This window comes from Puntigrus tetrazona, chromosome 7 (genome assembly GCF_018831695.1).
Source record: "Puntigrus tetrazona isolate hp1 chromosome 7, ASM1883169v1, whole genome shotgun sequence".
In the NCBI taxonomy this organism is placed as follows: domain Eukaryota; kingdom Metazoa; phylum Chordata; class Actinopteri; order Cypriniformes; family Cyprinidae; genus Puntigrus; species Puntigrus tetrazona.
This window is the reverse complement of record NC_056705.1, coordinates 20,273,754-20,345,145: the sequence shown is the minus strand read 5'-3', so window position 1 is coordinate 20,345,145 and position 71,392 is coordinate 20,273,754. Positions and strand designations below refer to the sequence as shown.

The window sequence follows — 71,392 nt, the reverse complement described above, 5'->3', positions numbered from 1 at the left end:
GTGTGTGTGTGTGTGTGTGTGTACTTAATTAAATGTAACTTTTTTTTTTTTGCTTAGGCAGCTTTAAAGGCATTTTTTTTTTCATGATTTTCTGCATTTTTCACGATTTTCTGATTATTTAAATAGTTGTTTCTCTGCCAAATATTGTCCTATCCTAAGAATCCATACATCAGAGGAAAACTGTTCAGCTTTCAGATGATGTAAATATAATTTACATTTATGACTGGTTCTGTGGTCCGGGGTCACATATAAAAAAACGTATACATAAATATACACAGTACACACACGCTCTATTATTTAAACTCAAACTTTTAGTTTGGGTGAGATTAATCGTCTGACAGCACTAAAAATAAAGTCATGAAAATGTTTTTAAACAGTTTCGAATGATATTTTTGAATACTCTGCCCATAATTGATTCTAAATGCTTTGTTTTCACAACATTAAATGTATTTCTGATTTTTGTTTTTTAAAAAAAATTACTTAAAATGTTACGGCTACCCTACTTGATATCCAAACTAAGTTTTTGTAGATAACTGCTTTACAGTTTTTCAAAAATGCATTAAACCTGAAGATAACTTTACTGGTCACCGTTCCACTATAACAACCATTAAATTATGGTAAACCACAAAACCCACCTGGTCAGTTACTGATGTCAGGACTGCTCCGCCACATCTGAATCAGCCAACATTACCTGCACTGCTTTTTTTTGAAACGAAAACTACCACTAACCTGACACATCTTTGAGCCTCATCCACAGCACCAACGCAACAGCTCCGAGTGACAGCTAGCTCTATCTTTACTCATTTACCGTATCCGTAGCCCGCGTTTCAATAACCTAAATAATTCATCTCGTGGGTAAATCAGTCTCCTCTTGCTGTAGTAATTAACTTAGAATAGAGCACCAAAAACATGATGTTTAAAACGGACCAAACGTTAAGCGCTCGGTGTGTGCGTTGAGCACGACGGACTGTACCGTTAACTAACCATTCTGCAAACAAATCACATCTCACAGCAACCGCGCGTATCTCGATCAATATCCAAAGCGTTTTATTCAACCGAGGCTACTTTAACGATTTCACAAATATAGTAAAAAGATTTTATCATACAACAGCAGCAGCAGCCAATCCAATATTTTCAGACAATTTGTGTATTAAATAGCTGACCGACGCACCCACATCCGGGAAAACCGTTACACGACACGTTTTATTTCAAATTAAAAGTCCTCAGCACTAAATAACAAATAAAAATGTTTACGTGTAAAGTTGTTTGTTGATATGGAAGATTTTTTAAAATTCATAACACCTGAAATGATCACATTATTATTTATTATAATTTTTATTAACAGTACCAGTAGAAGTTATTCCGTCAAGAGCGTTTCTTTGTGCTGTATTTATGCTTTACAACATTAACATCTTTCCAGTGTTTTACTGTAGCCAGTTTTCCAGGAGATGGCACCAATATCATGCTTTAAAACATTCTTCATGAAAATGTTAAGTGTTACATATTGACTAGCAAAATACATTAGTTCACGTTTCTTTTTTTTTCCTTTTTTTAAGTCAGGTAAAGTATTATTTTCTGGAGAGGCTTGTCCATATATGTCTGTGAATTATATTCTATAATGCCAAATGTCTAAACATAAAATGTCTACTCGATTAGGTGCAATGATGTCTAGTACAAGGAACAAAGGTTTGTTTGTATCGAGTCATATATTTAAAATGCATTTTTAAGGCTTCATTGCATTTCTGTTATGTGAACATCTTGTAGATACTCTAACCATTTGGCTTGGGCCCTAACTCATTTGTTTTGGTCGTTATATAACCATTATTTTAAAAAAAAACCAAAACAACAACAACACATTCCTCTGGGGGCATAAGAGAAACTCCTTCCAAAGGAGTAGGGAGTCTTTTGTTCTAAAGGAGATTAACTGAAATTACTATGGTTACTAAACAGATATGGTTCTTGTGTTAAATTCTATAATGGCCACGTTCACACAGGGTTGACAACCGAATTGTCTTTACAGGTGTGAGTCTCGAAATGTCTCGTTCACACAGCAGCTATGTTAAAAACTCTGTATGAATGTGCAACGGGAGTCAAGCCAGTATTCCTTACAAGTAACCATAGCGACATCACCCGAAGTAATATCAAAGATGACGACGTCTGTAAAAATTAAAGTCTTATCACTTTTTGATAAGACAAGAGTCCGGTCGAGCCTCTGCGCTTGTCATACTCTTAAAAAATGTGTGTGTGAACGTAACTAAGGACTCAAATACGGGATTGACAACCGTTCTGCTGTGTGAAAAAAGCCATAATACTGCTTCGTATCAGTTCGAGAACACATGATAATTAGCATGTATAGTTTGTGCTGATAAAAAATTGTTGTTGTTCCAATGTGTGAACTGAAGCAGAGCTGTGGATTTGTGCCATAGCCACCAAAAAGCACAGCATGTTTTGCAACTGCTGCATGCCGATCGGCTTTCCAGTATAGAACTTGACCATTTTAATTATTAGATGGCTTGATTATTATTTTAGTTGATTTACAGTACATGGATGGATAGACAACAGACTTGGAACCATTTTTTCAAGTAAACTCTGGGTGATCCCATGTGTTTTCATTCAGCATAATTTGTCTGCGCTCCGGATTGTGCTTGAAGTGACAAGGCCTGATGGAGACTGATCATATTCTCATGTGGCACAAAACTCTTATCCAGTGGGCAAGTGGAAACAACCCATTAGAAACACATCATTCATAGCTGGCCCGCTGCAGACCCCCAGCCTTTAAAAGTCCTACTTCTCATTTAAATGAAATACCATACGGTGTGCAAAGACTGACCGATAAACCCCTCGGTTAACGGCATCCGAGCAGGCCCCTAAAGGGTTGTAACTCAGGAAAGAACTCAAGTGCTGTCTGTTCTCTGCTTCGGGAGGAAGGGTGTGAGGAATGTGACACCGAGTTGGCTATGCCAATGATGTCCAGCTTGTCCTGTGGTGGGATGGCTCCTGTCAGTGAATGAGCACATCTGGAGTTCTGGAACATTTTGGCTAAGCAATTCAATTCCTCAAGGAACATTTTCTGGATGAGTTTGTGTCCAATACAAACATGGGTTTTCTGCATTATTTAGTGATGCACCTGTTCCAACCCCCGTGGTCCCCCAGAAGGAGTCAAATGAGGTGAGACTGGAAGGGTGACGGCGTTCTTAGCACGTCTACAGAACAAGCATGACATTCTACCAATGTGGTAAGTAATATCTGAATGCTGCAACGAGCACGCTCCATTATAATTTGAACTTCCCCAGCAGGATCTGCTGAACAATGAGCTCTATTTCTATCCCAGTTGCCGTTCTAGCGGACATGCACGTCACAAACTTTAGCTAACAGTTTTTGGCTGAGCGTGGAGCTCATGTGGCCCAAGCAGTAAAAGCTAAACTGCTTTTGAAGAGAACGTTTGGGCTCTCTCTCTTGGCAGTGGTGTGAATGGTAACAGAGAATGAAGCAAGGGCCAGTGAGTTTATATGGGTCTGGAATGACCCTCTCACACACTTTCCCACATATAAAACTTAAATATCTCAGCTTTGATTTCAGTTAGTAGCTCTTCAGCAAAGGGATCCCTTAAACCCCTGTAGTAAAACTAACAAGCCTTAGGCCCCATTCACAATAACAACGATAACTATAAAGATAACAATTTGAATGCCTGGTTGCACTGATTTTCTCTTACAATCAAGGAAATGCTGTTAAGAATTTGTTCATTATATCCTGGTCCACACATGTATTGGCTTAAGCTGAGATTTGACCTGACAAGAACTGTACGGCTGAAGAAATCACTGCTGTCTTTGAGAGGCCCAGGCCAAGGATGAGCGAAGACTGGAGGGAGAATCTGGCAGTAACATAAACACACACACACACACACACACACACACACACACACACACACACACACACACACATATATATATATATATATATATATATATATATATATGAACCTCATGCTCTGGCCTTGGCACACTGCAGCCCTTGCCTGATAAAATTAGAATCAGGAAGCAGAATAAAACATGAAGTGCTTTGCATGAGTACATATTACGTTTCTCAGAAACTCAATGTGTCAGACACGTTTACGGTCTTGTTAATCAAAAGAAGAGGGGACCCCTGAACTCTGACTGACTGTATTTGGCATGTAACCATACACCATGCGAATTTACTGAGCTCATTGACATAGTGGCTTTAGGACCATCTTTTAAAACATTTAGTCTGCCTCACGGCTCAAGGCACATTGTCCTTTTCACTTTGCATGATAATTTTTGTAATTGCATTCTTTCTCTTTGCAGTGCTATTTTAAGGCTATTAATTGAACCAAATATTAATATTCCATGATTTGGAAATTTTACTGTACGGTGCCACATTTTTTGTTTTGTGTGGTAACAAATATTTTTATGAGATTAAGCAGTACTCACATTGCTATTGTAAAAGCATTCCTTACATGTCATTTCTCAATTTAACAAGAGTTGATGTCATATCAATATAAACACAGTGTCATAAAATAGAATGGTTGAAATGTGATTTAAAAAAAAAATATCTTGGTGTCACGACACTTGGTCTCTTTGTCTGCTCAATATTGAAGCATATTACTGCCTGTTAGCTTGTTTGATTTAAAATATGTTAATAAGATTTAACAGTCATAGATGCTTTTGATATTCTATCATGCAGACAATCATAATACTTGAAAGAGTAGGAATCATGGAAGACAGCTCATTCATGAGTTCATTCTTCTTGCAGAAATCTTATTATGTCCAAAAAGTGAAGTTTAACTGAACTTAAACCTATTCTGCAATTATTTGATGCCTGCATTTGGTCCTTATTATCACATAGAATGAGTCACACCCTCATTTTCTTTTCCCCTAGTCTGATTAATCTGTCTTTTTCCGGTCTTTTTTGTTGAAGTAGTTGCTCTAATTTCCCCAGTCGTGGCCATATAGTTAGGCTGGGAGCTCTTGGCATTGTCTGCGTTGAACTCGATTTGAAAACTAAGTGTACGGAATCAACAGCTTTGTAGGGTCAAATAAATGAATAGAAAAGGTCAGAGGCATGCTCTCTGGGAATTTGAACTTGGAGTCTTCTCTGTCTGTGCTTTGACAAGCAATTCTTAATTTATTTTCTCTTGATAATTGATGTTAGGGCATACCTCACTGACCCCCCCTCTCTTTACCCTTGTTGTAACAACAGTTTCCATACAGAAAGGACAATTGTGCTTCTTCCACCTCATGCCACTTCCCAGCTCCCTCTGTACCTTGCATGCCAGGAACAATGATTGTGGGAGCAGGGGTTGTGTATAGTGGTTGTTTTTGGGGGTACATGAGGACAGTCAGGGGGATCCTTTACTTCTGTTGCCAGGTCCTCAACAGGAGTCTCCTGGGATTGCTGCTGGTGTAGCACGCTCTTCCTCTTCATCACAAAGGGAGATTTAGCTCTTGCTGTGTTTAGGGAAGTGAACTCAGAGGGAGGTGGCCCACCAGAAAAAAGGAATCTAGAGCAAAGAAACAATAGCATCGCAAAAAAGAACAGTCATGGCCTTTTAATGTTTGCAGAAAGCTTCTTGTTCCCCCCCTCAGGCATTTTTACTATTGTGTGTGCCTGCCCACCCAGGACTATGACATTAGTTATCATACTGGGAGTAGAACAACATAACAGAAGCGCAGAAGAGGTTTTAATCTCACGCCAACAAGTGTATGATACTGACCTACAAATTTATTATCTTTTTTTTTTTTTTAACAAATTTTCACAGTTAAGTTTCTCTGAACATATTCATATTTTATACGCACACATCTATTGAAACCTAATAAAAAAATCTAAACCATTTAATACAAACCTCTCAGACGTCACACTCTACAGAGCGTTAGCTAAACATCTGATGCATATGGAACTTATCTAGAAACACCTCAGGATTTTCAGAGTCAACATCAGATTGGATAAATTATGCAGAATTTCTAGGAAATGTATGTGTCGTACTCTTTAGATGCCGTGATGCCAGACTCTCTCATTAAAGAAGAACGCTGTTGTGTTTACAACTGTAAGCGCTTATCAGGATTAACTTAGTTCTGGTTTTTCAAAAGTATGTGAAATATTTTTAATTTCATTTAAATATGTCCAAGAGTTTTACACACCCAGTCTGTTATTGTGGTGAAAATTTCCACACACCTAAACATCACACGCTTTACTTTACTCAGTCAAATGGCCTCTTGGGCAAGTCTTGGTAATTTAAAACAGACAAAGTTTCCAGAACTTCAGTCGTTAGTCTGTCTACACGAGACTACTAGACCAGCGGTTCTCAATTCCAGTCCACATGTACCTCCACTTTACATAGTTTACATGTCGTTCTCTTTGTTAACACACCTGATTCAGATCATCAGCTCGTTAGAAGTGAGCTCCATGCATGAACTTTGTTCCGATCTACATGGCCCCTACACAGTGTCCATTGCTCCCTACTCCCTGAGCAGGGGGAATCCTTTGATGTTTACTTGAAAATTACTTAAGTGTGACATAATATACCTCTTTAAATAAATACAATTAAAATTCATGTCTCAAACACCTAAATTCTCTTTGAATGGAACATATATGTTTGCTTCGAATTTGAAGTATCCAGTGATTTCTTCCCTTTGCAGGGAACTTACGGTCGAATGGAACAAATGTCTGAAGCGATAAGAGAAACATACCAAATGTGCAAAACTACTATACCAGACCTTAAGCTACGCGAGACTAATACAAATCTGCATATTGTTCTTTTTTTATAATAATTACAAAAACTAAGAACAAATAATCATTATTCATTACGCAACAGTATATGCAATACAATTTTCTTTGTGTTCCTAAATGAATCCTTATTTTTATTTTTATTTTTAAGTTTTCTATCACTACTTTTTATTTTCTGCAAGCAAATGTTTTTCTAATATTGTAATTTGGAATAGAACATATATTTTTATTGGGAAAAAGATACACTGTTTTTTGTAATGTTCGTTAAACAAGTTAACAAAATTCAAACTAATACAGTAAGCCACTATAGGCCTAGATATAAATTATATTTAAGGATCCTATGTAGTGGTATTAAAAAAAGAAGTTTGAAAACTAAGACACACCATGTTAATAATGTATTTTACACTGTACAAAAAAAGAGGTTATTAATTAGAACTACATGTCACAGTCTTTGGCCGACTGAAATCAGAGAATTAAAGTGTAGAAGAGCATGTGTCCTGAGGGAAACTGTGGGGATTGAGAAATGTCTAAGTGCTTGCAGCTTTCAGAACCATGAGTCTGGGCAGACATCACGTTAGAGTTATCCAGCTTTGTTGCCGTCTTCTTCGAAATGAAGGACACACACAATACTTGGAACCACATTTTATGGCAGTGTGACACAGGGAAATGAGCCCTAGTGCAAGCTGCCAGCAGCGGTCTCACAGTTTGAGCTGAATGTGAGCAGAGCAGAGACATGATTGGTGAATGGAGGTGTATCTTATTCGCAGCCATGGAAAACCCTCTTCTTTTTCCAGCACACAAACACAAACAGCAAAGGTCCAAAGTTAAAGCACTAGCTTTGATTACCGTAATTAATTTCAACCTTCACCATTAAAAGTGCCAAGGATACAAAATGTGATGGTTAAGAAAACGAATAAAACCCAGAAATAAATCATTCTATCTCCGTGACACTGTCCTCAAAATGTTCAAGAACATCTTCAAAGTCAAGGGCAAAAACCAGCTCAACCAGAATGAAACACATCTTTTTGATTTACAGAGGCAGGTGCCGGTGGAGTTACTGATAATTCCCGCTAACTAAACAAGCACCACAGATCCCGGATCAGTGTCCTTGAACATCTTGTGGTAATTCTGTAAAAATCTGCCATCCATGTTACAGTCACATTCCAAAATGGGTTAGATGATCTCAGGCACTCTGCAATATGTATGCACTGGAAAAATGTGACACGGAAGGAAGGAAGGAAGGAAGGAAGGAAGGAAACCATTAAGCGTAATCCAGAAAGAATACGTGATTGGATGCTTGTCTGTGTGCAAGCAAAACAGAGACAGTCACGCTGATTTTTATAACAATAGAATGTCTAGGGAAATATGATTCACACATTGCCACATGTGTCCTGCAGTGCAGAATGTAAAAAAAAAAGAAAATTAGATGTTATGTTACACTGTTCTCTAGTGTACAATATATTTTAATGTTTCATTAAATTTAAGTGAACAAGAGTGTTATTTTTTTATAACACTTGGCAAGATCCAAGAAGTTATGAAAACATACTGTACTGTCACTCTGTGTTCTGTGAGCTATTACTTATTCTTAGGAAATCTCTAAAACAGGGGTCCTCGTCTCTGGACCTCAAGATTCACTTTCTCGCAGAGTTTAACTCTTAACTTAAGCCCTAATCAAACACACCTAGCTAATCAAGGTCTTCAGGATTACTACGAGGGCAGGTAGGTGTTTTTAATCCAGGTCGCTGTTATTCTCTGCAGGAAAGTGGATCTCAAAGTTGAGGACCCTCTAAACTGGTTTCTTTTACAGTTCCTGTGTTTGAATTGAATTGACTTTACGAGTGATTCATTCAACAGATTTGTTCAAAAGCACATATTAATTTAAAAATGCAGCAAATGACTGCCTTTATGAGTGAGTGACCTAACCACTGAATAATTATTCTACCTTCTGAAAGTAAAGTCTCCCGCATGAGAGCCTCTTTTTACCCGCCATAAACCAAAGGAAGAATAGCTCTGTTTTAACATGATTTTAAAAGCTGTGTGTGTTACCGATTATTAAGTGTAGCTGCGCATTTTTGTGTCAAAGTCCCGAGGTGGCGGTATTGCACCTGACATGTTAATCATTATAAACTTTGTTTTGTACAAATTTTGTGTTCAATCACACCATGTCATTATTCCCATAATTACTAGATGGACGTTTACCTCAAAATTTATGACACAATTTCTATGACACATTTCAGGCAAGGCAGTTGGACTACCTGCTAACCCAAATAAAAAGAAATATATTTAAATTGTGCTTTCAATACTTCATGAAACTTAAAAAGTATATTTGAAGCATTTGCTTTATTTCAATTGTATGTCAGTTCATTAGAAATGCATCAGCATTACACTTCTACTATAAAGCAGATTGTCTTTACACACTTTAATATCTAGACAACGTACATATATTGTATACTTATACATTACAAATATTCAGAGTACATTCAAATTACAGTAGCAAATATGCCCTTAATAAATGAAATAAATCAAAAATGCACTTGGAATATAAGTATATTTATAATATATTTGTATATAAACATACTCAAGCACATTTTAATATATTATAAAAAAATCATTATAATAAATGAAAAAAGTGTGAAATGGCAGAGCTATTACATTGTAGAACAGCTATTATGATTTGTAGAACAGTTGGTGAGGGGCAAGGTGTGAGATGATGGCAGGATGTGGTGAAGCGATGGTGATGGGAGGATGCCCTGGCAGCTTAGATAGGCCCAGAGCTGACATCCCACAGCAGATTCAAGGAAGATGTAGATGGTCTGCCTGCCAACATCTGGGGAAGGTGCAGACTAAATATCCTGGCAGGTTCCGGAGAACTGGGCACAGCTGCAGCGATGAGCATGAGAGGACTGGACGAATGCCGGTGTGACTGAGGACCGTGGTGTACCTGACAAGAAAAACCCACTGCAGCCAAACAGGTGGAGAGCTGAAGCACAGCAGATGGCCTGCATGTCTGTGTCAGAAGTAGAGTGGCGATTGACAAAGAGGGAGCCGGTGGGACGAGGTCACTTCTCTGAGTACAACATGCACTTCAGACACTGTAGTGTTTTTACAGGATCTGTAAAAAGGAAAAACAGTTTTGCATCCATGATTCAATATTATAATTTGCTTTGATATTTATTAGAATTTTGTTGACATCTCACCTTTTGACAATATCCTCATCACGTTTAACATGTTTCAAGTCTTCTAAAGCAGCTGATGTTTTAAAAATGCGTAAATTATAAATACATAAATATCTAAAATATATTGCAGTATACACATAGCAACCTATTAAAATTGTAATCATTTTGTTAAATACAATAAAATATCGCTAAAAGTATGCTTAAGTGTATTCCTTAAAAATGTAATATATTTACTAACATAGTATTTTTATTACGCTTTTTAAGAATAGATCAAAAGTATTATTGTGTTTAGCAAATTCCTTAAAAGTGTAACTAAGCATATCTTTATTACCAAATTATTTCTAGTATACTTTTTAAAATATATTAAAATGCAATTGAATACTTGAATTTCAAGTATATTATTTATACACTTAATAATTGTCTTTTGTTTATGTGCGTGTAGACACTCCTCATCGAGTGATGTTTTTATTCATGGGAATGATGCAAAAAAAAAAGAAAAACATTCCAAAACATTTCTAGAGTGAGTAATGCAGTGGAAATATTTGCTTGGCTTTAGTGTGCACCTACCAGTATGCATTTCTCTGGTAACTCTATTAACATCAATTTAGTGGGACATTAGTTCAAAACATTATGATAGGGTTTGCATTTATTTCTGGAATATTCATTGTCGCATTATTATCTATCAATTACAGCAATTGCGAAATAACTTACATTATAGGAATTACGGAATTACTATTCAACTACATTTTTTTTCTGCTGAAAGCCACTATTAGAATAAAACAAAAAGGCCATTTTGCAATCAGTGGGCTTGATTGCTCATGCCTAAACCTAGCCCTAGATCAAAACCTACGATAGAGCAAATCCTGCATAGCAGTTTTTAAAAAAAAAGCTACATTATTTGGGCTATGCCATCCAGCACACTGATTTATACTCTTTTTTTGAGTGCTTCCACGTGATGTTGCATTGGCCAGATAGCTGAATTTTACAATTATTGATTATAACGTTTATATAGATATGCATGCTTTTTTTTAAACCTCATACATTAATTCTGCCGTTCAAGTGGAGTCCAAAATATAGCAGGCTTATTGATTAATTAATTAAAACGGCTGTCCAGAGTGTGGGTGTGTGTTTTCACTACTAACTGCTAGTAATGTGTGTGCATGCATCTGGATGGGTTAAATGCAGAGGACAAATTCCAGGTATGGGTTACTTGGCCTTCATGTCAATTTATTCTTATTATTAGGTATCAGTGTGCAAAAAATAAAGGCTCAGTAAAGGAATACAAAGACAGTGCTCTCATATAAATGAGATAAAGTGCCATGTGCAATATGAATAAGTCCCACGCAGTGATGCAGCTGCCATTAGAAGCTCTGGTTGCCATAGAAACAGTCAGTTTCCTGAGATGTGCATTTTAGGAATGCATATGCATACTGGCTGGTCCGGCATGAACTATAACCTTTTTAGTTAGGCCTGGGTTTTGACACAACTTTCACAGTTGGATTTGATTCTGATTCACAAGCTTGTGATTTGATTCAGTTTCCATTTTGAATTCAATATTGATTATTTTGGATATGTATCAGTTACAGTACATGCCATATTATATTAAGGAAATTATAACTAATGCTAAAAAATATATCAAGGAGTCAGTTGTTACATTACTATAACAGAGGGTATGCAATGATGTCACTTTCAATCCGTAACATTATTATAATTGTACTCGGTGGACAAAACACAGGTGAAAGAAAGGAAAGATGATTTGTCGACCAAATCAGCAGTGGCAATACACTTTTTCACTTACCAGCAGGAAGTGAGATATTACAACATGGCGTGAATGTAGCATCAAACTTCTCATTATTCTGCTTTGTGGATAGGTAAGAGAAAACGTTTACAGCTATAACTCTTTGAGGTACGATAAAATTTTTGTGAATACAGTGCCAAAAATTCCAATAACCGTTTGCTGAACTCGAAATTACTTTTATTATTTTTGCTTGGACATGTTACACATATCAAATCAATTTGGGTTAAACATTTTCATTGCTCAACTTATAAAGCATAAAATTAGTACGCAATTTATATATTAAGTCTAGACAGTTGGTAAATGTAAATATTGAGCGATAAGAAATAACCGTAACTAAATGAGCGATAGAAATGAATTATGTTCATATGTATTGCTCACAATATAATTATTTAGTTTTGTTGTTATGTTTCTGACTTGACTGCGAGACATATATAACAAATGCCAGGCCAGACAGGATTGAGTTTCTTAGGTGCACTTGAAGGCAGTATAAAGCCTTACGCTAATGGATAATTGGATAATAGATTTATTTTGGATATAATAAATAAATCTGTAATAAATGTTTAGATTTTTTATTATAGATGTACGTATTTTGGAACTAATGGCACTACAAATAAATTCTGTAGTTACAGACTTTTATGTTGCATTTGAGTTAGTGTCCTCGAGTTTTGGAAACTCATTAAGAATCAGCATGATTCTCTGTACATAGCTGTAATGTCTATGTATAAATTAAGTCTAGTGGAAGTCATCTGTTTTCTGCTTTTTTACTGGACAAGTGGAGTCCAGATGTAGAAGCATAAGTCTCTAAACTTTGAAAGAAGCTTCCAAGAAATGGGGGGATTGGCCCAGTCCCGGTCTGGATTGAATCAGTGCTTACTAAGTTATTTTGCCGCACTATTTTTCAACAACTTTGTACACTGAAAGCTTTTTCGGAAGAAGACTGGCACATAGCCTGTACCACAGAGATGTTACATAACAGTTCAGCACGTTCTATCAAACCCTAACTTAACAGTTTCCCTATGTTGAATGCTTTAATGTAAAGTTTTTGGCCTTGGCCACTAGCGGTCATAAGTTCTCCCGTTTTATTGGCTGTGAGAGTCATTGGTTTTTAATCATCCTAACTTGACAATTATATGAAGTTCTTTAAAAAAATGCTGATCCCCAGTTATAAAGTTATATCATTTCTTGTCGAACAGCCTGCTATATTTACTTTCATCTGATATAACGGCATATTTAGATGAGCATGCTCCATTTGGAGAGAATTATGAAATCTTGCCGGCATGTTGACAGCAGGATATCAAACAGGACAGCGGGCCTGTTTTGACAACATTTCTGAAGCCTGGAAAAAAATTGTGCTGTACAGAAAAGTAGGGCAAGCTAGGGTAAACTGGAGAAATGTGGACATTGTGTGGGCACAGTGTTTTGTTGAGAATCAGCGTTTTTGGCAGTTTAACCAATAATCAAATAAGCATTCAATCAGAAGTTCAGTACAGCGTGTTTTCTGTGAAAGAAGTCACAGCAAATCAGGACTGCATGATGAATGTGCAAAATACAGCATAGCAGTCAGCACTAACAGACAGTGCCTTAAAACATCCAGCAATGCATTTATTTCTCCCTCACGGGGACCGTAACTCAAATTGAGAATTTTCCTAACAAATTAAACTGAGGCCCAGCATAGTCTTTTTTCAGTGTTGTCCATCATTTTGCTCTGTTTTATCTTTGCTCTGGTGTGCACGTGTTATAAACTGTCCAGTCAGTGCCCCCATGTTCTCACAGCTGGTTAGGTGCCAAGACCTATGCACGTTCACAATTTACAAAGATCGGTGTGCCCTCGGTTTTTTAACTGTAACAGGACACATAAATTTTAATTTCTTGCTTAAAAAGCAAAATAATAGAGTGCAGACCAATCTTTGTAAATTCTTATGATAAAATGTCCAGGAAAAAAGGGGTCAGGCTGACAAAGTTCAGGCAGGCACAGGAACAATGGTGGTTTTGTGAGTGTTCTTGGGTGTTTATCAGTGCGCGACTGCCTTCGTGTCCTGCTGGGCACATTCTGAGCCTGTTGTCACGAGTGCCACCAACATACAGCAACATAACCGCAATGATCAGCCCTCCTCCACCACCATGCTGTGCTCTCTCTGTTTTGTGTTTTGTTTTCTCTTTTTCTCTCACTCTACTTCTTTACCCATTGTCTCTCTTTGTCTCTCCTTTCCCGACATGTTTTCGGCTCAGCTTCAGTAACAGATAATCAGAGAGACTTGTGCGGGACTTTGTGAAATGAGGTTCAGGATGATTCATGTCGAGACCAGGGTGGAAATGAATTCAGAGGTGCCTAGAGGGGCGAACAAAGAGCTCAAAGAGGCTTAGGGACAAAAGTTCCTGTAAATCTCAGAATGAAGTGTGTGAAGAACACATGCTCATGTTTAATGGATAATGGTTTGGGAATGCCAGGCAGGTATGTGACACTCCATGTACATGTTCATCTCAAGCCACAGCAGGTTTTTTGAAAAGATACATACAAAGTATTGCTTTGATCTGAAATAAAACTTTCCATTGGATAGTTAATCCTTACATTGAAATTTTACCATGATTTTTTCAACCTCAAGTCATTCCATCCAAATCGCAAAATAAAACATTTTGAAGAATTTAGGTAACCAACAGTTTTGGTGACTACTGATTTTCATTGCATGGCAAAAAAACAAACAAAAAAAACACACACACATATATACTGTATATAGTTTTGAACAACTTGAAGGTAAGTAAATTAGTACAGAAGGTTAATTTTTTAATGATCTATCACTTTAAAGTGAATGCAAACAAGCTTACCAAGAAACACAAATCACTCATAATTAGTAGTTGGGGCACTCAGACTCGAGTCCAGTCTTAAGTACAGTTTTAAAAGACTTATTGGACTTAAGCCTTTTGGACCTAAAATATTCGGAGTCCAACCAAATTGGAAATTAAATCCTCTTTTGCTTGTTATTGCTACACACTCAAATACACGAAAGTCAAAGCGCCGGGCTTGGACAGTTGGGGAGATGGGTATGGTTGTAACACTTTTTGTTTCAGCATTTACTAAAGTCACCATTTCGAACGTCTGTAAGAAGCCCTTATGAGTTGATATTAAATATATGGATTTCCCTTGTAACAATCTACCCCACTATCGGGGTAAGTTGTAACACACGCTGGGGTGAGTTGTAATAGTCAGACATAAGTAGCAAAAACAGCAGCCTTCTCATAAAGTTTGCTTCAAAAGCAGTTTTTAAAACAGTTTGTTTACATAACAACTAAAACAACTTTCTATGAATGACCACATCTCCAATCCACTTTCTGTTGCAGTAGAGTGCGTATGTGTGTGTACATAGACTAACAGAACAAACCTTCCTAACAGTATTTATGCTCCTAAACAATATGTAGATTTAACAAAAAACTGTACATTTTTGTGTGAGATTTTGTCTGTGTATGAATTTTCTCAATCTGATTGACCATGGGGTTAAACCAGTGTTTTAACAAAAAGTGCATATAGGGCACGTTTTACCCATACTTTGAGATGCAAAAGATTGCGAAGATTGTGCAGTACTTTTACATTCATTAATTACATGCAGGGGTTAATTATAAGTGCAGCTCTGCTGTGTGTAGGCTACAGCTGTTACCTGGGAAACCGCTATATTCCAAAAGCGCCTCCTGCTGGCAGAGAATTAATAATTAGCATTTTCAATAAACCCCTCTTTTTTCACTCATAAAACCCAAATTAATATAATAGTCTCTACATCTAACTCATCTAACTCATCAACTTGATAACATTTTTACAGTAATTTTATGGTTTGATCCATTAACATCGACATTACCCTACCCTGCTCTTATGGTGGGCTATTTATTTTTATTTTCAAAGAAATTTTTTTCAGGTCTTAAATTTTTTTTGAATCCTTTAGACAGATGTAGCTTGGGACACTGCCAGCATCTAGGACTCGGATCAGCATTTGTTTATAACAAAGGACTCTCTCAACTTGTAATATTTTACAGTTTGCCAATTAAACCACAGTGCCCATTTTATTTTGAAATACTATAAATCTATTTACTAATAATGACTATAGCTTTATATCATGGCAAATATGTAAATATAATTATATTCAGATGTGACCCATCTAATGTATTGCTGTTGCGAGCAAAAGCCTTAAAATCAAAAATCAAAATGGCAAGATACAGTAGAGGTTTGCTTTCACTACATTTAATTTAAAATATCCTTTTCTAGTTGCAAAGATTAAACAACTTTAAGATACAACTTTAAGATTTTTCATATAGTCCCACAAAATATTTGAGTTCACAGTGTTTGAGTTTAATTTATTTCACTAGTCCCTATTTTTGTGTTTCTTTTTCTCTAACAATAATGCTCATATACAACAGGCAAAAAATTGCATTTCAGTTTTTGAATAGTAGTTTGACCAACTAAACTCTTTTTCTGTCTGTGGTTGCTGTACTTCATGGGGTTACTGTTGAATTTGAGTTGTGGCCCTCACTGACATTACTCAATCTCTCAGAATTTCTTAACTGTGTGACAAACCAGCTGTGGTTTATATTTGCTTCAGCCTGAGAGTTTGGCCTGGGGAAATTGAGGACACCCAAAAAAAAAAAAAAAAAAAAACTGCTTATGGGAATACAGGATGCAATCCTGCTGTTTGGGTAAGTCTTGGAATTTACCTTCGATTATATCTGAGGATGTTTGAATAGAACAGAACGTTGTTGATGCATAACCTAAGAGCAAAATCATACGGGTGAAACTGATATGCTCTATAGGGAGTTGAAGGAGTATTGAACTATATCCAAAAAGTGCACTGTGAATTATTCTTTAGATGTTTTAAACGTTCATGTCAGGATGATGTAAACCTTGTATTTCGAATGTTAGTCGGGAACACTGGAAACGTTTCTGCACATGCAAAGTCAGTGTAATATTTTTTGGGTGAATTTATGAATTCTGTGCTTCATCGCAAACCATTCACAGCTGTTTGCTTGTACATGCTGATGCCTTATAAATGGGTCCTTTAACAACCTCTGAAAAAGAGAAACACACTGTATCTGCATCCTAGGTTTTGGGAAGAATGAGCTCAGGGTCACGAACCAACAGTCTTGTGCTTACGACTTTACTGTGAGGGCTCTCTGTGCTTCTTTAGTGCGTTCTGAAAATGAACATGAAGATTTTCACACAAGATTTTGTACTACAAAGAAAAGCCCAAACCTGGTCTTTTATATTATGTGTCCTTGTGTCAGACTGACCCAGACCAGACAGGCCCTTAATGTTCTCTCAATCTCTTTTTTCCTTTGATTTGTTTTCCCCCCTCTTCAAAACCTTTACAAAATAACAATGTTACTTTTGCGGCACATGTACATTTGTCTTTATTAGGTTGTAGAAATTCACATAAGCTTGTTAAATAAAGCATTGTAAGCAGACATTGTAAGTGTTTTTTGCAAATATTATATTAATGCACAGTCTGCTTCCTCAGTTATTTACACAGTAAATAGCAACACATTTTTATGTTGTCATTTAAAAAAAGAAATAAACGTGTAACAATGATTTGCGTTATATTACCTTGCCGTTATATTAACTTGGCAAAAATAGTTTGAGTGAGTTTCTAAAACAAAAGCGCTCAAGGGGTAATTGTAGGTTTGACATCTTTCTAAGCCATGGAAACACGGTTGTTGATTTTTATTCTCTTTCAGCAAACCAGAACACAAACACATCTCCTTTTTGCTTCTATATAAGGTTACCCAACTTTGATGGTTTTCACCTCTGAGAATCATAAAAATGTGAAGTTTTTTTTTTTTTTTTTTGGAACAACATGAGATCAAAGAATAATTTTTTTCTATGATTGAGTAAGAGCACTCAAGTTACCCAAAGCAACACCACCAAATTTGCATTTAATTTATTTCTTCTGTACGATCTAAATTACATTATTTCCCACTGTTTGATGTTGTTGTTGGTCCTATTGCCTTTACAGAAACCACAGGCGGTCCATAGCCTGATTTTAATCTGTAACTACATTGCCCAACGACAAAAGTTTTTCTCAAGTATTTTTCATTTTTTTAAATTAAGAGTCAACAGGTTAACGGCAAAATGAGTCTAATACACAGGCACAAGGCCATTGTTGCTAAGGATGTCTAAAGATATATATTTTTCTGTGTGGAAAAGTGGTAAAAAAGTAAGGTAATGTATACAATATGTGACTTATTAGTACAAAAGCCTGTTTCTGCCACTGGATATAAGAATTAAAATATGACAATTGCGAATTTATCTTGCAAATTGTGAGTTATCTTGCATGCTATGTATACTTTGCACTTGGATAAAATTTTTTGTGATATTATTTTTTTAGTTTAGATAAGAAAAAGGTGGAATAAGTCTGGAGTCTGGTGTGCCTCTCTTTCCAGATTGCTACTTGCCGAGCACAACTCCCTGATCTCCGTGGTGGGTCTGCAGTCACCAGGCGAATCAACGTTTTTTTGCAATAAAACCATACTCGGGTTCTTTCATCTATGTTTCCGACCTTGTTTGTTGCATTATCCCAGTTTCCAGATTCCTAGATCACAGATGGCCTCCTCTTCACTCATAAACACAAAACTGTGCGCTGGCAAGAAGCACATTAACATTACCAGGCCTAATTTAATTGTTGTTTTTATGCCCTTAAAAAAAGATCTGGACAGCTGTAATAACAGGTACGTTTGATTAGGACTCCAGCCAAGCCAGATCATGCTGAGGTTTGCACAATTGTTTCTTGTAAACTTAAAAGTGGCACAGGTATCTGGTTCTGTGCGTAGGATCACCTTAATTCAAAATGGCCATCTGTGACCGCTGCAGAAAACAGGTCTTTAGTGGTATTAGAGCAACAAACAAACAGTAATTATGTACCTATGCTTAATTGGCAGTTCCATCCACATGTTTACGTGGTTCCACGTGGTGCCGTTTCAGCATTTAAAGCTTGTTCTATCGGTGTAATTTAAAGCCAGTAACAATCTGGTGTTTCATAATGACATATGAAACCGCACCAGTCCAGTTTCAGCTTAATTTAGAATAAGACATTAAGAAAACAAGGTGGGACAATGCAACTAAACACTCAGTTAATAATGGGAAACGCTGAGCAAGGAACATCAAGTACTTTGATTTAACACGTGTGTGTGTGTGTGTGTGTGTGTATTTAAACGATCACACGTAGATCACATGCATTTAAATGTGTTTATATTGTGCACACATTCATCTACACACACTGTGTGCTATATACAGACAAGTCCTGAGGATTTCTGTAATAACATTTGACTTGATATACACCTGCCAATAATCTAATTATGTCATTGCTTTATTGAGATTTATGTATTTATTTAGCATTGTGTCCAAAAGATCGGTTTTGTATTTAAGTGAAGGTTAATATTAGACAGATGTTAGGGTCTTGGGGAATAGGCTAACATCTGGATCTAATTACGCCATGCGTCTTACAAGCTTCAGCTAAAGTGTGTGAGATTGCAGTGATTTGTGAGGTGACTTTTTTCAAATGTAATGTTAAACAACAAATCACGCACCCCCCCCTCTCAGCTTTTGAGACCAGGGATCATCGTAACACTATTTGCTGTAACTTCCTTTTGCACTTTCAAACTTTGGCATAATTTTCCAACATCTATCAGCTAAAGTTATTTAGAAATGTGCAACTCTTGCCTAATCTCTGTAAATTAAAGCTGAGTATTAATTAAGTATATTAAAAGCATAAACCATTATCATATAAACGTTGAAAAAAATGATTGTCGTTATTGCATCGTCATACTGATCACAGTGCAATAGGGGTACCTCATTGTTGCTATTCCTCTACAGTATTGTGTTAAACGCATGCACAAAAAAAGTGAACTGCACCTAATCTTTCTTTAGAAGTGTGTTTGGGCTTCGGGGAATACAATACATTTAATTATATATCCACTTCAAAACAGTGCGTATGAGAATAATCTTCATAGATTATTCATAGTACTATTCATCAACAAGTACTGTTGTTTTGGGGTTAAGGGGGTTTTAGTGTTCTGCTTAAAAAGTACAAAAACCAAATCAGTCATCCACGGCTGTTTTCATATGTATGCTGCACCCTCCCCTCTCACCCTCTTTAATCTCGCTGTCTTGGCAAGACTTGTGAAGGCTATAAGGGGATACCAGATTGTCTGTGCCAAGAATGGAAATATCAGACACTTGAAAACTGAAAGGACTTCTCCAGATTTGTTTGAGATAAGGGTGCATGGCCTGGTTTCCCGTTAAACTGAGAAAGAGTCCAAAAATAGCTCTTATCTAATTTAATCGGAACTGGCAGGTCTCGACTAGGACAAAAATATTTACATGTGGTGCACAAGATTTTTAAAGGAGATTAATCTGTATTTTCACCTGCATTGCAAGTTACTGTTGATTGGGGTGCCAGGTTTGTCTGTCATTGCTGTGTTAAAATGTTTTTCGTTTTATTGCATTTCAGTGTTTACTGGAAGGTTAACATGAAATAATGTTGAGGCTATAGGTAGGTCAAGCTTTAATTGGGTCACAAAAAGTTTTTATGAAGGTGTCTTTTTTAATACCATAGTGCCCTACACTCTCAGAAATGAAGGGTAGAAAAAGTCTCTGGACTCTGTGTTATTATTGTTTTTGTCTCGTGCCACGTGCTCAGTGTGCCCTACTTTCAGTTCTAGTTAATTGTCTTTCAGCCGTGTCTCGTTAATTTAGTCAATTATCTTGTGTATTTAAGTCCTGTGATTTCAGTTCCGTTTGTCCGATCTCATCTTTATGTGCGTGTGATTTTTTTAATTTTTTTTTTGTTTTTGTCTTATCTGCCTGCCTGCCTTTATATTGTTTATTTCGTCACTGAGTAGATTAAAACACTTTATTTCCTGCTTACCACACGCCTGACAGGCGATACCTTCTAAAAAGGGTCCATTTTGATATCTTAAAGATACATATTAGTACTAAAAGTATACATATTTTAACCTAATAGGTACCTTTTGAAAAGTAATGCAAGGCAGTAAAGAGAGAAAAAGCCCACAATATATTTCACAATATATAAGATTTAAACATCAGATTTATTTTTTCTTGAATAACCATGAAATTTATGGGCTATGCTGCTTTAATGCAGGGGAATGCCTATTCACTGAGATATATTATAAAAAATGTTATTATTTGCATTAGATTCTTCTTTTTAAAATTCATCTTATAATTTCTGTTCGCACGATTAGCTTTCTCAGTTTTTGAGAGAAAAAAATAAAAGGAACTGAAAGGTGTGTGTGTGTGTGTGTGTGTGTGTGTATATATATATATATATATATATATATATATATATATATATATATATATATATATATATATATATATATATAGTGGAATGCCTTCTTAGGTTTAGAAAGGTTTATGACAGATCCTGAACACAGGGATTGAAAGGGGCTTGACCGTGTCTGAGGCTGTGGATGAATATTTAGTAGGCTTAAGAAAGAAAACATAATGGCGGGAAATCAACTGTTAGTCAATAGTCAAGGTAGGCCAAAAAGCACTTTGGAATTCAGGACAAAAGCAACTTGCTAATAAATTAGTTTTTATGCATTATCTGATTTACTGTGAATTACTTATGAGAATTTTCTGGAAGTGTGCGTTTGAGCCTTTTATCATGTAATCCACATCTTACTAATGCTATTATACATGTGACTGAAATCACAGGGAAGCCTTATATAGGTCAAATAAATTCCTAGAAGATCAGTAGGTCAGACAAGCTAATAATAAGATTAATGTCAAACTCTGCCCTTCTATATGGCAGGGAAAGTACTTCTATTCTTATCTGACATGCATAATTAATGAGGGGGCTACCAAAAAAAACAACAAATTAATTTAAAAATTAAATGCAAAACATTTTGTCAGATGCAAGCAAACTTTAAATATCTTTATTTTTTTAGTATTTAAGACACTTAGTTTAGAGGCAGCAGGCAATGAATGTTACATGCATTATGTTATAATAATTTAAGGCAACAAAGAAACCTTTATACTGACTGAAAAAAATATGAACATAGTCCTGTGGCAGGGAGTCGTGAGGACTGCAGATGTGGCCAGTACCACAAAATCTGGCAATAAACATCTAAACTTGAGTTTCCATTGCAAAATTACTTTTCTCGATAATTGTGAGCAATATCATATCAACATATTGCTAATACGGTATACCGTAAGTGACTTCATTGCCCTTCTGTCTTCACTGGAAAGAGATCAGATCTCAAAAAAGAAGTGTGTAGCTGCCATTGCATGCCAAATATAGTGTTTGGAATCACAACTTGACAGTTGTTCTGTGACAGTTAACCTGGTGCCACTTAACCATATCAAAAACTGGAAGCATGCACTCAAACATGATTGATTATTCCTGAGAAAAAAAATCAAAAGTGACCTATTGACACCTAATTTTGCACTGTTGTCTCAATTTTACTGGAGAACTACAAAGCTTTCCTGCAGCTGTTGTACTATATGATTTAGCGAGAAATGTCTGTGTGCATGACTGGGTAAATGTTCTTCAGCCATTTCATTCAGAACCAATTTATTGGTATGTGTGACAAAATACGTCAGTTTCCCATTACTGCATAACTTCTCATCACATAATAATATAATTATTGATTTAGCTGCACTGATTTTTTTTTTTTAGGATTTAAGGATTATTTTTTGTATCTTACTATGTAGAGTGTTTAATAGAAAAATGGGAAAACATTTAAATCTGTAAATGCCCTAACTTTACCTCAGTTGTCCTTAGCTGCATATCCATCCTGAAAATCTCTGGCCTCCTCCAAAACATTTTGTTCTTCACTTGGTTTATTAGTCATTGCTCAGGTTTAAATAAATCAGTGTGGGAAAAAGTCATATTGTAATAGCTATGCTTAGGTATAATGGGAATATGTCTCTTCTGTAGCCTTTGAATATGTGTTTGGGGAAATATATCTTTTCCCACACCCTTGGGAGTGAACAGAACTGTCCATTGCAACATAATTTAGTCATAATACGTATGAAAATCGCCCCATGAAGACCTAGAGAGACTGTTTTCGTCTTTTTTCACTGTCTTCAGTATTCACAGTTGTACATTCTGGCCAATAGTTTAGTTCCACTGGAAAAAAAAAGTAAGCCATAAGTAGCTTGACAAGTTGATGACAGTTTTTATATTTTTGGTGGAGCTGCCCCTTTAAGACGTCCATTATCATTAACCTACTTTCCATCATCAGCAACTTTGCAGGCTTTGTATATACAATTACTGACTTAAAGTTGTGTGCGAAGGAGCGAAAAAAGTAAGTCAGTACACTTTGTTTCCTCACTAATACGCCTCATTAGTACAATATCCTAAAAGAATGCAGCACTTTAAATATGCATTAAGGGTCAGTGATTCTGAAAACACTGGTTACTAGGACATGACACACTAAATGGAACTGCAACTGAGTGTGGAGTTTTCAAACAGCTGCTGATATAACAAAAGGTCCCTCTTGACTCAGTTGTGCTGAGCACCAATGTTATTACTCAGATAAACTGATGATTCTGTGTTTCTACAGGAATAATCTTTAGTGCTATGATGCAAAATATTTCTAAAATAAAATTAAAAGTTAAATAATCTGCAATATTTGTTTTGTATTTATGTGTGCTGTTACAATAATGTTTTTTTTTTTTTGTTTTTTTTTGAATGGTTACTTCACACCTGATTGTTCCACCAAGAGCTGGCTCAAGCCCTGCTGTGTTAAGCTCATTAAAGAGCACAGTGACCCTGGAACTCACATGGAACATGACCCCATTCAGTGTAATACAAAACACCCCAACTCAATATGGTCACCAAAAGAAAAAACAAAACAAAAAAATGCCTGAGCCAACAATATAAACAGCCAATGCTTCATCAACTGAAAATCTTCCAGAAAGCTTTTCCTAGAAAAATGAGACATTGTCCATGGTTCTCCAGGGGATGTTGCCCTAATTTTGGATGAAACAGGACTAACAGTGATTATTTTTGAGAGACATCAGATGCTTGGTAAAAATCAGTCTGAGGCCTGGGCTGAATTGATCGAAAACAAAGCTTTCTTTGGCTTGTATAATAATTTGTTCTTAAAGTTTTGTTTACTTTTTCACCAAGCAGCGGATGGTTGTCAACTGATGTGGTGAGAATGAGGGAGCGTTCTGGCCTAGATTGTGGCGTGCAGTGAATGTTGTGTTTAAAAGCTAAGGAAAAAGCTAATCTTTGAGTACATGGAGTCTGTAAGCAGGCATGTCACAACCTGGTTTGTTCACATCCCGTTTGAAACATCTTAACATTGAAAGAGAGCTATGACTAACCTGACTTGTCCTCCATCATGGTTTTTTGTGTCATGGAAAAATTATGTCAGAATGATTTGCGGCAAGTGTTGGCCCCTTTTTGTTCACACCGTTGTGTGCATTAGTTGCCCAAGCTTGACTTTCAAGTGTAGACTGTTCGTTTTTCCTATTGTAGTCCAGCCCAGGCTCAGAGCATGTATTTGAAAGCACATCATGTTTTTGGACAAATGTGATTTTGACCCTTGCAAGCTGAAGCACAGATGGTACACGATTGTGGAGAGGATACATTGCTTGAAGTTCAAGCACATGTACCATGTGGCTGAGTACAGGCATGTGAGTGTCGGCGCACATTGGATGTGCAATAAAGTTTCCTGGGAGCAGGAGATTCCAAGAGGAAGGAGGAAGCATGTATAGACAGGTTCACTGACCTGGTTTCTATTTAACCTGCTTTAAGATTTTTATAAATTATTTATGTTATGGCTATTTGACATGTTGCAGAGGAAACAATCTAGGATGTAACATTTAAATAAGATGTTAAAAATGCAAGTGGTTTCATTTTTATGTTTTACTGTCTTTGAAATGCACAGAAAGCTGTGTGTGTGTGTGTGTGTGTGTGTGTGTGAAAGCTGCACAGATTGCAGAAATCCCACTCAGCCAAGGAAGGGGGCGGTGGGGTATCAGCGAGTGGATTCTTATAAACACTTAAGGGAAACGATCCCAGTGTTCCATTTCACAGCCAAGAAAACCAGCACATGGTGTGAAAAGTAATGCTTTAAGCATTATGAACACATTTGAATCCCCTGACTCGTATTTCTGCCAAAGAGATAATGGAGGCAGACAGCATGTGCTGAAAACAGTCTTATTCTTAATCCTCATCAACAGGAGATGTAAGAGAAAGAAAATGTTGTTATTATAGTATAATGTACTGGCAAGATGCATTAGTAAATTTGGTTGATTTATGTAAAACCAAAACAGTGCAGACTGTGTTCGGTTCTGCTGGCCACATTTACCTATTTACATGAACCCTCTTAATTCAATTATAAGATTTAAAAAGTAAACAAAATACTTTGATTACATTTATATGATTATGCTCATAATTCTATTAGTAATTGTAGTAAAATATGTGGTGTATGCCCATTTTAATTACAATAAGCAGGCATGTAAACTCTTGCATGTATTCCAACCTAGCCAAAATGTGCATGTGAATATGGTGTCCATGAATAGTGTCATGCTCCTGCAGTGATGTACAGATACATAAACATGGTGGCAAAGAAGGCCTCACGTTTGTGGGGTGCTGAAGAAATGGAGTTGACAGTGTTGCATAACACGAATATATTGCGGTATAACGCTTTTTGAAAACATCAAAATGGAGACATTTTAGGAGCGTCACTGAAAATGGAGGGAAAATAACTAAGGATGCACATAATCGGAAAGCATTGTCAGAATTGGTCGATAAATGCAAAATATGTAAACATCAACAACATTAGATGCCGATATGCCCTAACTGTTGATGAGGATTAATGACTCACGTGTACTGAGGGCGTGGTAATGAACAGATCACATCTGCAGTCACTAACACATGCAGTAGTAGTAGCAGTAGTATTAGTAACAGTAGTAGCAGTAGCAGCAGTAGTAGTAGTAGTAGTAGTAGTAGCAGTAGTAGTAATAGTAGCAGTAGTAGTATCAATAGCAGTAATAGTAGCAGTGGTAGTAGTAGCAGTAGCAGTAGCAGTAGCAGTAGCAGTAGTAGTAATAGTAGCAGTAGTAGTATCAATAGCAGTAATAGTAGCAGTGGTAGTAGTAGCAGTAGCAGCAACAGCAGCAGCAGCAGGCAGCAGCAAGTAGTAGTAGTAGTAGTAGTAGCAATAGTAGAAGTAGTAGTAGCTGTAGTGGTATTAGCAGCAGCAGCACCTGCAGTAACAGTATAGTTTTAGTAGTAGAAGTACAGTGCTTGTAGTAGTAATAGCAGCATTGTCAGTATTAGCAGTAAAAGATGTTTCATTTACTTAGGGAGTGCTGTTGACCTACTTGTAATAAAAGGATTTGTAAAATGCACAAATTTCATTGTATTTCAAAATATTTAATAAAAAATAAATACATAAAGTAGTGCTGTCAGAATTAGCACGTTAACGCAGGCAATTATTTTTACTTTATTTTACAGTTATTTAACGCCCTGGAGCTTAGAGTTGGCCACCTTCCTCATAACCGCCATTTCTGTCCGTTTTATTTGTGACAAGAAGTGCTTTTATTCAGTCGCAACACATCTTTACAATTGCATCAAACCAGTGATGTTTCAGATGCATGCTCCAGCTTCACTTTGAACAAGCACGAAAACTAATGTGCTCGCAGCACGCTGTATCCTTTATAATTTCATATCAAATTGTCAAATAAACTACGTGCATACAATGCTGTTACAGCATGAAGTAACCAAAAAGGCAATTAAAACTATGCGTGCATGTAATATGTTATATATGAGTTACATTAAGAACGCAACTGAAATTATTTTCAAAACTGTCCTGGAGAATCCCAGCACCGTCTCCCTCATCTAACACACCCGATTCAACACCCGAGTTTATTAGTAGAGAGACTGAAGAGATATGATGCGTGTCAGATCCACATCACATCTAATAAGCAACTGCTGCCATGTCTGTTAATCAAGAATAAAAGAAAACAGAGGAAAACAATGACTTTTATATAGCTGTAAGTTTTTACCTGTATTTAGTTTAGACTTTAGAGTGTGATAGGCCAATTTTATTCCATTTCTGCTGAGGGGCACAGGTAGCTAGCTAAATATGACATTTATTGCAATGGGTTTATGTATAGATTGTTTTAATGTTGTTAAAAGTTATTGGGGGGATGGGGCGTAGGGGACACAAAAGGTCCACAGCTTTCATTTAGTTGCAAAAAGTCGTTTCCTCAGCATTTTTTTTTTTTAATTATTTGAAAAAAAAATCGCTCATGATAAATTTTATGTTAAATGAAATTTACACCCCTGCATGAAAGTATATTTAAAAACCTCTTATTTAAGCTGTGATTAATTACGATTAATTTCAGAAAAATGTGAAATTAATTAGCCTAATAAATAGTTTTTTTCGATCAACAGCATTACTATAAATTTAATCTTAAACGATACGACCAGGAACAAATAATAGATTAGTGATATAGAAGGCTACTTTCCACATCCACCCTCTCCCACTATATATATTTACTCTTTGTTCACCCACTGTCTGCTTCGACCTGACCGTTCACGATAAATTTATATTTTGTTCCCAGAATCTCATATGTAAATGTCTGTTACTAAAAGAGAGAGAGTTTTGCTAAAAAATTATTAGCTATTAGTTTGATGTTTGTTCTGTTAAAATAGGAAAAGTGTTGCAATAAATACATAAATACGACAACTGTCATTTAAAATGGACCTCAAGGACACTCACATCCTTTTCTTCATCCTTGTTCTGCTGTCACTCACTGACAACCTGTCTGTTCTGTCAGCCTGCTCTAAGCATCGAGACCCCGTAAATAAAATGAGTGACGCAGAAAGCATGCATGCAGAGAGTGCAGGCTGTATGGTCAATAAGTGCAGATAAGACGTCAGGAATGGGATATTGTTAGACTGCCCGCCCCCTTTCAAATGACACCAGAGTGTATTTGGGAATTTAATCCCATGGCGCAAGAAATCTGGCCGGGTCAGGAAAGTCACGGGAATGCAGACCCCTGGTGCTCCGAAATCAGCATAGCAAAGTTTCAAATAGACGCTATCTTTATAAATGAAATGCAGATTTGAATTTTAAACAACTACATTCTTACCTGAAACAAAGACAGTAGAATACCCAAGCTGTGTTACAAATACGGTTCTGAAAGGGAAAAAAATGCACAAAATATGGCCGAGCAAAAGAGCCAATCGCTAATGGTTAAAGCTGCCACTGGAAGGTTGCTATAGAAATAGTCAACGTTCTAGTAGTTGTCGGATTTTGTTTGTGATTTCAAACAGGAAATTTAATCGTGAGCTTTTCGAACAGTTCTGGAGAATTTGATATTTCCAAAGATATGAGAGCTGCTCTTGGATGCCTGAGAGGCATATAGGTTTACAAACAAGTTTTGCTCTAAAATAAACTAAATTACTTGGTAATATAAAAGGTAAATATAAAGGTAAATATAAAAATTGTCACTATACATACACTGTAAGCAATAAAGATGCAAAAGCTGTCACCGGGGCAGTATCAATATCTTGTACCTTATTTACCCTAAAACAGTATTAGTATTATAAATGTACATATTAGTAATTAACATATACATATTAGTACCTATATGATGCATGTTATTATGACAGTTTGTTGTGTTTTCCTAAGTAGCAAATAATACAATTGCATGTAAACAAAAGAGAAGAGGTTTGCTTCTGTCACAAAAACAATTAACTGCGATTAAGCCTTACTCTGATTATTGGAAGTAATCATATTATTTGTGCACATGTAAACATAGTCTATGTTCTTATTTTGTTCTAGTATAACCCTGATAAGACGTAATTGAATGGATCAGGTCTTGTGCTACTCAAAGCTCTGAAGATCCAAAGCTTAAAAGATTTGTTTCTGGTTTATGATTTCATTTCAGTCACGTAAAAACACTAACGTAACAGATTGTTCTTGAACTAAAATCCGTTTCAGCAGAAAAGGGCATGAGAAAAACTGTCAGAGCACAAACATTACTTAAGCATTGTAGCAGGTGTTTGTGTTTTCCCGAAATCCGAGCGTATTTCTATGTTTGGCGGATTTAATTTGAGCACTGTTTTTGTTCAGATGGATGAAGAGTGGATTAAGACCTGCCACCCTGTTTTCAGCGACTAGCTGTTACTCCAGAACACAAATTACAATGGCCAAATGACTGCATGCCTGCTATCCTTCTATTTATAATTTGTTCATATTCTGTATTCAGAAATGCTACATTTTCAAATGTAAACCTTAAAAGGCATATTCATACCATATATATATTTATTGTTTAGCTTGTTATGACATCTTCTTCATGACTTTATATTAGGTGGCCTTAACTACTGTGTACAAAAAATAAGCGCAACGTACTTATTGTGTTCATATTGTATTGCAAAACATTGCAAAACACTGCTATTGAGGTGGGACACGGGTAAGGTTACAAACAGGTTTGGTGGTATAGGTTTAAGGGTGGGTTAACGTGTAAGGAATGGGTCAACAGTTTAATTATAAATATGCTAGATGTATAAAGATGTATATCAGATGATTAATCTAAATACATTAATGTTCATAATAGTTAAGGCCACCCTAATATAAAGTGGGACCAAATTCATTAAAAATATTAACAGCATATATGTAGTATAAAAAGTTCCCGTATCTCCTAAATTTTTAAAGTAATAGAAAAAATAATATTTAAATAAAAAATAATAATAACATATATCGGTGGCTAAAATGTCACTGTAAATGCTTTAAGTAAATAGGTCATAGTGATTTAGGTGGCTCAGGAGGTTGGAAGCCCTTGTTATTGTTATTATTTCATGATTTGTAATTATCCTTATTACTGAAACGTGAGTGAAATCCAACACACCCTGAGCCAAAGGTTATTTTAAAGATTATTTTTAAACATAGTTAATAACCAAGACTCCAGGAATTGCACCGTATTGTACAGAGGAATTAAGATAGAACAAATAGTACACAAGTGCACTAATAGTGTGTGGCATAAACTAGTTTAGGGAGCAAAAAGATCAGATCAAACCAGTTGCATAACATTCTTCTGCAATCTAAAAATTTGAAATGTGTTTACAGGGTAACTGGTTTATTTATAAAAAAATTACTTGCAGCTTTTATATTTATGACAAATTCTTTGATGTTTCCTGTGTCAAATGATCCCGTAGAACAGCCGTATTTCCTGGATTTGTTTATGTGTGTAAGCCTGTGCCTAGGGATTGATCCCTTTTCAGATTTTGTTCATATTTTTGTACACGATGTGCTTAACTTACTTATACTTAGGCCAATTACCGGGGCTGTACATTTACAGTTCACCAGATTCATACCCTGGGAGACATGCTCAGGGGCAGGTATATGCCTAAACACACACTGGTATTGTGCAGATACGGCCTCTCTCTCATGTTTACTGTACATGATGCACATCATGTTCTAACCGAACAATCAGAGTGGAAAAATGTAGAAAATATCATGGGACAAACTGAGAGACACAGATTTGAAAGATATGAAGCACGCATAAATACAAGCAGAGTTTAAAAGTGAGAGCAGAACCCAATTCAGGGTCGATGGAAGAAAGATAATGAAAATAGGGCAGAGATAAAATAGAATGAGGAATGTGAAAAAGAATGTCTGCAGTTCAGATAGAATGTGGCAACTTCTCTGTGGAACATTTAGTACAGAACATGTGGCAGTTGTTGAAATTGTCACATGAATGCCTTATTGTGACTTTTGTGTTCACTCGTGTAAACTTATTTGTTTTTGTGTATCATTATGCTTGTGTGAGTTTGTGTGTGCGTGGGAAGGGGGTTTGCAGATTATACAAGTTGCGCTGTGTTTGGCAGGTGTCCATTATTTACTCTGCAGTATATGTCTGACAGATCCTAAGAACATGCTGTCCTGGGAAAGCAGTTTTTTTTTCACACACATCTCTCTCACTCTTCCTTTCATTCTCTGCATTTGAGATGAGCAGGGAGCTGAATCAAGTCTTTGTTCTTAGCCTAAGACACTGAAGAGGATTATCTATATGAAGGAGGTGAGTCTTTTCTCTCTGTGTTTCTTGGTAGCAAAGCTCCTATAACCAGGGGTAGATAAACAACTACTTCTGCTAAATAAAATCAAATCTCTTTCAACAACTATAAAGACGGATAGATCACAGTCCTCTGCATTTCATGCTTGATCTGTTTGATTGGTTGCGGTTTAATAAGCACTTTATTTAGCTAATATCACTATTCTTTAATGCTTTGCATAGAAAATGTATGTTTGTATGTATGCATGTGTGTTTGTATTTGACAAAATGTATACTTAATCTTATTAGTAGCCTAATAAAATCTGTTTTATTTTGCATGTCAAGGATGGATCATGGGGGTCTGTTGTGTTGATGTCGCATCACCCACCGAATGCTGCGCTTTACTCTTGTAGCCCCTAAAATAAAATAAAACTCTTTTCCTCAAATGCATACAACAGCAAAACAAGATGATTATAATATGTTCAGTTTCAAGGTCATCCAAGCCCCTATAAAGTCCCTATAAAAGCCCTATAAAGTGTCTGCTCTGGAACTACATTCTCCAGACAAACCAAAATCATTCACTCCTGCAGGAAATATAACAATAAGGTGCTTACTGGTTATAAATGTACAGGTATATGTTTCAGGTAATAACTGCAGTTTATTTTAGCTAATGGTCTGCACCTATTTGCAGTTTGATTTACAATGTAATGATACATTATGTAATGTACAGGAGAACTGTATGTAAAAGGATTTGTGCTCTAAAAGGAACGGCAAAATGTCTTAAAGAAAAATACTTGCTTAGCTGTACCCTGCCTATAAGGTGTTGTAATCCTGATGAGGTTATGTAAGATGTAGTCATTCAGGTATGTCCTAGACCTTCTCAACCTGAATAATAGTGTTACCAGCATTAAAACAAAACAAGACTTTTTGAAGTCAACATAAATGATTTTTTTCTGACTCACTTATTGTGTCACATATGAATAGATGCACTTTTTTCAAAGCACTAGGAATAAACGTTGTGTGTGTAAAGCAGGTGGTTTGGTGTTGAGAGGGGTGGTTTTAGTTTGGAATGTCTTGCCTGTTGGTTCTTCTTTCCCATTCAGGTCCTTCAAGAAGAAACAAGATTTGCATAACTGTCATGTTCAGCAATATGTAAATGAGATGTTTTCAATAAAATGGTTCTTCTCTTTCCACTTGTATTTGTTCCTTATGTGTTGATTAAACAGATTTTAAACACATGTTATGCTGAACTGATTCATTTGAACTTAAAGTAAGTTAATTGTACTGATGAGTATAATTCATGCTAATCAGTTTCACTTGACATGTTCTCTGAATGTTCCCTGAACATAATTGACATGCTCTTTCACGAAAATGGAAAGGCCCGGTAGAGTTTAAGCTTTTAATGTTTAGTTATTTTGAATATTTAAAAGAGTTCATATAATATAAAATAATGTTTATTGTTTTTGTTTTTTTACCATTTTGTTGAAGAGTGGAGCCTGTGCTTAGGTGTCACTCACACACACATGATTAATTTACTGTGACGCGGAGAAATGCTGACCATGTAGAATGAGTAAGTCACATACTCGCCTGATTATTTTTTTTTATCTTATGGAACATAACAGACATCATACCACTGGATCACATGCTTAACACTACATCTGCAGCACACATAAAACGATCAAGTAAAAATCATTACTGGCATTAGCACATTCACAGCTCATGTAACAACAAGGTCTACACTTCACCATAATAACCTCAAAAAACAACATAAACATAAACGCTTTTAAATGTCAAATATAACCGAACAACAGATTTTAAAAGGTCTTTCTCTTTACTAAAAACACATTAAACAGCATTATATGTCAACATTTATTCTCCTGATCTATCTGAGAACTAGAAATCCACTGTCCAGTTTCAATCAGGGCAACGTGAATGATTTGCACAGGCCTAGCACAAATGGTTTAAGTTAACTTAATATTTTACAAATGTGATTTCATTTTACATAATAAAATTGGGTGCAAATGACAGCCGAGTAAAAAAACAAATAATTTTTTGAGTGCAATATGCAAATGAAAATATTTTAGATATTTTAGATTTTCCTGCAATCGTTTTGGCACAAAAATCAGTACCTTAATGGCATTTTTAAATGCAGAACTCACCGCAACAATCAAAGTCTGCATTTTTCTAAACTTTACAAAGAAAACCATTTTGGCTTTCACTTCAAGTGTTTTAAAAAAGGACACCAATGACCTGAAATCAGTGATTATAAACAAAAATGGTGTTACAGAAGGAGTAGACATCAAAACCTTGTTGGCTGTGACCTTCATGCTTGTTCATTCAGGGCTGTTCAAAGCTTCCCGAAGCCCTCCTTGAGGTCTGGCATTTACAATCTGAGGAATGGTTTTGATCTTGACCCCACTTAAATTGCTTTAATTGTGTACCATTGACCCTGCCCCTTTTCATTTACACTCCGTTACTAGTGAAGGATTTTACCTAGGATCCATGCCAGACATAACACCTCTGAACCTCTGTGACAGAGAACCTGCGTCAGCAGAGCCTTACGCTCTGGGTTCATTTCTGTCTCTGTTATAATATTTAATTTATTGATATTAGAAGATAATTAGATTGAGCAAGTGATGATGGAATGAGATTTTGAAACACTGCAGGACCTGAAACACTGTGAGAGATGATGTTGATTTGTTCATACACAAAAGGTCTTCTCTGGCCAGTATAAGAACAATGAGGAGGTTAAATGACAAGCTCTGAAAAGGTTTCTTTCTGCTCAAGTTGACCTCAGGATTGTAGATTGACTCCATCTTGATCTTGCTGTTCTGTGTATTGTCCCAGCCAAAAAAAAAGCGTTGCTGTTTAACTTTGATCTGTGGCCAACTATTCAGCCAGAAGATGTTATAAGACCAAGCCACAGCCTTTTTTATTGCTTAAAGACCTCACAAATCTAGTTTCCTTGCCTGATTTGACCTATTGAAAAAGGGAGCTGGGTGGTCTATAAATCTATAGGCAGCCACACTGCTGGAGTCATTGGGTTCTATGCATGTTTGTATAATGGCCTGTAGTATGAAACCAGGTGCATCCTAATCACCGCTCCCTCGTGATGTTTTCACATTATTGCTTGATAATGCAAATTTGTACATTTACAGCTTGATAAAGTCATACTTCTTCCATGAAATGTCACTTGGAGAGCACTGAATCCCAGAGTGCAAAGTAGAACTACTCCTCCGTCATTCCTCCAAGAACTAAAGACTTTTCTTATAGCATAGCAGTGCAATATCTCACAACACACAAGACTTGTACAACAGCATTCCAAGAAGGATTGTAGCAAGTGTGAGGGCAAATTGTGAGGGTCATTGAGAAATATATTGGCTTTTTGTTTCACTTTATACACAAACATACCTTAAAAAGAAGCCCAGGGACCACATATATACTTTTTAGTTCTTTATAGGTACTGATATTTTAATTATTATTATTATTTATAAAATATCCTCTTTTCTTCAAACCATTTAATTCCTTTAATGTGCACAGGTCAGAATATTTCCTCCAGATTTGTTCTTCCAGAAGGAATAGTTTTACAGCTCTCTATCGCCCCCAGTGAACAAACAGTGATGGACTTGAGTAAGAATATCACTGCTGTGACCTTGTAGATATGCAAGAGCGTATTAACACTGCATTTGTTAATGCAGGTGCATGTTTAGACCTATTTTCCAACTTTGTTAGGATTAATTAATGTGTAATCAAAACCTGACCTAATAATACCTTAGTAGACATTCTGTACCTATAATTATTTCCTAAAATGACCTCTGGTGGAAACTCTGAACTCATCAAAATGATAAAACTTATTCTTTGTGCCAGAAGCTTACATAAGAATGAGTAGCATGTGATGTGATCACAGTATAGTGGTAGAGTGGATATTGTGTGGCATGGGATTGACCAGTGATTATATATGGATGATTGGTAATGTTCTGTGATCTCCAGAGGTCATTCACCCCAAGGCCAAAGAACACTGTGTTCAGCACACCATGAAAGGTGAATAATGGGGTTTGGAGTTTGAGTCGTCTGAGCAGGGTGAAAAGGAGCTGTGTAATTTCTTATTGTGTTCTGTACAAACTCAGCGTGAATCATCACCACAAGGTAAATTAGGATCACCAAGTCTATGGACTTGTTTTACATAAGAAAGATGTAACACGTGTAAAAAACAGAACTAGGGTAAAGATGACATGAGGTTCTGTAGAAGCTCATCAAATCAGGATGAAATAAGACACCTGGTGAGGGAATGCGGTCAATGTCCGCAGATGCCCCTCTTTCCCCCTTCCTCCCTCTTTTCCTCATTCCTTCTTACCCTTTGATGCTTCTCCGTTTCTTAGTGTAAAGGTCAGAGTCTTGCTCTTTGGATTTATGGCACTGTTGATGTGTTTGTTATACAGCTCTTAATATGTTTCTGTATGCTGCAGTGGAGCATGAATCTACAAGTGTCATCTGAAGAAACACTATATTTAAAGGTGACCTTAAGTAGTTTGCATATTTTAGTGATAATATATCATCTTCTTGGGCGTTTTGTCACACCTGACATACAAAATATCTGCATTTAGAAGACGAGTCAGTGACCCTGTAAATGAGGTCTTTCTCTCCTCATTGCACACACACACACACAAACACTTTCTCTGCTTTTCATCTGCCAGTCGCAATTTTTGTCCCGTTATGCTGCTTTTTTTGTACATTCCTGCAAATAAACATTTGTTTAGTGTAGCTTTAAAAAAAAAAAAAAAAAAGGAGCAAATTAGATCTGTTGGGCTTTTGACACATACATGCTGATGCCAAAACACATCAAAGGGGCACTTCATGGATTAATCACGGAGCAAAGACAGTCACATGACCCAAAGCCCACCACACATGCATGTGAAGAAACCCACGTACAACATGTTTAGTACAACCAGTCACAGTGTGTAGCTGAGACTTGCCCTTCAAGTCCAGTCAGTTTTCATTTTTGCAGCACATGTTGTTTCCAAGAAGCTTTAGAGAATAAATGATGTATTTTTCACACATACACGCGTATATTTCAACTCGCAATTCAGATTTTTAACAAAATAAAGTTTTCACAAGTGATTGTCGAAGCCAAACAAAAGAAGCAAAAAAGTGGAAAAGACATGATGAGCACATGCTTGTTGGAAAGGAGACAAACGTATGTATGCCGGTGGGGGGGCTGCTGAGTGTAGGGGGTACGAGAAATGTTGCAAAGCTTTGGCTATTGGGCTTTGATTACATCTGCTTGAGCATAGTCCCTCCCCTCTCCTGCAGAGTACACTATATATACACACGCAGTCAGACGGATCTGTTCACTAGCTCTCCTACTCTCCTACTCTGAGTTGGAACGTGTGAGATCTGTGTGTATCCTGTCTTAGCTCGAGATTGTAGGGAACCGAGTAGGCACATGATTGCTCATTTATAAGTCTGACCCCACTTGAGAAAGAGACAGTGATAAAGAGAAAGAGAGAGACAGAGTCAGCATAAGAGAGAAGAGACAGGGAGAGAGTACAAAGCATTTCCACCTGTAATACAATGGAAGACTGTGCAGTGTCTTTCTGGATTTACATCGGAGTAATGTCCATCTTTGTTGGTGAAGTGGTGAAGAAGTTTCTGGCATTCCATATCGGTGCCATGCCCTCAGTGACGGCATGGCTGGGTGCCACTCTGCTGGTGGAGAGACTGTGTGCACTGTGCATGCCTGCTGTGCTGGCAAGATTGGTCCTCTGTGTGTCCTGCTGGCTGTACTTTACGTGGGCCACCCCCAAACCCTTCCTGCCAGTTGAAGGCAAAGCTGTCTTCATCACAGGTAAGACCAAACAAAAGTAGAACAATAACATAATTAGAGCAATAAATGAATGGGCATGTGCCATAATTTAGCCTGTATTTATATATAGCACTTAGTGGTATGTTTTATCATTTTTATTTTTATTTTAATTCACTGCTGACTCAGAGGATCATTATGTGTTGATCTGAAATGCACGTGATTTGATGAGCAAAGATTGAGCAAACAAATGCTAAATGTAGGTCATGCTGGGTGTAATCTGTTGTGCAAAATTGCAACAATTATATTACGGTTGCTGTTGTTTGTGTCTAGTGACTCAGTAACTTTAAGAGGTTAAAACGTTCATCTGCATTATGACCGACTGAACAACAATTGTGTACACTTGTCAGCACATGCTGTGATTTTGTATGGGAAGTCCCATATTAATTACTCTAATGCTCAGAGTCACGTCTGCTGCACATAAAATACTGTGTCTTATGTCTTATGAATCTCCTGTACTCCTGTACTTTCCATTGACCCATATTTCTTGGCAATGAGGAAAACATGGTATGATGGACATTATATTGGTCACGTGCCTTTCTATTAAAACTAAGCCAAGTTGGGGTGGTATTTGTAAGATATGCATTCTGACTTATCAATCTGATGTGTTGTGTGTTAACCTCTGTTGTGTCCTGCTGCTGAACTAGAGAGTACTAAGATTTGGCTGAGTTAATCTGATTCTAAGTTAAATGATCTTATGCAACAAAATTGCAGTGTAAGCCATAAATCAAATCAAAGAGCTGCCGTGTTGTACCTGCTGGTGTACTTAAAACTCACTTACAAATTACATCTTTATTTCTCCCCTTGGACCTTTGTAAACTCATTTTTTACGTGCAAGACACTTGCTGTTATATTGAGGTGAGTTGCTTCTTTAAAGTGAAGAAACTTTAAACCAAAAATAAAAAATAACTACATTGCGCAGAAAGTTTTATGGTTGGGGATAGAAAAATATGTTAGCACAATATCAAAATAATAAAAGTCAATGAGAAGTTCTCATTATGGAAAAGAATGTATGTATGAGATTTGCAACCTGCAACTCTTAAAAAGAATTTCACCAATACTGTGGAATTGCTAGTTCAGACCTTGAGGAATAAAGGCAATTATGTGTTGATTTATTTGACTGTTAAGCGGTTTTAGAACTCCTGTTTAATCTGGATCATAAGCTCCTTCAGCAGCTATGTACTTCATTTGAGCACGTATCTTTTAGTCCAGTATGATTTCTTGATCCACTAAAGCCCTAAAGACTTAATCAATTGCTTGATTGCTAATTATCCAACCTTTTCTGCAACTGAGGCAAACCGCAATGCTATATGTACATGCATAATAAATGCATTACACTTGTATATCTGCATACTGTATCCTGGGTTTTCAATATAAAAATCAGATGATTTATTTTCCTTAAAACTATTTAGGTGGAGTGCACAAACAGGAAAGTTTTTCTGTTACTGTTTTCATGTAGTTACATTTTTTTTATGTAATTAAATTACTTAATTTTTAATGTTATTTCCTTAAGCTGCCATGATAAAATTACAGGCCTTCCGTTGGTTCACTTAGCAGGGCAAGGGGTTAAGTTCAGTTGGTTACTCCAAGGCAGCTTATGTCCCTTTGATGGACATTGGTTTCTCAGAAATAACTCATATGGGTTCCTTAAATCCCCCAAAGCTGTCTGCGGTCTATTGGCATAGTAACCAGCAACCCAATCAACCCACTTGTTTTAAAACACGTACACAGAACACAGCGTGAGCTTCTGATGTTGGCACAGGGCACAGTTCTTGATTATGTTTTACTTCATTTTCTTGTCTTCTTTCTTGTTTTTGTACTACCAGCTAAACATGCAATGACATGGTGTCATATTTTAAGCAATATTTCTGAATTTATGTTTATGTTTATTAAAATTACCCTTCTCAGAGGTCTTATGCCAAAAGCCAAACGAAAGTGGAAAACCTGTAAACCTCTTACAAAGCCAGCAGAAAGGCACAGTCAGGGCTTGAATTGCTTTGAGGCAGGGGGTTAAGGTTACAGAATTGGCTGACTGCACAAGCTGAAGTCGTTAGTTTGAAGAGAGTCAAGATGGAAAAACGCCTATAGACTACAAGGCCAGTACACCTTGTACATCTTAATCACCAACTTTGGGAATATAACATTAAAGTGTGTGGTTCACTGTGCCAGAACTCCCCACATGTAAACTTCTGTAATCTTGACTCCTAATTAATAGGAGGCGTCTGTTTCTCAAAGAATATTTCCTTTCTACATAATGAAGCCGGCTTTCTTTGATAAAAAACGTTTTTGTTGTTAAGGAGGATTTCCATAAATTGCCCAATAAAGGGAACATGTATGTGCATAAATGAGTGTTTTTATAAGAAATTCCTTCTTTTAACTTTGATGATACTCTGTAAATACTGCATAGCTGGCTAAAACTTAAGACTATGTGTTCACATCTTGCTATCTCTCTCTTTCTCTCAGTTTCACATTGCCAGTAAATCATGGTGACTGAACTAAACTGTGATTAGCACCAGGTTCTAGCAGCATGAAGGTGTGAACTTCTAGTGTTAAATAAACAAACACACGCTCTCATCTCTTCATCTGTCTGCACTAACAACTGCTTCTTTTGACTAGCCCAACTCGAGTTTTGTAAGATTTTTACAGAGATTTTTAAAAATCAGTCAGCCTAATTCGTTCAGAACCGAACATTTCTATAAAAAGCATGACGTCAATCCGGGTCTGTAAATGAGCTACTAAGTACCAACTGACATTAGTCTGTATGTGAGATGAGGGACAGTGGGAAATCTGATCACCTAGCATGAGGCACACTCCATTGTGTTTACACGATGAAGACAGCAGGAGGAAGCACGATTAATCCCACATCATTCAGAGACCTGAATGCGAGCCGCTTAGGTTGTGCGTGTAATCTCACAAGTGAGTGAGGCCAAAGATGTATATGCCTTGGTCACAAATATTATTTCGATAAATAAATTGTAAAGCTTAAGTGTTCAAACATATTCAATGCTCATATATATATATATATATATATATATATATATATATATATATATATATATATTTTTTTTTTTTTTTTTTCAGCATTTTAAATTATTATTATTTTCTCATATTTTCAGTTTTGGGTGTACTATCCCTTTAAGTGTCGTAAAAAGCATCCTGCATATTTTTGGACCACTATGCATATGAGTCTGCTTTGTTTCTGCTTCATTGTCTCTGTGTCACCCTCACTGTTTCTTGTTTAGCTCTTTTTTGCTGAGGCCAGGGAAGTTCCACATATTGCTTCACTGATCAGCACACAGTGCCAGTACCAACTGTCCTCCAAGCCTTGTGGACTTCACTGCGATCACATGTGTGTGTGTGTGGGAATTCAGAAGTGGCTCATCAGGGCTCTGGCAGGCCTTTTCCTTACCCAATGTCCCTGGAGCAAGTCCAGAATGCAGGCCAGTTGAGTGTGGGATGAGATATGCTAGACCCGAGAAGTCTAATAATACCCATATCAATCTTACATAACAGCACACTGTAAATATTTGCAGAAAAAGGAAGGGGAGGGACACCTTTGGCACTCTTCCCATGCCTAGTTGGTCAAGACAGGTAAAGAGGTTAAACAGATAAGGAAGGTTTAAGTGTAGCATCATGAGGCCAGAGTTCAGAGGGGATTCACTTGGCACAGATGCACTAGATGTAGTCAGACCGCAAGCTAAACTGCACAACCAAATACTTTTGAATTTATTTCACATTTTTCATTTAGACTATTATAAATACAAAAATTCCAAGAGAATGCACCAAGATTTTTTGTATGTTTTTGTGCAAATCTAGTACCTTAGTTGGAATTAGTTGCATTAAAAGCACAGTACAGGCATTTTTGATGGGATGAATATTCATAGTATGGTGCCTAAACTTTGTCTTAAATTTTGTGCACTAAATGCGACTTGCAAAAACATCCGAACTAATATGCAGATTTCCCTGCGTGATTATCTTTTTAGCTTTCACTCATTTTTTTTAAATGGAAAGTATTTTTGAACACGTAATTTTTCCAAGTAGTTCCTAGAATTGCCTAAGAATTAAAATGACCAAAATTACCTGGAAACGTCTTAAGTACCAGCTGGGGAACATATGCCCCTGGTTGGGAATAACTGACCTGGCCAATATTAAAATGGGCCTAAATAAATCTGAAGAGTGACGATAGAAAATTGCATTTCCAGGCAGGTGCATTTATCTCAACAATGGCATATTAATTAATATATTAATAATCATAATCAGTAAAAGTCTTTTATTCTTGTCTATGTTTCTTAGCTCCCCCATCTCAAGCCCCATCCTTCTGCAGGCTCGACGTGTTCAGAAATGTGTATCTGTTATGGATAACACACTGAGAAAGCGAGGACCCAGTAGTGTACTGACAGATATGCGCGTGTCCTCAGAAGACCTTGAGATAACATTTACTCTAATATACAGAGGTGTGATTGTGTTTGTTCTCCCTGTACACTTAGTAACTGCTGTTATCATAACTGGTGTATAATTGTTTGCCACACATTCATAAATTAGAGGTGAAAAGTGAGGCCACTGACCTCTGGACGGTCTATAAAAGATTTTCACCTCTGTTTTATTATTATCTGGGTTTTTTAGGTTTACAACTTTGACTTTCCCGCCAAACTAAAGAAACGCAGAATGCAATAAGTTTAGTTTGGACTGAAACAAAATTCCTAACAATAATTTTTAAAAGAACAAAGATTATACAAACTGGCACTCACTGAAAACATTCATTTCTAAAGCCCAGCGGTTCAATTATGTTGTAGACCTCACATTGAGAGAAATATTCATGTCTGTGTATCTATTCATGCCACTTTTGTTTCCAGAACAACAGTGTGCTGTCGTTTATTTTTCAAGAACATCTTGCATATCAGTGGTAGGAAAAGAACAGAAAGTCTGCTGTTATTCTCCTGTTGTTGTTGTTTTTTTTAGCATTCATTTGTCTGTTGGGGGTAAAGTTCTTTTGGGTTTATACGTTATCTGTACTCAAACGACCCTCATAAAGATCGGATGTCATTTCCTTATTAATGTGTTGTTTCCGGCCACCACTTCTGTAAATGTGTGTGTGATAAAAATCAGAATCCCGTGCGTGCATTTGTAACCATGGCTACATTTTTATTTGTAACATTTTATTAATGCAGCTCCCAAACCACAGTGTTACCTGGGACATTGTCCTCAAATAGAAGGATCAACTGTGTAATTTAGATAAGAGAGTTGTGTTTCAGAGATTGATGCGTCATACTATCACGCAGCTTGATGTGGGGAGAAGATTTTATATAATTGTGCTTTTGTTTCCTGTTGTGCTGTTCTACTTTCGCTAAACTTTATAGGTGTTCAGAGGTCACAGCAGTGAGACTGCAATATGTTTTACCAATTTTGATGATGTTTTCAATCTTTTTTCATAAAAGAAAATCCTAAAACTATTTTAAGTGTTCAAAAATGAATCCAAAACAGCTATTAGGGTGATTATAATATTGCTGTTGCATAAGATGCCATTTAAGTGTAATTGCTGGTCTGGTAGATTTTGCCAAAATGTGAGTATTTAGAAAACATTTTTGATTGTAATACGTTGGCATAACATTCTCATGTTTCCTTCCACTGTCTCTGTAGGTTGTGATTCAGGGTTTGGTAACGCTACAGCAAAGCGGTTAGATGCCATGGGGTTTGAAGTGTTCGCTACCGTCTTGAACCTGGACGGAGAGGGAGCCAAGCACTTGCGCAGAGTCTGTTCATCACGCCTTACCCTCCTGCAGGTAGACATCACCCAGCCTCAGCAGGTACAGCAAGCCCTGCTCGACACCAAGGCCAAACTTGGCATGAGAGGTGAGGATATGCTTCTGAACTATGGCAGAAATATTCATACACAATCACATTCAAACATGCTTGAACACAGTGACCCTAAACTACCCCTGTATGAATGTTTGTATATTCTGAAATCTGCCAGCAACATTTGGTTACCCTGAATAAACTTTAACTAGCTCGTGGTTTCCATTAACATTTCTGTTGAACCAAATCTTGGAACCATGCTATCAGCAAAGCACCTCATTGAATTACCTTTAAAGTAGGTCAAATAAATCAATTTGTTTGTGCTTTGTAGCCACTTTTTAGCAGTGCTGTTTATTTTACAAGAGTGCAGTTGGGTATATTTGTGTTTGTAGTGTCCGAGATTTTTGGGGTTTTTTTGTACGTGATCAATGTGAATGTTTAATCTCAAAGAAAGTATTGGGAGGAGGGGATGATGTGGAAGGGTGGTGTATAATTTGGCAGTACATCAAAAGGCTGTATTATTTTCAAAAATACACACCACAGCTCCAGGTGGCTCATGGACCAATCAGAAAAGAAAAGAAAAAAAAAACTGTTTTTTCATGCCGCTTTTCAACTCCAAACCTCAAAGTCACCAGTTCAGTATTTTATTCTGTTTTCTCCTTAATTTAGCTTGTAAGCTAAGCTGAAAATTCAAGACATATTTGAATGCTTACTCATACAATTTTTCTGCATGTAGTTTTTTACACTCTCAAAAATAAAGTTTGAGAAAAAGTTCTCATGTAGTAACAATTTGGCTTCTGCAGAGGACCTTTCAGTGAACACTTCTTTAAAGGCACAGAACCTTTGTTGGAACAGAATGGTTCCTTGAATGTTAAGGTTCTTCACTGAACCATAAATAAAAATGAAAGAAATCTCTATGTACAGTAGCTATGTTTTTAACAGAGTATTTTAGGCATTTGTTGTTCTCTCCGCTCCCAGTTTTATTTCTTGCTCGGCTGAGGGATTGGTTTCCTCTTTCTGCTATTGAACAAACAAAAGTTGAGGGATAAAGATAATCATTACCTCAGTGTAAACACACTCTTTCTTATTTAACCATGTATTAAATTCAGACAGAGTTTTAGTGCATCTTGAGCGATATAAATCTCATCCTGTCTTCACAAACAGTTCTGTGCAATATCTTCAGATAAAACCCAGATCACTCGATCCCTCTGTGCTAAGCCGCTCCATATCTCAGTGATTCTCCAGATGGTCTTTGTCAATCCATTAGACAGGGTTGAAAATGTGCTGTAAAGACAATGTGTTCTGATAACGAAAAAACACATACAACACATTTATACACTAGGTCACAAGGTAGATCTCCAATGCAGAGCATTTTAAAAATGTGAAGACCAAGACAATGAATCTTTGTCATAATTACAGTGTTTACCAGAAAGTAACCAATATTATACTTGTGAATGTTTTCTTTCTAGATTTGTGGGGGCTTGTTAATAACGCTGGCTGTTGTATAAACATTGGGGATGCTGAGCTCTCGCTGATGTCCAACTACAGAGGATGCATGGAGATCAATTTCTTCGGAACGCTCACCGTCACCAGGTCCTTCCTGCCACTTCTCAGACAGGCTAAAGGCCGGATTGTGATGATCTCCAGCCCTTCAGGTACAGTTCATGTACACATGAGTGCATATTATCTATCTGAGCCACCCTGTTTAAACATCACCACTAATCAAAGAGAAAGAAAATAAAGAGTCAGCTAAGCTGTATGTACGATGACACTTTTATGAGTGTTTCCAGGTTCTCGTTTCAGTGCTAAATCTAATTAGAAGTCTCTTTTTCTCTCTCTCTCTTTGCCATCCACATAAAGCTGCCAGTCTTTATAAATGGATCTCTGTCCGTCAGATGTTTATTTTATCCCTTCCATCTGGCTTCATCACACCTAACCAAACACTAATTGGAGTCCAAACTGCAATCCACCTGTTTTTCTTTCTTCTCAAGTGTCCGCTAACAGTTTCGAAGCAGAGCTGCTCTCTGCTCAGGCTCATGCTGGAATTCAGTCAGTAGGGGAAATCGGTGTACTTTTAGCTTTGCCTGGCTCCCCTGATTTTATCTCCATTTGTTTACTGCCGTTGTGCCAAAACAGTGTGATACTGTGAGTAACAGCCTGGCGCAGGACGCCATTGGGTTCTCTGTAAACACTGGCGCACAGCCCTTTTAAATAAAGATGTCTCCATCAGTGCAGTCTCCCTGCAGAAGAAAACAAAATGTTTCAGCTGTCATGAGCAGCAGATGCTACTGTCACAATACAGATGAACAGTCGTCCTCTCAGAGGGCTTATAAGGCCTGCTGTCTTAAAACATCCCGCACATCCTCTCAGTGATTTGAACACAAGCCTTTTATTCCGCAAAGCCTTGAGGCAAAACCACAAAGTTTATAAACAGTCTCAATCTGAAGTTAACCTCCACAGGGCTGCTTGGTTTTCACTGTTAAACTGATGATTGTCCTGGCTACAGTCCAGATCTGTATTAGTCCAAAATAATTGACACTCCTCCCTCTGTCAAGAAAACAGCACAGTTATACTTCTGGAATGTGTCTCAGGCAACGTGACAGATTTGAAACGGGGGCAGCTCTTCTTACGTAGCTTCTTTTTTGTTTGTTTGTTTGTTTGTTTGTTCTATGGTCTTAATCGTATCAGCGAGCTCATTAAAATGTTCAAGAATGTGCAGTGCTGTAAATCGTGATTAAAATATCTCTATTATCTGCAGGTGAGCATCCCTTCCCTTGTTTGGCATCGTACGGGGCTTCGAAAGCCGCTCTGAATCTTTTGACCAACACACTTCGTCACGAGCTGGAGCCATGGGGTGTCAAAGTCTCCACCGTCTTACCCTCCGCCTTTAAGACAGGTGAATAACATTTGAACAATGTGAAATCAGGTTACATATATCAAAATATTGTTTACTTCTAGTTTGATGATTCACTTATCTGTATACTGCTCTTTGTAATCTTGACAAGGGGTTGTAACTTGATAAAATTTTGACTTTCCTTTATCATAAAAAACACACTGTTAAAGGCCACTTATATGGACAAATTATAAACTGCTAGTTCAATGAACTGGTTTATAGATTTTAGTTTATGACATATTGCTAAATAAAAGTACAGTCAAGAAATGAACCATTTAATTATTCCCCTTCTACACTACATTATTATAAATATGAACAAACATGTATAATTCTATATCATTTAAAATTATATTTACATTATTGTAGTTATTTAGGTACTGATTAGAATTGATCAAAAGATGACTAATACAAATATACTCGAAGTTTTAATTTTATTATAAGACACTTAACAAAGCACTGCCAAGTCCTAGTAAAAGGGTGCATCTTGAGAGAAAACTGACACATCAGTGGAGTTCTCATTTAAGTTGTTTATTTACATCTGAGCCTCAGAGATCCGGCAGGATTTGAGCTGACATTTGAGCCCTCCTTTACTGAACAGATTGTCCGGCCAAATGCAGGTCTGGAATTACAATATAAATAACTGATTAAAGTGCCCCCAGACCTCTGTTTACGTCTCCAATCTGTTCCTGACCGATTTCTCCATGTCCCTCACATTCACTGGTTCATGTTGCATCACATTTTCTGCCATTTCCTTGCCTTGCAGGGCAGAGCAGTAACACAGAGTACTGGGAAAAACAATACAAGAACCTGATCCAGAACTTGCCTCCAAGCCTTCTTGAAGAATACGGGGAAGAATATCTTCTGGAGACCAAGGAATTGTTCCAGAGTCACGCAAAAACAGCCACTGAGGATCTGAGCCCTGTCATCAACACCATTGTGGACGCACTCCTCTCTCCTCAACCCCAGGTGCGATACTATGCCGGGCCAGGTTTAACGCTCATGTATTTCATCTGCAGCTACTTGCCTTTGAGCCTCAGTGACAAGTTCCTCCAGAAACTCTTTGTACAGAAGAAAGTGGTGCCTCGTGCCCTTAGGAGACAACAAGGCATGAGTCTCAACGACAACAACAACAGCATAAAGGAGAACATGAATAACAGTAACAACAACAACAACAACAACAACAGCTTCACAAAGATTATCGATTAGTGCGTAAAAGCATCCCTTAGCACCACTCATGTGATCTACTTATTGAGATATGTTTCCACTGTGTATACTTTGCTTTTCTCTTGTCTTTATTTTGTTGTATATATTGTGTAATATTTTGAGGGGATCACTGAATTGCACCAAATCGCGTATGGTAAACTCAGTGCTTAAAAGGCAGTTGAGCATCATGAAGTTAATAATAATAATAATAATAATAATAATAAATAAAGAGGTCATGCCCACAGTCTATATTTATAATCAATACAAGTTCTCAGGTGAGGCAAAATCCAAACATATGACGAGGTTTATGTATTTCTCAGAAGGTATAAATTCTGGCCGTTCACAATGGAGACACCTTAATTGAATTTGGTGTGAAATCTCAATTTTAATTTCACTAAGGCATGGATGATCATTAACAGCCAAACATCTGAAGCTGTGTTTTCCGATACTGCACTGAGAGGCTGATGATAATGTTACTATGATCAAACCAGGGTCAAATGTGGTCAGTGAGCAACATCAAGTGAATACTGTGGGTTGTTTTTTGTTTGTTTGTTCTTTAAGTGACCAATTGGCTGAAGTGGTTCCTAAAGTCAGAAGTCCTTTTGTAAATGTATTTTACTCCATAGTTTTGCATTTGCTATATTTGTTTATTTTTTTCCATGTCATGTTTTTTTGGCATATTGATGCCATTTGTTCTTAAATAAATCACTTAAACTGTGAATTTTATACAAATATGGAAAAAAGAACAGAAAAAAATCAATTGTTCACTTGATCATTCTTAGAGTATATTAAAGTTGACTTTTCTTAAATAATCAACCTGTGTGTTTTGGTACTTCCTGTCCGAGAACATGAACAATGGCTCCCTTTTAGCTGGTCAAAGATCTTTGTGAAAGTTAAATGACCTTCTCTAATCACTGTACTGAAACCCAGCCACCCACTACTGCAGTGTTAATTAGCAGTTGTACGTAGATATGCTAATTGAAAATTTCTGTTTGTGTAATGAAGCCAGAGTCTTACAAGCCAGATTAAAAAAAAAAAACTAAAAAAAAATGATATTTCGTTGCGAACCGTGTTTCTGTAGACATTTTTCAACAAGTGCATTGTAATTTATTTATTAATGAAATAAAATCATTTTAAAATATTTTATTAAATAACATAATTAGAACTATAAGACTATAAGAAAATGTATAGTATTCACCAAAGGAAACGTTCACTAAAGATTACTATTTCTGTTATTTTAAACTTTCTATTCATTCAAGAATCCTGAATATTAAATAATAACAATAATAATAATGGTTTCCACAAATATGAAGCAGCACAATTGTTTTAAAAAATTGATTGGAATAAGAAATTTATCTTGAGCACAAAATCAACATGATTTCTGAAGGATCGTGACACTGAAGACTGGAGTAATAGATGCAGCTTTTTGAGAGGAATGTGACCTTACACAGCATTGTCAGGGGTCATATTTTCAAAACAGTTGAGTAACTTGCATAAGGTCTGTTATAAAATAACTTCGATATCTGCTGGTAAAGTAATAAACCACAAAGAGGAGGGAAGGGTGGAAATGGGATAAAAGCCACTCTAACTGACCATGTTATGAATCACAGCCTATACTTGAGAGAGTCTGGACACTGAACAGAGGATTGAGCCTAATGTAAGCAGATGACTTCAGTCTCAATCTTTGAAACCTTGCACAGACATAATCTGGGTCCCCCGCGACCTAGACCATTTACTACACACATTTCAGTACAATTAATTGAAAAGAAATTGGCTAGAGCACAAAATGCCCATTTCCTGGAAAAGGTCATACCAAGAACTATGTCTGCTCAAATTTCATGGAATCAGGACATTCACAGAGCAGGGGAACTGGCTCAAAAGACCCACAGTTGAGAAGCTTAGCCTTTGGAGCAAGCTCAGAATCCTGGAAGATTAATTGGTAATCATGTTTATCTCATTAACTGCATTTATTGTTTTTGGAAAGAGCAGTGTGGCCTTTCTTTGATAGCTGAAACATAATAAGGAATAAATGGGACACATTGTCACATACCACATCACACTGGGCCCTGTGATTAACAAAGCAGCACTTGGTTCATAATTGATGAGAGATTTGTTCCTAAACAATGTAAATGGTCCCTGCAAGTAAACACTGTAAATATAAGTGTCACTTGTGTAATAAACAGAGAAACTACACTCAGCCTTGCTCCTAGCTGTGGCAATTTCCGAAATGCATTAATCATTAAAAAGAAAAAAAAAGTTTTACTAATGTATTTGTTCTGTTTTATAGATTGTGCAAACTTTCATGCATCAGCTTTTTCTTTCCCAGTTGACTGATTGTGAAGTAAGTGGAAGGGATTTGTTCATTTAGAAAGTATCTTCATTGTTTTCCTCCTTGATACGAGCAATTTTACTCAACCGTGATGTAAAACCAAAGGCCGTTAGAGACAATGTGTCCTGTTTCCAAAGGCAGTACATCAACACAAGAGAAATCTCATGGTCTCTGAGCCATTGTCCAGCGGTTACTGTTTTCACACAATGAGATTTGGTGCTCACACTGGTGATGCAAGTTCAAGTCTGCAACAAGTTTGCGTCATTTGCCAGATCCTGTTCCCCTTCAGGATATGCTGAGAAAGAGTCGAGATTAATAACGCTGGTGGTGTCCTGAGGCAAAAGTTCAGCCAATTCTGAAAGGGAAAATTACTTTTTAAAATAGGGGAAAAGAAACTCAAAACACACAACTAAACCTCTATGTGAAGGTCAGGGAGGGGATGTTGTTTAAGACACGTTTTGTGAAAAAGAGAACAACTCTGTTAAAGGGGAATAAACCTTTTCTTTTTTTACATAAAGTGGGAAATTATTTAATACGATGACGTGAAATATCAGTAACAACCATTTCTAATGAAATTAGTACAAAAAATCCTGAAATTTTACTGCAGACCTTTAATGACGTTTGCTCTCATGAATTATGAAGCACTAGTTCTAAGATAACTTGGTTAGTTAAAAAAATCATTGACTGTCACGCTCATTTAGGCAGTACAAGACTGCATCAACTACCCCATCATTTACTGTTTTCAGTTACTGTCACTGTTAGCTGACATAGCAAAAAGGCATAAATTAAACAAGATACTGGACCCGATGTCCTAAAGTTTAGAAATTTGGCCTAGACAAAAGAAAAGCAAAGAAATTTCTGAGAAAGAGTTAAGATTAATAATGCTAGTGGAGTCCTCAAGCAAGAGTTCAGCCAAATCCGAAAAGGAAAATTACTCAAAAAAAAGGGAAAAGAAACTCACAAATGTTTCACACACAAGTCAACTCTTGGGTGGTGGTCAGGTTTTTAGGACACAGGGCAGGAGACTGTGCCACTCAAAAAGGGAACAATATCAAACCACTAACATAAATAAACACTTTAGACCCATCCAGTGTTACCTCGAAGCTGGTCTCATTCACCATACATGGGCTCTTCACAGTGTTTCCCATTCTAGCACTTTTTATTCTCGACAGTACCTGTATATAGAACTGATTATTTAAAAAAAAAAAAAGAAAGAAAAGAATATAAATTCAATTGAGAAAAAAAGTTGCTTAAAAGCCTAGCATGTCAAAACCTTTGCAGCTGCGCACAGGCTTTAAGGCCATCAGAGCGCAGGCTGCACACTGTCTTAGCGCTGCAGATGTTAAAATCCAACACAGTATGCTTGCCAACATCAACACACTAAGTTCCTAACACTAAGCATACTTGGAGTGATGGAAAATGCTAACGTTTGTGCTGGCCAGACTCACTAGGCTAAAGAAGTAGATCCAAAACCATAACGGACTTCAAGGAACAGCCTCATACGTTTGTTTCTAAGTATCTCCTCTCAGCTGTTTGTTTTATGCCATTTTAATTATAGGAAGATGAAGCAAGATCCAGAACATCAAAAAATAAATAAATACAGCTTTCAGCATTCATACTGCCTTCCAAAACATGCAAGCTGCCCACACCGTATGCACTTATGCGCCCCCATACCATCAGAGATGCTGGCTTTTGAACTGAATGCTGATAACATGCTGGAAGGTCTTCCTCCTATTAGCCTGGAGAACAGGGTATCCATGATTTCCAACAAGAATGTCAAATTTGGACTTGTCTGACCATAGAACACTTTGAATCAGTACATTTTAAAGCCTTGGCTCACAGGACATAACGTCTTGGTTACTTGTGCACCCCATGTTTCCTGAAGCAGGGAATGGAGATGTTACTCCCTCGTACATACGGGTATATAAGACGGTGGCACGCAGCCACTCATTCAGGTTTATGCTGAGGAGCAGAGTTGCAAACTGACAATTCAGAGCAGTTAAAGATTGTGGCAAGTGAGGGTAATGTCTCAGTTCCTTCCTTCAGGGAATGAGGGTTGCAAAAGTAACTGAGACGTTCCCTTTCAGTCAATCACTACAACGTTATGTTGATTGATGTCACTCTGTCCCTATTGAAAACACCACAACCTGAGGCGTGTTATGTAATTGAGGTACAAATGCTGACAGACAAGCATGTCAGAACAAACGAAACTCAATACTTAACCTTCTTAATGCCCTTTAAGCAAGAATAGCAGGCCCACATGGGGTGCCAATGCAATCTTTGGGGGCAGAGCACAATGACAGACCTGGCGCTTTGCAATCACGTCGGGGCAAGATGTGCATCTGTTTCTGTACTGCCATGAACTGCTGTGCAAAGCCAAAGAGGACGGCCTGGGAGATGGGTGCATCGAGAAACTGTTTACTAACAGTGGTTTCTGCAAGTATTCCTGGGCCCATCTAGTAATGTCAATGACAGAACCATCCAGATGAGTGATGCGGTGTCGCACTGAACATTCTGATGATGTTATGCACTGTAGATGATGAGATTTGCAAAGCCTTTACAATTTGATATTGTAAAACATTTAAACCTTTAATCTTTTAAACATTTTGATTATTCACATTTAAATATTATTTACAACATAATCTAATGTCAATAAAATATTGGCTATGGTGATGTTTAAAAGACTTTTAGTTTAAATTTTCAACTTAAAAACATCCCAAATTTTCTGTAATTTTGGGTTGTATATATATATATATATATATATATATATATATATATATATATATATATATATATACACACACATTGTAAGAATCACTATTTACACAAAATAGGACCAAACAGTATTATTTAGGTAATTACTATTCATTTTATTACTAATATATATTATTTTAATTGTCAATTATTGAAATAATAATAATATTTAATACTATAACAATAATACAATAATACTTTTCCAAATATTACACAAAAAATTACACATTTTATTTAAAGTTCCTCTTAGTTATTACAATTTTAAACTAATGTAAAAAACTACAAATAAGTGTTCATGCACAAAATGAAGAAAAATGTGGCCATTTGTAATGCTTCTTGAATGAGTCAACACCTCAATAAAAATGCTAGCTAACATGTCACCCACCACATTCCGGTTCAAATCATGCACTTCAAAGACCATTGTGTTTCCTCTGTTTGTTTGTTTTGTGGGACACAATCACATTGTAGACAATGTATAGCGTATTTATTCCCAGCACTTGACACTAGAACATTGGGGCTGTATCACCGGGGCATTTGTCAGATGGCCAAGCTGAGTTGAGAGACACAGAAGGGCTTACAACACCAAAGGACACGCATGCCCATCCAAAACAGCAGTCTTTCATAGAAGGAAATGGGGCAACTGGGCCCATTAATTTCATCCATACAAATAAATAACGGATTGGCAACTATAGCCCAATTGTAATGGCATCTCACCGTATATTCTCCCACAGCCTTACTAGAAATGAGGGCACAACCTTGATTTACATTTTTGGAGCAATTAAACCAGATCTTAATGCTATTCTTCAGGTTCACTTTCGAAGAATGACGCCCGTTATCTAATGCAAGCTTTCGCAGCTTTGCATAAGCATGGGAATGTGATGTCAGTTCATGTGCAGTGACTATAAAGCAGTTCCTGCCCATCCAGACACAAAGGTTGCAGCGTTTTAATGTTTCAGGATGCTTATACATCGCTTTTGTTTCATTCTGTTTGTAAGTGGAGGTCACTGGGTACAAATCTGCATACATCAGTCCTCGACAGCTTCTCTCATTCACTACTCGACAAGGGCCCACAAAAACATCATTAGTAGGCTATTTTTTGCTCATCTGGTTTCCAACAGAGATCTTCTTGTCAAAGAAAAAGCCCATGGAGATGAAACTGCCCACTGCACTTGTAAAAATGCCAGTCAAATCTCAATGCGGCCTGTGCAACCAGAGGGCTGTTTCCTGCCAGTGCAAAGGAACACACAAATATGCAGACTTGTAACTTTACATGTGCATCTGCACCTATTCTTCTGCCCATCTTCCTTACTCCACCAGACCCACAAGGATAAACGCAGTACTACGTGACAGTTGCCACCCATACTCTTAAAATATCATCTTTATTTCTGTATCTAATTAGAGCTTACCAAATGCTTGTCCTTCTGGGCATTGGTAACACGTGGCGACTACCGCGGAAACACTAAAACTACATTTCCTAGTATCAGCAAAAAATAACCGAAGGCTTCTCTCTGAGTCATCTTAACATCGGCCTCTCACCACTAATTTTGGGGACGTGGCCAGGATGGTTGAGAGGGCATCACCCTGCTCAGTTGCAGGGATTCAGAATCCAATTAGAGAATAGTGAACATGCTCTTAAAGGCTCAGTGACGGAAGACATAAGGCAGAGGTCTTAGATTGTTTACTATACTGTTGACTTTTAACATGGCATGTTCTTAAAGCGATAGTTCACACCTAAATGAAAATTCCATTAGTGGCTGTTCACCTTCACCCAGACTTTCTTCCGTGGAACACAAAAGATATTTTCAAGAACGTTGGCAAACAAAACAGCTTTGGCACGGTTTTGAAAGAACGCCATACAGGTTTGAAACGACATAAGGCTCTGTAAAGCTACCGTAGGTGGTGTTACTAAGATGCAAAATACTTGTGACAATACAACAGGCACATTGTGCAACATGTATTACTTCATCCAAATTATGTTTGTATAAAAGTAACCAGAATAGGCCCTAGTTTCTCGTTTCGTTAAGGCTTGGGACTTGCATTAACATGTATATTGAACTGCATCAGATTTCGGTAAAATAAACATTTTACAAGTACAAGTACACTGCCTATCTATGCAACAAAATCTAGAAAAATGTTTGGGGGCGTCTGAAAGATTTATGCCCTTTCCAGGAGTAATACTATGACCTGTGCGGCAGTAAGAGGATGAACTCAGTTTAACCTCATTGTGCTCTTCTTTTGGCTGCAGTGAGATAGCTGCTAAGATAATTTGCATTCGGAAAGGTCGCCAGAGTCCGAACCATTTTCTGTCTTCTGAACTGCGAAAAGAGCACTGTGGAACTAAAAGGCTGTGATTGTGTGCAGTAATTAAGCGTTTTTAATGAGGCCTGAATCTTAATGTTTTAGCACGTAGAAAGAGCGAGGTTGGGGTCATCAGGGAGTGATCCAAAGCCTCCCCCCAAAAAAGCCATAAGTGATGTTCATCCAAATAGAAATACAAAATGTACCGCGTGGGTGTTTAGAACATTACTAAGCCTTAAGACCATTTCTTATCCTCTGTTTTAAAACACAGATAACCAGCTATTCAACTACATGTTCAAACCAAGACAGGTATTTACAAAAGACTAACAAAGCACTGTCAGGAAGCGGCTGGCACAGCCTTCGCGTGTTTAGGTATAGATTAGCTTTTGGCAGAATACAGGGAGAAACACTGAGTTAATGCAAACATGGCATCATTAGCCCTAGAGGCCTACTTCAGGATTTGGCAGACTCTAATCTTCCTGTCAACTAGTACATCACAAGCTTAAACATCTCAATACGATAACACAATACCCTAGACTAATTACGATTATAATGAATATCTTATGTCTCTGTAAAAAGGTACAGTAAATCCTTTTTGTTCAGCCGAATGTCCGTCTATAGTAAAATGCTAATTTCAGTTCTGATGTGGTTCAGTTGGTGATGTAGCAGTAATGTCAAGTCATTTGAAGAATGATTGGGCTCTTTGCGCCATCTGGTGGTGGATGACACAACTACAGTACTATTAAAACGCTACTGCAGGTCTGTAGCTTGCAAAAGTGGCTTGTCTTTAAAATAAATAAAATACAAACAGAAATACTTTATATATATTGTTGTATATATATATATATATATTTAGAGATTTCATTTAGATCACTTAAAACACAAACAATATGGTTACAATAGTACAACAGATTTAGCTGAGAGAAAGGTCTTAATATTAGATCCATTTGACCTCATTGATTCAGCTGTCAATCATAAAATATGATCTACTCCATAAGTTATGTCAGCACAAATTTTAGCACTAATTTACAAATGCCAAGCACACAATTCTCATTTAAACAAACAGACACAGTGAAGAATCTATACACACACAAAATAACATTTTTTCCCATGTTAATTCCAAGCAATTCTCTTTTCTTTTTCTTTTTTTTAACAGGAAAATCCCATTGTTCCTTATTTGTGAAACACAAGCAAAACAATTACTCTGTAAATCAATCACAAATCCATTCTTACGTAAGTGCGGATTTCAATTGACCACAACAATTTACGCAATATGATTTACACGGAAGTTTACTCCGCTTGCGTTTCAAAATAAGTCTCACGCTCTAAATTACCAGTGATTCTCTAACACTCATCAGATGTGGATACTGGGAGATTGCGAATTCAGAGAGTTTGTAATCTCAAAATATACATTAATTGAAAGTATGAAATACATAAATAATAATAATAATGGAATGCATGTTTTCTTAGCCTACCACAGGAAGAGTATGACAATTAGATGTCTTGAGTTTTGCATACGACTCTCCTGTTTTCCTTTAATTCCCTGCATCCTTCATTTGCAGGGCTGTGACTGGCTGCCAGGTGACATGGTTTCACATGACATCAAGAAGAAAAAAACATTACTTTTCTAAAACGTTTCTTAAAAAAAAAAAAAAAAAAAAATTCCCAAGGTTGTAGGGGGAATGCAATGGCATTGGTTCATCTGTCAAACGAAAAAACAATTGATAATTTTACTCTAATAAAGATAATCACAATGAAAGGTAAGAGTGGCGTAGTGCGAGAAACAGGAAAGAGACATGATCATCATTTTCAAACCTTAACATTACGGAGCACAGTTAATACATGCCGTGTGGATCATTATTCAAGACTAATATGAAGTACCATTAGAATATGGGGATGTAGTTGTCGATCTTAGCCCGGTGTCTTTGGGCAATACACTCAGCGATCCACACAATGTTCCGGCACTCTTGCTCCTTCAACTTGACGTAGGCATAGAAAACGCTGAAATGAAACTGATTCAGGAAGGCCAGCTTATTGAGTTTCACCTGCAAACATATAAACAACAATCTCAAAAAGAGCCGCTTGCCAGCATCATGAACGTTATTGGATTTTGATTTTCAGTGTAGTAACGATCTCGCTCTTTCACACGGAGCATAAAGGCTTTCCTCACCTCGTGTTCAAAAAAGCGATCCTCCAGGGTTTTGTCTCCTGGGTTGCTGCCAGCACCCTCAAAGAGAAGCTTGTACTCCTGATGTAACATGAACTCAATTTTAATCCTCACATCATTTTGGTGGCCAAAATACCGAAGAAACACACTACGTGAACTTCACGTTAAAAACAACTCTAAAGAACCGGTTCACCTGTCATTTAATTCATCATGTTGTCACGAATGTTTAAACCCACTTAGGCCAACGCGTATACTTACGGGGTAGTATTCAGCCACAGCTTTGACCTGCTCGTAATCATCCGCACGGGCTAGCTGTGCAAGGCCCTCTGGGTAGAGTTTTCCACAGTGAGGGAAGAGTTTAGCCCTGTCTTCTTTGGAGAGTTCAGTACCAAAGGAGTTAATGGTAATGATGAAAGCTCTTCTGTCTGCCTCAAACTGATACAAAAATAAATCTTGGCTTTAGTTCTTAAAAGACTGAAATACGTCGATTGTAATTGACATTTTTAAAGAAACTCTTTCAGAATTAAGATCTGTATACTTGATTTCACAGGCGTTCACTCACCTCCAGAATTGGGCACATGGTATCTGCGGTTGTGCCACCCAGTGAAGTGCAGAACTTGTAGAAAGCCTCTAGATAAGCCTGGAGACACAAAGAGATCATCAACCACAGAATTATTCGTTAAAAGGTCTTTAGAAATAATTGTTGTTGTTATTATTATTATTATTAACAACAACAACTGTTGTAATACTGACATTGTGCTGGTAACATGGTAACACTTTATAATCCTACATTATTGCTATTTTGTTACTGATTTTTTTATTATTATTATTTCTTGCGTTAATCTTATCTTATCTTAAATTTTATTGGATATTTGAATTTAATGCAAATAACATCTTGGTATGTACCTGTACAGAAAGTGACTTTCAAAAATAAACGCACACTAAAAAAAAAATACACAAAAGAGTAAGAAAAAGGCTGGACCATCCCAAAATTACATTGCAATCCGCACAAAGACAAGCACAGACACCTGCTGGTTTATGTACGCTTGTCATATTATAAGTGAATGAATGAATATTTAGGATTTACATCCTAGTGCATTCCATCCCAAGGCTTACCTTGTAAAGAGTGTTGCGAATTATTTCAATGTTCATCTCATCCAAATCCTGCTCAGAGATGCAGTCCTGAAAGAAAGCAGCTGAAACAAACAGAAAAAGCCATCAACTGAGATGTAGAAATAAGCACCTCGTTATTCTTTAGAATACATTTTTTGTTTTGTTTTACAAAAATAGCGAATGCTTAAATAGTGACAATATTTGCAACTTACTGACTTCATTTGGTTACAAAACATGAAAAGAATGTGACTTTCTTACCAAGTGGTGTATCTACCAGGATGGCATTATAGAGCTCTGCTGGAGTTTGGGCGATGTTAACAGCCTCCATTTGTTCAAAACTGCCAAGTGGATGGCACTTGGGCACCAGCTCTGAAATGGCCCGCTGATGGAGAGTTCCAGTGATCAACAGGATGACGTTGTCAATCATATAGCTGTATCTGAAAGAGCAGTTTGATGGAAAAGAGCTTAATAATGTGTGCTGAGGTGTGAAGGATTTTAAAACAATGTGATTCGGTCAAAAAAAATAGCACAATATTATATTCTCCCACTTCTGCAGGGCGAATTTGAAGAGCGGTTTGTTTAAACTCTTGGATGTTTAACTGCACTCACGTGATGAAATCCATGAAGCTGGCCAGAGGCTCATAAGACTGGTTCCTCATATGGCGGAACTCAACCACCATCTTCTCTTTCAGCTTGTCATCAATGACGGAGACAGTGAGGGGAGAGGCTTCATTGGCCAGGAAGCTTCCATAGTCAGTGCTCTGCAAGTGAAGCTTCAGGTCTGAGGGAAAAAAACAACAAGAAAATCCTTTAATGAGTTAAAAACACACTGATTTTATCTGAAACCCAAAACCTCATTCTTCAGTGTTAAAGCTTTGCGTTCTGGCAAGGATTTCTATATTCATCTCAGAACTGTTTTTACACAATTTCCAGTTCCCTAAAACAGACAAAAATTCCACGTGAGTCACTTGCCATTGATTCTTAAAGGGAGAGACAAAATCGGCTGTGATTTATGACATTTCTAAAAGAAAACATTGCGTTAAAATTTTTAAATAATGTCAAAATGTTTTTTGATATTGCTCATTTTTATTGCAAAATTTGAATATAACAAGTAAACAAGTAAGAAAGATCATAATCCTCAATAAATGTGTTATGCTTTGCATTATTTAAGAATTGTAAAGTTCTAAAACTTCAAATCTAGGCAAAGAGCAATCAACAGGGAGTTCTTGATGTGTGTGTATGTATATATATATATGTGTGTGTGTGTGTGTGTGTGTGTGTGTGTGTGTGTGTGTATTTATTTTTTTTTTTATTTTTTTAAAACCAAATAGTTTAAAATAATTTGAGGTAGCTTACAGACAAAGGAAAATTATACTCATAAACTGTCCAAACACCAGAGTTTATGCTATGAGAGCAGATTGAAGGAGAATCTGCCCATCCTTCAGAGCTTACGTCATCATGTATCACATGATCTGCCCCATCAACTACCATTGCTCAAATAAAACCTGCAGCTCTGCTTTATATATATAAAAAAGAACATGTACGATTTAAATCAAACATTTGCATAAAACGTTACACGGCTTAACATTTTCAAAAACGAAACTGAAATATAACCGTGAACCCTGAAATATATATATGACCTGGCAACCCGTCTGTCAATCAGGTTAAACGGAGGCCTTACAAAAATAATACTGTACTATATACAGTACATTACATTTACAGTGAAGCTCTAAACATTTGCGTACAGTAACATCAAATGAATCTGTAAATACAGATGAGAATATAGCAGATACAAATGTGCTGCCGAAATCGCCACAGTTAGCATGAACGCTTAAATGCTAGTAGTGTCTAACAACATGATAAAATAAAATGATCACAGGGCTTCGGTTGTTAACTCAATGATAGGTTTAAGGAAGGGGAGAAATAAACAGGGACGTAAAAGCTGATCTTTACCTGCTGAAGGGAATTTGAATGCTGGCTACAGAAAAGAGCTAACTGACATTAGATGAGCTATAGTTATATGACGATTTATCATAAAGTTACCACAGGAATTGCGCGATTCTGTTGTGCATTTTACGCTACATTTAACTACAAATGTCAATAACGACACGCAACTGTCTCTGAAAATATCGCAAATGAAAACGGAAAGCTAGCAGACCAGCTAACGTTAGCCAACACAGACTCACCTTCCAGAGTTTCACACTGAACGAGATTCAAATAATCCGCCTGAGATAAAATACCAGCCTTAAAACCTCTCACCAGCCCCTCTAGATAACCATTATCCACATTAAAATATAATTCAGAGAAAGGCATTGTGAGAAAATAACGCTACCGGTGTATTAGCTTAAGAGAGAGATAGATAGAGCCCAAATGCAGCCTTGAGTGATAGTGATTCGTGCTGTCCGATTCGTAAAGAATTGTTCTTCCGAGTCGGATCTTTTCAGTGAATTGTTTAAAAAGGTTCACAAACCTAGTCTGAACGATTCAATATGATGGAATACCTAAAAAAAGGAATCCTGGATTGATTACAGTCTGGCATGACAGTTTAATCAATGAAAGCACGTCGTTTTAACAAATTCACGTGGGCGATATATATTTTTTTCGGTCATACATTAGCCTACACATAATTTTAAAATGACTATATGAGCTAAATCCTAGCTGATAAACTGGCACACTGCAATAACCGACAATAACACATAATTATAAATAACTGTTTATTTGATTTAATTTGGAAACAGAAATAATACTTCCTAGTGCCGCGATGACGTAAAATAGATGAGAATCATCTCGAACAAATGAACTGTTCAAAAGAACCGATTCGAGAAAATGAGTCCGATTTCCCATAGCGGAATGAGGGAAGTTGCTGGTACCCGGATATACGCACGCGGGCACGCGCGCACGAACGCACGCATACACACACTCATGTGATTGAGCATCTGACTATCAAACCTTAAACACTGATGTCAGATCAGCCCTATACATTCAGCTTTGTCTGTATGGGCTGATAAAAGATTACTCATTTGTTGTTTGTGTGTTGGTTTACATTTGAAATGTATTCTAAGCACCATCCTTACAAACAAACTAATACGTTTTTCTTCGTTAATTAAAGACCAATGGCTTTTGAAAGGCAGTGTGTATGATGCACTCTGATCAGCTTCTGAAGGAAAGGCTAGGCCCACCATGAACATTATCCTTGATGAAGGCAACCTATAAGACAAATGGAGAAGCTTGTCCAGATGATGCTGTTCACCAGAGGATGGGTAATTAGTGTAGTACATTTTCACATGAACAATGAATAGATTTCTGTGAACTCATCACTGCTCTCTGACAAATTCTTTTTGCGGCAAAATTAAACGTTGATAAAGTGTCTTTCAGCAGAAACGCTCGGTCCATTATTTTTTCAAATATGCTGTTCATATGTTCCAGAGAGCAGGATATGAACTCAAATCATCTTAATTTAATACTAGTCAGCTAAAAGCATGTCATAGTTTAAAATAGCACCAAATTGCACAGAAATTGTCTGGTGACAGCTAGTTAAGCACCGCATTCACGATATTTATTTATTTGTTTGTTTATGTGAAGAAAATAGAGCTTCACCAATCAGTATGCATCATAGACTTTATAGACCAATCTTTAAATATAGAAATTAGTCGCCGTCGAATTATAAGTTTCTATCTGCATTCTGAGCAGTTTTGAGATATTGAGCTTTAAAGTTTTTGCAGTCCATAGACTAGTATAAATTTTTGTATTCAAAAAAAGGCCAAAAATGTACACAGACTACAAAAGAAACATCACATAATATAAATAGGATGTCACAGAATAAGAATATGTGAATAACCTCGTTTTGACAGAAATGTCAGATAGAACTTTATAATTCCAAGGCGACGAATTAGTAATGCAGACTTGACCTGTTTGTTTCATACAAAATGCTCAAACACAGGTTTCAGTTAATTACGCATTCTGGCTGACCTTACGAAGAGACGTGCCGCCACACTCATAAACAATTTTTTCCCCTCACAAATGGTTTGTGTCATCAGCTCTTAAACAGCAGGCTGGAGTCTTCAGATGATTGAACATGTATTAGCTTCATAATGAAGTGTTTACTGGTCATTGCTGTGCTTTAAATAGGCCTTTAGGGTGGAGGAGCATGGTGTATAAATGTAGTAAGTATTCCTTTAACTGATTACTTTACCAAACGTGTTTTTCAACAATTCTTTTAACAAAGCAATATTTAACAATTTATTGGCTCAAATGCAGCACCATGTTTCAAACCTACGGAGTAGCAATGTATCTTTCATACGTTTGGTCTAATTTCATGTATTTGCCATACGTCGAAAATGTCAAAATCTGAAATAGTTTTGACCATCATGAAGTCGAGTCACCTTTATTTGTAGCGCTTTTAATAATGCAGAATGTGTCAAAGCGGCTTAAAAGGGACAATAGTATGTCATTAAAGCAAAAGCACAACAGTTAACGCTCGATTTTCAGTTAAAGGCAGTTCATCGTTGAATTCAGTGACGCCATCACCCAGTTCAGTTTGGTTTAAACAGTATCTGTGCAATCATGTCAATGTTGTCGCTGTGTCCCCAAATAAGCAAGCCAGAGTCAACAGCTGCAAAGAACCAAAACCGCATCTGTGATAGAACGGAGAAAAAAACCTTGGGAGAAACCAGGCTCGGTCAAGGGGCCAGTTCTCCCCCCAACTTCCATTTGAAGGAAATTCTATATATTCTTCTCTTCCTGAGTGCATGGGCTCGTGTCAGTGTTTGCGTGGGAGCTAAGTGGTTGTAGCGGGCACAAGAGACCACACCTCCATTCACTGATCAGGACCATGTGTCCCTCACCTCCCACCTCAATGAGCCTTATAAACCACAGAGTCCAGTACAGACCCTCAGGCTTGGACACAGAACCCTGCAGGTAAGTCACACGTACACTTTACTCATACATTACTCATACGCATTTGTGCAAACACAGATCCAAACGTACACGAAAAATACTAAATACGCGTCTGTCTATATGCTCACAAATATAAACGCCATTTCAAACATTTAACTGAGTGTTTCTTGACTGAAATCTCTTTTTCAGTGAATACGACACTAAAAGTGTGGCTGAAGTTTGACATTTTTGAGTTTGAGTGAATATGATGTGGAACATAGCGATCATCAGCTGGTTTTTGATGAATGTCGTGGTGATGGCATCACATCCAAACCTGAGGCGTAGTGAAAACTCCTTTTCTCTTTCTGACACAGGTAAGGTTTCTAGATTGATGTCATTTTACAAAATATATTTTTAAAATAATTCTACACTATGATTTGATACAGTAGAAATGTTTACACATGTTTACATATATTTTTCTGGTGAAAAATAGTAATAATAAACAAATGTATCTCCGTACAGTCAATTTCTACTTTTTTTTAAATCAATCAGTTTAAAACATTATATTATATCTGAATAATACATACATTTATACTATGATTTGTTCATTATGGAAGTGTACATTTTTGCCAAAATGGTCAGTATTTCATTTTGTAAATCCTGTGTTATTAAAATTAAATGAACGTATTTCAAATTAATGTCATGGACAGCTCATATTTTTTTTGGTTTTGGTGCATTTGTGTTTTGTACAACGTAGACTTATTAACTGGAATGGAGCACCTTGAAATAAACTCAGCAGAAGAAAAACTGCTAGACGACCTTGGATCCTATGATGAGGTGAGTAACTGACATTTAACACTCAGTATCAAGTGACTTTACTTGCCTCTAGGTCTTGCTTATTGTTTATAAATCATCATGTTTTCATTTTGCAATGCTTTATTTCAAAGATGTGATCTGTCACCGTTTTAAATAACTTATTTTTTTAGTTCCTTTTTTTTTTGCATTTAAGCATTAACATGTAAGGCATAGCCCAGCGATACACAGGAGTGACCCTGGCTATGAAAACCAAGCTAAAGGTTTTTTTTTTAATCATCCTTCAATGTAAAATCAATGGTTAAAAAATCAAACTTTGATGCTTGTTATTACACAATTGGAGTTTGAGGCTTTATAGTCTGGATTTCAAACAAAATTATAAACAACAGTAAGTTGACCAATGTGCTGTACAGATTCTAAAACATTCGATAATAAATACATTTAAATATACGAAACATAGCGCAGACGTCAAACCAAAGTCACTGAACAGCAGCACTCTGCTAAAAAAGCTTTGGTTCCAGAGCTTTGGGGCCGACAAAAGCACAGTCCCTTCACAGTTTACGTCTTGACCTGTTTTTGTTTCGACAGGATCTGGGCAAAGCTGTACAGCTGCAGAGAAGAGGCACGCGTTCCCCCAGCCGCTGCATCCCTCATCAGCAGTCCTGCCTGGGTCATCACCTGCCCTGCTGCAACCCCTGCGATACGTGTTACTGTCGTTTCTTCAAGGCCTTCTGTTACTGCCGTAGCATGGATCACACCTGCAAACACGAATATGCATAGAGCCGAATTCTACCTTGAAATGACTAATTGTGGCTTTACATTTACAGTTTTAAAGCTCTAGAATGTTTAGATGGATAGTGTAAATATACAGCCTCACACTATCCATAGGGAGGTTTGTTACAATATAACAAGTATATTGGTTAATAATAAAGCTGCACAAAGCATAAAGAGTGCACCTTTGGCTCTTAAGATTTCAGATTTGTATTGCTGTAAATCTACTTATACTGTCATATATTGTATATATATATGCTTTCAATAAACTCTGATTATGGCAAATGTGTAGTGTGTTAAATTAAAAAAGTATCAAATCACTTGACATTCAAATTGAGCTGTACAACTGCACTGAGAGCCAGAAGAAAAACAGATTCATTTCTGCTTTACTATAGGTTACCAAATGCACATAGTATATAATGGGTGCCTATTTAAATACAAAGCTGAGTAGGAAATATTTTTGAAAAAGCATACACCTCATAAAATTTAGTGGATAACACAGATTTGATCTGTTTAAGATTTTTAATTCCCACAGTAATTCCATTTAAATGCTGAATGATGAATAAATTACCTTTTAATGCAATTGCTTTTCAATATATGGTCGTTAAAGCTGTCTTTATGAGGTGTGCTTTCTGACACTTGCATTATTACATATTGAAACATTGTCATAAGCAGTTGTGGCCTAATGAACGCTGCAGCAAAAATGGCTGCCCACTGGGTGTGTGTTCATGGTTTGTGTGTGTGTGTGTGTGTTTGTTCACTGCTCACTCCTGTGTGTTCCCTTTTCTTTCCTGTCCTTACAAAGATTAATTCAAGCCATTTGAAGCAAAGGTCATGTCATACATCTTTATTGATGAAACTAAAGACAGTATTCATGGCTGCTTTAGTTAGCAGCAATGGTCTGATCAACCCAGGCACGGAGCTGGGTGACACGGGCGTAGACGGCAGGGGTGGAGGTGGAGCAGGTGCTGCTTCCCCAGGACACGATACCGACCAGAGTCCAGACTCCATTCTTCTCACAGACCAGAGGACCGCCAGAGTCACCCTGAAACACACAGTAGAGTTCATAATCTGCCTATACAAGTAAGAGGAAATTTTAAATAATATCCATATATTTATATGGGACAGCTCACCATGCAAGAGGAGACACCAGAGGCTCCAGCACAGATCATAATATCAGTGATGTTGCTTCCCCAGTACCTCTTGCAGTCATCGTTGGTCAGCAGAGGCAGAGCGGCCTGCTGGAGCAGGGCAGGGGTATCGGGAGCTGAAAGGGCAGATTGGCAGAATTTTAAAAGAAAACAAATGATAAAAATGCAGAAATGACATAGGCTTCTGAAACTTACCGTTGTATCGTGTCAGGCCCCATCCAGAGGTCACACACTTCATGCCTCCAGCAAAGTTGTCGCTGGTTTCAGCGAGGCACACAGGGGACACCTGAGCGTTGATCTGAGCGGGGGTGGCCAGCTTGATCAGGAGGATGTCGTTGTTGATGGTGAAGCTGTTGTAGTTAGGATGCTTGATGGACTGTGGAAAAACAGACACGTAAGCATTCAGATTTTCAAGTAGCAATCATCTGTGGGAGCGCTATCTTCAGTTTACCATTAACAGACTGTATTTTCAATAACGGTGAATCTGCTGCTGAATCTTTATATTATTATATTAAGTTGTGCATGTGACTATAATACAAACACTGTGTTCCGTGATAGAATGGCTTTGTAAGAGTTAGTTCTGTTAATGAGAAAAGGCTTTACTGAACTGTCTATTAGTGACTCACTGAACTGAAAGTTGTGCACTGAAGGTGCTTGTAGCCTATATTACTATTGTTAGGAGTCTATGAACTGTTAAGAGGTAAGTCATGAAATATACACTAATTGAGAGAGTCCTGAATAGTAATGTTGAATATATACTCAGTATAAAAGATATTGAGAGTCTACCTTTCCAACACTAATGGTCTGAATGGCCTCAGCATTTGATGAGCGATCATGCTCACCCAGGACGACACGGTGAGAGGTTCTAGGAAAAAAAAGCAATAGGATAATCATCATCTTTTTAAAGCTGAAATATTCCAGGCTAAATATTGAGAGGTTAGAAGTTGAGTCTTTTATACTGTGTTACCTGACATTGCAGTGAGCAGCGGTCACAACCCAGTACTCATTGATCAGGGAGCCACCGCAGAAGTGGAAGCCAGTGGAGTCCTGTAAGAAATTCAAAACAATGTAATCATTTAATAAACCTTTTGAGTTAGTATGTAAAAGCTATTGTTACTGACTCAGATTTTACCTGCAGAGACACCTGCCAGGGCCAGGAGTGAGGACGTGCCTCTTCACCGTTCACAATCCTGGAGTAGCCAGTGATAACAGGAGGGATGGCAGGAACGCCACAGCCTGACAGAGCCAAAAACAGAACCAAAGTAGTTTAACAGTTTGTGTGTTTTAAGGACTACTTAATAAAAGTTACCCGGTCTTAAAGTCTGTTACTGGAGTATCTTATTATTAAAGATAAAAAGCAGGATCGTACCGTAGGCTGCACCAAAGAAGGCGAGACAGGAGAGGATCCACAAGAAGGCCATTGCTGCACTTGAATGTCGTCTGCTCCTTTGAGGGCTTTATATATTCTGTCCTCATTCATGCATTGGACATCTTATCTCGCCACTGTGGGATATTGCGCACCTTGCAAGTGAGAGTTTTTTTCCATCCCTGCAAAAGATAATGCCTCCTCCTTCTGGTTGATTTAAATCAGCTCTAAGTCTTTCATCTGTGAATTCCATTTACATTTATGCATTTGACTGCAACTGGGAGTTCATTCCCTGAGAGTCAGATCCTTAACCTTGTCATTGCTAGCACCATATTGTACTGTTGGAGCTACAGAAATACTGCAAAATACCTACACTACATGCCGATAATTCTCCCACATTCACAGTGATTGAAAATCGCTCTAATGCCAAACACATTTCTTGGAAAAAATGTATCAGGAAGACTGCTAACGTCATTTTATATGAATGACTCTATAGTTGATAATGCTTGTGTGGTGGAAATGGCAGTGCAAGATTCTTAATCTTGAATAGACTGCACAACAACAACAAACTGTAAGTTTAATTAGAGAGTTTTATATTTTTCATATGTCAAAAAAGTTTGATTTAATTAATTCAGCTCTCTTTCATTTTTGTTGCATAACACGCATTTGTCTAAAGTCATCGTGTTTTGTTTACTGCAGTAACCCTGACCTGATTGGTTGTGTTTCCGTACACACTGATAAAGTGTGTTCTCGGTTTCAAGGCCTCTGTGTCCACATCTGCACTGATTCCCAGGTCCTGTAAATCTTTTCACATAGCCTATTGCTTATATGTATATCAGTGCAGCTGTATGTACTGTAAATGAACATTACAACAGTAGTTGCATTCTGCTATCCTATAAGTCATTTTTACATTCATTTTGCTTTTTATGTTATATGCAATTGACATTTGAATTCATTTTCAAATGAATGTGCTGCTGATTTCCTTTAACAGAGATTTTAATAGAATGTAAATGCAGCAGCAACATTAAGAATCATTCTAAGGATGCATGGAATATTGCTTAGAAAAGATGAAAATTTAAATGGAGAATGGAGAGATTGTGGATCTCGTTAAATTATCCTTTCCCCTCCAATATTTTAACATTTATTAAATTTACAATAAATAACAATAAGTGCATAACAAAAAAAATGTTTTTTTGGAGCTGTCCAAAGATATTTTAGAAGTGGTATGAATGGTTACAGTGTAATTTGTTAGTATTCTGTACATTAATTCAAATGTTCTGTGCTTTATTCTATACACACCACTATATATTACTTACATTTTATAGTTTTATTATATTTCTTTCAGCAAAATTAGCGATCTCTAGAATGCTGCTGTATTAAATATGGCAAATATTGACTAAATTACTATTTTTGTTCACTGTCATTATACTTTATTCGATCTTTGATTTGTGGCGGGTCCCCTCTTACGTCATAGTCTGGTGTTCCCATAGCCATTTATGCACATGCGCATGCACTTTTCTAAAACAGCGTTTAGAATGGACGGCCAAAAATGCATAATTAAAACGCATTTTAGACTTAGAAGAAAAAGGCATGCAAATTGCATGTTAGCTTGTTTCTTGTGCCCAAGAGCATATCTATTAATGCCTATATATCTTACTAACAAAAACTATGCTTCTAACCACATGTAGTTTCAACCACATACGTTTGTGATGTTCATTAAGAAGGTTTGTTTGAACTATGCTTTCGGGAAACACTGAATCCTTGAACTATTCTAGTAGTCGGAACTTGCGACCATAGTTGGCGATGTTTTTAAGAAACGCACCCCTGGTCAGGCATATTTGTTACAAGAATCAGTTCATGACATATTAAAATGCTAAGTAGTTTTACCAAAAATGCTACTCACTTGTAATTTTACGTTTAAACTTGACTGTGCCATTTTGACCATTTGTCAGCAAGACATTTTCACTTTCACATTTTAATTTTTATTTACAATGCAATAAAATGCAGCATTTATTTAGTATATCACTTGTTAATTTATATATTTTAATATGTACAGGTCAAAACAATAATTTAAATAAAAGTGTTACACTGAATGACAATGGGACATTGTTTCACCCACATTTTGACTCCAGGTGAACTGACTCCAGGTGAACTGGTAGAGCAGAGGCCGCTGCCCCAGGACACGATACCGACCAGAGTCCAGGCTCCATCCTTCTGACAGACCAGAGGGCCTCCAGAGTCACCCTGAAACACACAAAAGTAAGCCTGATCTCTACAGTCTTCAGGAACTTCAAGAACAAATGGAGAAAAAAGTTTTAAAATCGACAGAAATTCACCATGCAAGAAGAAGCACCAGAGGCTCCAGCACAGATCATCAGATCGGTAATCTTGCTTCCCCAGAAACGCTTGCAGTCATCATTAGTCAGCAGAGGCAGAGCAGCCTGCTGGAGCAGAGCAGGGGTATCAGGAGCTGAAAACACAGATGGGGAGGTGCGTTTAGAAAGGTTTCAACATCAAAAATTATTTATTTTATCCTATAATATCATATAAATATATCAAATATAATGTAAAAATCTGAATTCTACCATTGTATCGGGTCAGGCCCCATCCAGAGGTCACACACTTCATGCCTCCAGCGAAGTTGTCGGTGGTTTCAGCGAGTGAAATATAAAATAAAGGTTGGTAGAAGTAAGGCAGAGTTAATTCTTACCTGCAGTGCAGTGAGCAGCGGTCACAACCCACCATTCATTGATCAGGGAGCCACCGCAGAAGTGGAAACCAGTTGTGTCCTTAAATTAGATGTTTTTGTTTGTTTATTTGAGATTAGTTTATTTATGGATGTTTTTTAGTGTAGACGCTTGTCTCTATTTTATTTATGTCATTTGATAATAAAGAAGTCTGTACCTGCAGAGACACCTGCCTCTTCACCGTTCACAATCCTGGAGTAGCCAGTGATAACAGGAGGGATGGCAGGAACGCCACAGCCTTAACAATAAAAATAGATAAATAAAATTTCCTCAAATTTTCAGTCCAAATTTATATTAGGTTGGCTTAACTACTACATTTAAATGGGTCATTTGGTACAATGCATTTATTGTGTACATATATGTTTTTACATTGTACTTATATTTTAAAAATACCTAAGTGTAATTAATTTCTTTATTTACATTTCTAATCACACTGTTGACCCGTCCATTACACCTTAACCCACTCTTGAACCTGTACCCGTACCACCAAACCTGCCCCTGTCCTTACCCGTATCCCACCTCACTAGCAGCAAAAGTGTGTTGCAATACAATAAGAACACAATAAGTACAATGTACTTATTTTTTTACTGTAAGTGCAAAGCAGTTAAGGCCACCTAATATAAATTGTGACCAAAGTTTGATATGAATCTAAGCTTGCTTTGTACCAGCCAAGTACATACTTGTAAAAAGACACAACATACCATAGGCTGTTCCAATGAAAGCAAGGCACGACAGGATCCAGATGAAAGCCATTTTTGAACTCCCTTTCTAACTCTTAGGGGCTTATATACCTGATCTTCCCATATGTTTACACATTTGCAACATGCATGAGTCATTCTTAATATTCATTAACACATTTAGCTTGAATATTTTTTAAATATTCCAGATACCCCATATAAGGCATCATATAATGTAACATATGATTAAATAATAATCTTTTTAAAAACCCTGACTCCCTTTATCCCCTTTCATAACAAGTTTCGTGATTATTGTTTTTTTAATTTTACTTATTACACATATTTGATTTCCTATGTTAAGAAGAGGTAAAACGCTTAATAGTAACTGTTATTAATGATTAAATTAATAATAATAAATAAAAAAAATTAATACAACAATAAAGTTATGTTTTCTGATTAATAAAAATGTTTTTTTATGATTTTGCAGAAAAAACAACAACTGAACTGTATTTAAAACCTCAACATTTTGCTTCATGTTTTTAGTATGACCCATGCAATATGTACATGTATAGTGCTATTCTATGTAAAGGTGTCACCTGCTCACACCTGTTATCTCAACCTTTTGCATACAGCATTGCCTCGCATAAGGTGAAAAATATGACAGATATTTTAATGGAAAAAAAAGAAAATTGTTTAAGTTAAGATACATTAGCAATTGCTTATCTGCAATAGTTTAGCATTCCAAAATCCTGCTTTGCGTGTGACATTTAAACAAACTGAAACAAAAATTAAACATTGCTTTTTGCAAATTATTATTATTTTATCATTATTATTATTTTATTTATTTACACTTGCAGGCAAAATGTGTTTTTTAGTGGAATTTGTGAATATGAATATGAATAATTAACCGTGCTGTTGACCCTTTGGCTTCCATTGTATAGACAGTACGATAAAACTCAAAACATATCTTAAGATATCTCCTTTTGTGTTCCACAGAGCAAAAGTTGAAGGTGAAACAACATTACGGTAAATGACAGAATTGTGATTTTTAGGTGAACTATCTCCTACAACATTTGGCACTTAAAAAGATTCAGATTAAATGAAAAGCATCCTGGATAAAGATTAGTTGGCTAGTGTATTTGGTTATTTCAAATAGTTTTTTTTCTTATAAAAAAACATTAACAACAAATAAAATAATTTAAATAACTAAATAGAATAAAACATTTAAAAACCAATCAAACACAATTGTTCAACAGCACATTCTTGAAGCACTGCCCGATTTATAAAGAATGAACTTAGTATGTTAAACATGACGATGTTCAAATACAGTGGTGAAAAATCATGGGATTCTGCACAGGTGAAGACCAGCTGATGCGGACTCTCAGGGTTAATTTTTGACCGTATCGTCAGGTTGTCGTGCCCTCATTGGAAAGAGTGAACGAGTTTGGTGTTAAATAGACCTTTCTGCCAGTAATTCTGTGTCTTCTGCACAATGTCTTTCCTGTGGCTGCTTTCCTGTGTTGCCTTCTTTAGTGCAGCCTACGGTGAGGAAGTGTTTTTTTTGTTTGTTTTATATTCACATTTGCTAAAAAGACCATCACCACTCTATGTAAAAAAATTGGTTTGCATTTACAAAAACATTTGGCCCTTATTAATTGAATTGAATTACTTTTTCCAGTGTTCCTGCATATATTAATCCATGTGCGCCTCTTTCTTCAGGCTGTGGCGTTCCTGCCGTTCCTCCTGTTGTCAGTGGCTATGCCCGTATTGTGAACGGTGAGGAGGCAGTGCCTCACTCCTGGCCCTGGCAGGTCTCTCTGCAGGTACTGTGTGAGCGTTTTTTTGCATT

General features: G+C 37.0%; 6 protein-coding genes, 1 long non-coding RNA gene and 1 pseudogene across 8 annotated transcripts in view; 4 read left to right on the top strand and 4 right to left on the bottom strand.

The window, feature by feature from the left end:
* Window positions 1–1,187, bottom strand: part of zdhhc1 (zinc finger DHHC-type containing 1) — an 11,816-nt gene extending 10,629 nt beyond the window's left edge. Inside the window, 1 exon segment of the mRNA XM_043245312.1 lies at window positions 636–1,187. The gene's annotated coding sequence lies outside the window, so the exon portion shown is untranslated.
* A 29,122-nt stretch (window positions 1,188–30,309) lies between these two features.
* On the top strand, window positions 30,310–31,922 carry LOC122348241. Its single transcript, XR_006251286.1, has 2 exons — window positions 30,310–30,760; window positions 31,079–31,922. It is a non-coding gene; the product is annotated as an uncharacterized LOC122348241 (long non-coding RNA).
* Window positions 31,923–36,078: 4,156 nt separating this feature from the next.
* On the top strand, window positions 36,079–47,298 carry hsd11b2 (hydroxysteroid (11-beta) dehydrogenase 2). The gene is made up of 5 exons (XM_043244168.1): window positions 36,079–36,578; window positions 42,231–42,443; window positions 43,856–44,041; window positions 45,145–45,282; window positions 46,043–47,298. The coding sequence occupies exons 1-5, from the start codon at window positions 36,305–36,307 to the stop codon at window positions 46,483–46,485; spliced, it is 1,254 nt and encodes a 417-aa protein (XP_043100103.1). The 5' UTR covers window positions 36,079–36,304; the 3' UTR covers window positions 46,486–47,298.
* Window positions 47,299–54,688: 7,390 nt separating this feature from the next.
* atp6v0d1 (ATPase H+ transporting V0 subunit d1) lies at window positions 54,689–59,543 on the bottom strand. Of its 2 annotated transcripts, XM_043245199.1 has the most exons (9): window positions 59,330–59,543; window positions 57,753–57,924; window positions 57,402–57,580; window positions 57,147–57,226; window positions 56,593–56,670; window positions 56,289–56,465; window positions 56,034–56,111; window positions 55,745–55,908; window positions 54,689–55,565 (listed from the first exon to the last, which is right to left on the bottom strand). In XM_043245199.1, the coding sequence occupies exons 1-8, from the start codon at window positions 59,454–59,456 to the stop codon at window positions 55,747–55,749; spliced, it is 1,053 nt and encodes a 350-aa protein (XP_043101134.1). In that variant the 5' UTR covers window positions 59,457–59,543; the 3' UTR covers window positions 54,689–55,565; window positions 55,745–55,746. The 2 variants fall into 2 exon arrangements, with proteins under 2 accessions (XP_043101134.1, XP_043101133.1); XM_043245198.1 differs by having other exon boundaries at window positions 54,689–55,908.
* Window positions 59,544–61,934: 2,391 nt separating this feature from the next.
* LOC122349229 (agouti related neuropeptide) lies at window positions 61,935–63,866 on the top strand. The gene is made up of 4 exons (XM_043245200.1): window positions 61,935–62,060; window positions 62,229–62,392; window positions 62,776–62,855; window positions 63,420–63,866. Exons 2-4 carry the CDS (start codon window positions 62,284–62,286, stop codon window positions 63,609–63,611), a joined length of 381 nt encoding a protein of 126 aa, XP_043101135.1. The 5' UTR covers window positions 61,935–62,060; window positions 62,229–62,283; the 3' UTR covers window positions 63,612–63,866.
* Window positions 63,867–64,434: 568 nt separating this feature from the next.
* LOC122348059 (chymotrypsin A-like) lies at window positions 64,435–66,275 on the bottom strand. Its single transcript, XM_043243320.1, has 7 exons — window positions 66,123–66,275; window positions 65,886–65,989; window positions 65,721–65,800; window positions 65,540–65,618; window positions 64,949–65,129; window positions 64,736–64,869; window positions 64,435–64,647 (listed from the first exon to the last, which is right to left on the bottom strand). The coding sequence occupies exons 1-7, from the start codon at window positions 66,172–66,174 to the stop codon at window positions 64,486–64,488; spliced, it is 792 nt and encodes a 263-aa protein (XP_043099255.1). The 5' UTR covers window positions 66,175–66,275; the 3' UTR covers window positions 64,435–64,485.
* A 1,610-nt stretch (window positions 66,276–67,885) lies between these two features.
* Window positions 67,886–69,619, bottom strand: LOC122347947 (annotated as a pseudogene).
* A 1,344-nt stretch (window positions 69,620–70,963) lies between these two features.
* Window positions 70,964–71,392, top strand: part of ctrb.3 (chymotrypsinogen B, tandem duplicate 3) — a 2,748-nt gene continuing 2,319 nt past the window's right edge. Inside the window, exons 1-2 of the mRNA XM_043243304.1 lie at window positions 70,964–71,087; window positions 71,263–71,366. Coding sequence (XP_043099239.1) covers window positions 71,036–71,087; window positions 71,263–71,366 — 156 coding nt within the window. The 5' untranslated portion in view covers window positions 70,964–71,035. The remainder of the gene's footprint in view (window positions 71,088–71,262; window positions 71,367–71,392) is intronic.

What these genes read in the sequence shown, in the direction of transcription:
- LOC122349229 (XM_043245200.1), top strand. Translation starts at nt 62,284, where the DNA reads ATGATGTGGAACATAGCGATCATCAGCTGGTTTTTGATGAATGTCGTG. An exon ending in CTTTTCTCTTTCTGACACAG is followed by an intron (nt 62,393 to 62,775) that starts GTAAGGTTTCTA and finishes TGTACAACGTAG; the next exon opens with ACTTATTAACTGGAATGGAG. An exon ending in ACCTTGGATCCTATGATGAG is followed by an intron (nt 62,856 to 63,419) that starts GTGAGTAACTGA and finishes TTGTTTCGACAG; the next exon opens with GATCTGGGCAAAGCTGTACA.
- LOC122348059 (XM_043243320.1), bottom strand. Translation starts at nt 66,174, where the DNA reads ATGGCCTTCTTGTGGATCCTCTCCTGTCTCGCCTTCTTTGGTGCAGCC. An exon ending in CCTGGCAGGTGTCTCTGCAG is followed by an intron (nt 65,801 to 65,885) that starts GTAAAATCTGAG and finishes AATTTCTTACAG; the next exon opens with GACTCCACTGGCTTCCACTT. An exon ending in GGGCCTGACACGATACAACG is followed by an intron (nt 64,870 to 64,948) that starts GTAAGTTTCAGA and finishes CTGCCCTTTCAG; the next exon opens with CTCCCGATACCCCTGCCCTG.
- hsd11b2 (XM_043244168.1), top strand. Translation starts at nt 36,305, where the DNA reads ATGGAAGACTGTGCAGTGTCTTTCTGGATTTACATCGGAGTAATGTCC. An exon ending in CAAAGCTGTCTTCATCACAG is followed by an intron (nt 36,579 to 42,230) that starts GTAAGACCAAAC and finishes CTGTCTCTGTAG; the next exon opens with GTTGTGATTCAGGGTTTGGT. An exon ending in GATGATCTCCAGCCCTTCAG is followed by an intron (nt 44,042 to 45,144) that starts GTACAGTTCATG and finishes TATTATCTGCAG; the next exon opens with GTGAGCATCCCTTCCCTTGT.
- atp6v0d1 (XM_043245198.1), bottom strand. Translation starts at nt 59,456, where the DNA reads ATGCCTTTCTCTGAATTATATTTTAATGTGGATAATGGTTATCTAGAG. An exon ending in CCTGGTAGATACACCACTTG is followed by an intron (nt 57,227 to 57,401) that starts GTAAGAAAGTCA and finishes TGTTTGTTTCAG; the next exon opens with CTGCTTTCTTTCAGGACTGC. An exon ending in CCATGTGCCCAATTCTGGAG is followed by an intron (nt 56,466 to 56,592) that starts GTGAGTGAACGC and finishes TTTTTGTATCAG; the next exon opens with TTTGAGGCAGACAGAAGAGC.